Here is a 72,089-nt window from a genome sequence, read left to right as displayed (position 1 = left end):
TTAAAAACTGCATACATATATAAAGAAATTAAAAATCCAATGCAATTTAGAAATAGTTAAGAAAGCAAAGGTAATACATTCGTTATGTGTTTTGAATGTTCATAGAGATCAGAGTAAGTTGTATGAATTCTACTGAAAAAGGACAAACCTGATTTTTACAAAGCTGCAGTATATTACTAGGTTTTGTACTCACATTTGAAGTCTAAAGATGGTATGCAGTCACGTGTATGGCAGTTAACCCTCGTTTGGTTCTTTGCAGTTCACTTTATGTTACAGTAATAATGTGTATGTACACGTGTACATAGATTCATAAGCTGCCCTGCTCTGCTTGCTACTTGGAACAAAAACTGAGACTTTCGTAAGTCTGTCAATTTACTCAGGCTGGAATTAAAAAGGAAAATAAGGTTTCTCACGTACTGAGAGAATGTGAATGTTTTACAGAACTTCAAGTGCCTTTTCTGGGGAAATAACGCAAATTTCATGCCCATTGGAGGTGCTTTGACCCATTTTTCATAAAAAGTGATTCCTAGTTAGAAAATTAATTCAGAAAGAAGAGAACCCTGGACAATGTCTACCTGAGGAAACTCAAGCTTTCATCCTTATTTTTTAAGAAAGTGACCTAAATGTGGAGGCTGATGTATCTCCCACTCTCAATCTCTAACTTTACAAATGTTGGGTTCCTCTCTTGCACAGTGGTATAGCTTCCTCAGGATGGATGAAGGCTGGCTTCATCCCAGCCTTGTCAGTAGAAATGGTATACTCCTGGATTTGGGGAAACAGGACGCAAGGTGAGGATGGTTTACAACAGATTTTTTTTTTTTTTTCCCCCTCTTCACTTATACAAAAAATGGAAAATATCCATTCTTTACAGAAATGTTTTGGGGTGGGGTTTTTTAATGCGTTCTTGACTATCCTGACAATATTATCTCTAGGTGTTGAAGTCATTGTCGCATGTTGAATTCCATGGTCTTTATTAACTTACTGGTAGTCACAAAGATACAAGAAATTAGCAGGGTTTCTGTAAAGTGCTGTCAGAATTAGGTGCTCAGATTTGTTTTAAACATGGAAATTACCTAAAGGCTTTGTAGATCTGGATTTTCACCCATCTCAACTTTTTTTCCAAGAAAGCTACTTGCTGCTAGAGTGTTTTTGTTTTTTTTCCCCTCCTTCTCTCCAAAAGTAAGTGGGAAATCAATGGAACAAATGTCATGATTCCCTCCTTGGTTTGCTACTGAGAGATGGGGGATCATCCCCATATTTATGTAAAGTATTAATTCTGAGCAGTCTAAACCCATCAGCAAATAGTGCTTATCTATCATTCTAAACTAGGTCTGTCTGCTTAAGAGTGTGTTCATTATTTTTTATATTACCAGAACAGATTTTCAGAATGCTTGGCATTTTCAGATGCATTTAGTTGTTTATGTATTTGTCACCTATTGAGTAAAACCGTTAAAAGAACAAAAAGTAATGTTCTTGGGATTATGGGGCGTTTCACTTAATGTGCATAAAGTAGCATAACTAGCATTACAATCATCTTTTATGCACGTTAATTGCAAACAATAGATATGTGTGAATTAGTATTGCTCTCATTTAATTTTTCTTCTTAAAAAAAAGCACTTAGTGTGAAATTTTTTTTTTTGCAATATGTATCCAGGGTGCAAATAACATTAAAACAAGAAGTCTAACACCAAACCCAGGAATCTGTATTGTGTTGATAAACCTTGATCACGATGTTTAGGTTGAAGGCCACAGGCAACGGAACTGGGGCTGGAAGTTTGACCTTTCTGATCCCATTCTGAATCTGCACTTTCTCCCAGCAAAATTAATTGAAATGATCTGATGTTAATGACTTTCTGAGAAAACCTGTTGGATTGGAGGCTTGGAGAGATGGGGGTTTCTTAAAAGCAGTCAGGTACTGTAGTGAGCATAAGAATAAGAAAACGTAAACAAACAATCCCCCAAGGACCTAATTTTCAGCTGATAGTTCAATTCTGAGTTACATACATGAGCACTCTAGCTAACACGTCCAAGCAATTCAAAATCATAATTTTTATACTGTACCATCTCTAGGTTTTAGCAACCTATATAAACCTTTTTGCACTTTGAACTAAGCTGTGAGCAGTTGTTGACCTCATGTTGCCATCTCTGAAAGGTTCTCTGGATTTATATAATTAATGTGGCAATGTCTTTCTGAAAGCACTTTGGGATACCTTGAGTATGAAAGACTTCTCATAAAGCCTCATTCTGTAGTCTGCCTTTTCTTACTTCTAACTCAAGCCATTTCCCAAAAGAACCAGGTCTTGTCATTTCCAAGCATAACTTAACATACTCTGAATTTCAGGATTAAAAATAAAGTAGCAGCTATGTTCAGTGGTCTCATGTAGATAGGTAAACACATTCTCTGAAGGAAGAAAAGAGAAATTGTATTCTCAATGAATCAAATTTGACATTTGTAGCAAACTTTCTTTTTGACTGAGGATGTTGGTGTTCCCTCCCTCCACTTTTTTTCTGATTCGAAAGGAAAAGTAAACAATTTGTTACAAAGCAATTCTGCCCTATGCTCCAAAGACATGGTTTTTTTAAAATCTCAACATCCTTACATTAGGGTTAGGCTTTTACTGTGGTAGGTGAGAAAAAAAAGTGCTACCGCAGGATTATGAGAAGATAAGGAACACCAACAAAATTACATTGCCACCCACTACTTATGGCAAAAATCAAGTTCAACAGTATCCTTGCTTAGGGCTGTATTACTTTCCCTCCTCAGAACTCTATTACTTGCCGCGATGTGTATTAGCTTTGAAGGGCAGATAGTTGCATAAAGCAAAGAGCTCTTTACAGCCTTTAGTATATATATATTTTTTTTCCCCCACATCTGAAAATGCATTTCTCTTGTAGGTTCATGATAGGTTTGTTCCAGAAAGATGACAAATTGGTTTTGGATAGTGATTTACATAAAAATGCAAACAAAGAATGCAGTGTAAAGCCAAAATGAGGGTAAGAGTTTTTTTCTGTCCTGTGTGCCTCTGAGCAGAACACTGTGGCATTGACTGATGCAATACTATGAGCATTCCGCATAATTCTTTTTATCCCCTTTTCTTTAAAAAAAAAAAAAAAAAGTTTATCAGAATCGGCAATATCTGCATGGTGCAAAAACACATTGATAATTGGCACTGCTAATCAAAGAACTAAAGCTGCTTCTACACAAGTGAAATGTCACATCCTGTATTTTAATCGCAATAATGTCTTGAAGTTTGTTTATTGAAATTCCAGTTATGCATTGTTCTAATCTGGGCTGCGGGAGAATACTTGTACTTGACCGCGAATACAGTAAAAAACACTGTGGAGGTTGGCTTTATAGTAGTGTAAACCAACAGCAATAAAGACCAGCACCGATCACTCCTGGTGATCATTTTCATAGTAGGTCTTGTTTTAAGTAATTTATAAGTTATCAACATTTTAATTATTTTGGCTGAAAACCAGCATGGTGAAAAATTACTGAGATCACTCAGTCAAACCAGCAAGGAAATGCAGAGATGCTTTGCAAAAAAATGCAGTTTGCAGATGATTGAAGTACATGAGGTCAATCTTGAAAAATTTTATGATGGTTGTAAGACAAAAAAAAAAGTGTCATTTCAGACATCCAAGTGGCTGACCAGACATTTTTGAAATACATGTTGTTTGAGTGTTTTTTTGTGGTTTTTTGTGTTTTTTTTTTTAAACCATTTTAAGGGCTGAAAAAGACCACCTTTAAAAATCCTGCTGATGTATTTTTTGAGTTGAATAAGCTTATTTTTATTTGGGGTGGGGAACAAGCTGAGGAGGTAGGGAAAGAAAGGGTTGACCTGAAAAGGATTTTTTTTTTTTTTTTTTTAACCTTAATAAGGAACGGCAGTCATTTCTGCTAACAATGAATTATATTTCTGTTACATGTTTTGCCTTAAAAGTTGAATTATTTTGATGTTACCGTGTTGTCAAGAACAGCTGGGGAAATTAGATGCCATCCTTTCATCTGTCGCAGATTCCCTGGGAAATGCTAAGCCAGACACGTACACAAAGGTTTTTTTCCTTGCCTTGAATACCTGGTACCTGTGTAGGAGGACTGCTGAGCTTTTACTACTGCAGCTTGTGTCCAGGAGAACTGAGCTTACGACCTGTGGATACAAAATGAGAACACAGGCTGGAAGAACGGATTCTAATTCACTTATTTTGGGCACCCGTAATAAATTAGTATTTTTTACCTTCATCTCTTTGCCCAGTCACTCCTTGTTTTTCAAGTGATCGTAGTGATTAAAGCTGGCGTCCGAGTTGTTATGCAGATGCCAGTTGGTTTAATGAAGACACCCTGCTCAAGGTGTTTGGGAACGTGTTGAAGTGAAAGCTGATGCTGAAAGTGAGGTCTGCCTGGTCTTCTGCCAGCCCAGACAGATGTCATCCGAGGTGAAACCGCAGCGGTCTCCTGAGCCCCCCGATGCCACATCCAGCGCAGAGCCCGGGGCTCGGCTTCCTGCCTCACCAAAATGAGCCCCCTCTGGGTCCCCCCTGCCCGCACTTCAGGTTATTTAAGGACAGACAAACAAATCCCTTCAGGTTACCCCGGGGTAGGTCAGAAAGCTTCTGGAGCTAATGGCTGCCTCCTCGAGTTCTCCCAAAAGCCGGGTAAACGGTCCAGCTGTTGAAGTCCCTGAAGCGTTTGTGTGAGAGTAGGATGCGTCGCCCGGTTCCTCCAGAACTGAGGCGTTATCCGGACATGTTTAAAGGATTGGGTTCTCTGTTTTGGTGTTTCCTTTCTCTCACCATTTGCATGCATTGAGAATGTCAAAGCTTGACCATCTTTTGAGGAAAAAAATGTACTTTTTTAGATATACAGACTTCCTATAGGACAAATTCTAGTTCCCTCATAGTGTTAATAAAAGTTGTTGGAAGAAGCACACACTTTAATGTTGATGAAGCAGTCAACTACTACAGAAATCAGGGCTTAATTTTGCTATCCTCATATCTGTAGTAATGCAGGGTATCTCAAACAATACTGAATAGAAAGCAAGAAAATGGAAGAGCTTCTCCTTATGTGTGTACCACCCATCCTCTGTGCTGAAGGAGAGGGCACCCGTAGGAGAACGCAAGTCAAGTCTGAACCTGAAACCACACGCGTGGTAGAGAGGGAAATATGTTTATGTGCAATTTTAATTCTGATGTTTCTTACCTCATAGCATATTGATTTTTTTCAACAGTGAAAAGTTTGTTTAATATAATTGTGTCTGTAATTGCATTTGGAGTAAACACTTGCTAATGTGAGGGGGTGGGGGGGGCTGGGGGAGACAAGTTGTGCCCCTGTAATAGGTATGCAGAGAATACAGTCTGGATAATTATATGTCCATGTAATTTAAGGTTAATAGTTTTCATTTACTCAATGAGGTTTCAATGAATTTTCAGCGAAGGTCATTGATGCTCAGTTTATCAAATGGATTAGTCGTGTTCCCACCAAAAGGGTGAAGATCATAAGTAGCTCTACTACTGATTACCAGGACCTCAGGGCTTCATTTGTCTGCTTCACTTGATATGTTTCCTGTGAACACTGCAACCCGAGACTTCATTTTCAGTGAATTTTTGACATCATCCATTTTGGTCGCCTTTATTAATTTATGTTATTCCACTAATGAAGTTTCACCAAGAGCAACTGAAATGTTCTAATTATTTTGCACCAGATTTTGATCATATTCTGTGCCTGTGTAATTACCTCAGATTTACTCCTCTGTAATTGAGATCATAATTTGACCCAATATGTTAATGACTTTAAAGTAATATAAAAAATGATGAAACCATTTCATGAATATTTTCAAATGGGGTCACCTACTTGCTCATACACTCAGACAAAAGGGTGTCTAATTTGTTTGATATAGGTCATCCAGGGAACGTCCATGGGCAAAGGCCAACTTTAGTGTCCCTAACTGCTGTCAGAAAGGATGCTTCATAGAGAGATAATATATGAAAGAGAGGAATAAGCAGGTTCTCGGTGGTAACAATGCAATCAAAATTTAACCTGGAATAGTATTTTGGCAGTTGGAATTTATTTCAAGCAGTATAAGGCTGCCGGATCCCACCAGTTCATAGTAAATGACAGCAATGGCAAAAAGCAGGAAAGATTGCCGTGGGGGGTAAGAGGACATGAAACACATACGCTCCTGAGATGTACATGTACTGACATACCTGCTATCTGTTCCAGGTATTAAAAATGATCCATTTCTAGTGGGTAATTGTAACCATCGGTGACAGCAGCACTGTTTGCAGGTGTATTCTGTAACCTGCCTGGTGCAGCAAAGGCTGCCGTGGGTTTTAAGTCGATAACAAACTGCTGCTGCACTGAAAGACAAGGGCCTTGGACCAGTAATATGCCACTTTCTTCCACCCCCAAAGAAGTGAAATAAGTTTTGAGTTCTGGTCCCTGCACTCTGGATTATTTCCTTTCTTTTTCCAATGACAGTTCAAAATAAAAACATAAAACTACTCTGGGAAGGAAGAGGCAGTATTTAAGAACTTCCCTTTCTATCCAAATAACCCAGCGTTACCTGTAGTTATGTTCCTTTTTGCTGTTCTCCTTTTGCACCAGGAATATTGCAGTCAAGGGACGAGAACCTCTGTTTTCATCCCAGCTAGACCATCCACTTGTTCTAACTCCTACTAAATTGGAAAAAAATGAGATTAGCGGTGGTCTTTGGAGGGCTACAGGTGTTACATCTGCTGCCGTTAGTGTGGAGCCCAATACTTAACCATCTACCACTTGAGGACCTTTGAGGGACTTCGTTTCAAGAACGCTTAATCTAATTACCTGCAAAGGTACCGAAACTGTGATGTATGTCATTACCTGATTTACAGTGAAGTAACTTGTCACATTCTTGGTAAATAGGACAATAGTAATGAATTTTATATGAAAAAAGATGTACTTACTCAGTTTAGGAATCTATACAGTGAAGTATGTTTATTAAGGAGGAAGGTTTTATGTTGCAAATTTGGGCTTCAGCTCCAGCCATCAAGTCCTGCTCTCAGCATCAAAGTGCCGTTTCGGTTCTCCTGTGACTTGCCAAGAGTCACACAGGAAGAAAATCTTCTTCTGAACCGAGAGCTGAATCTGGGATTTTTATAGCTCCCCATCCAGGCCTTTTCCAAAGACTTGTGGATTCTGTTGCCCTTCTGCTCCCACATGTGCCTCCCGATGCCTGAGAGAAAACAGAATTGTTGTGTTTTCTTCTATTTCTTCACCCTCCATCATTTTTTTTTTTTTGTGTTCTGATGTTTTGAATTACGTTTAATATGAGTTCACAGGCTAGCAGTCCTTCTCAGTAAACACAATATAGTTTCTCTAGACAAGCTCCTGCTTTTTTTCTTATTTTGCTACTTCCTTTTACCCTATAGCCGTGCGCTTTCTGTTATGGCTCTACAGGAATTGTTACTTTGGATAGCTCAAGAATTTAAATCAGTTGGGTTTTTTTTAACACAAATATAATTTTTGGTTTATTGTATGTTTCGTAGAAGACTGAATTACAAATCTCAGTAGCCAGGGAGGGGGAAGTGTTTGGAAGGTGTCCAATAACTCAAAATCCTCCGATTTAGTTGACTGCAAATTAGAAAACTGAATAAAAAAGGGGCATGTTGGTCAATCTTTGCAAAGATTGGTGCTGAATCTCTGCTACTTTGCTAGACCCACAGGATTATTTCACAAGACATCAGTAGTCAGGTGATCTATTCTGAACAACAGGGCTTGTCCCTTAACCGTAACAATTTAATGAAGTCAAAAAGGAGTCTGAGGTGGATCACTGTTATCTTTACTGAGCTGATGAGACGGGGCTGTTTCCTTCATCTTGGTTACGTCTCTCATTCCTCTTCTAGTATGTGAGGCTCTGTGATTAAATTGCAGGCTAGGGAGTCTGACAATTTGTGTTGTATTCCCAGTTCTGCAACAAAGTTGACATAGCAGGATGTATGGTTTAGCTCACAGACCTTTTTTCTTATAAGTATATGAACATTATGATGTGTGCAATGGCATACCTAATTTATGCACATAGACGTAACAGTGACCATACATGTAAATGAGATATTTGCAGATGCAAATAGCTACTTATGCGTATAATAGGCCAACAGAAACACACAGTTGTTGCAATTACACCCCCCAAACTACATGAATGAATGAACAGGCACGTTATGAAAATCAGACTGCTGGCTACACTGTTCATTTGTACCATTTTTAAGACCAGAAGAATATTATTAATATTCCTATCCATGATGAGGCATGGCTTATTACCATTTGTAATGAGCTTTAAGATTATTAAATGGGAGGTGCTGAAGATCAGCAATTTTTTTTATCTGGGCCTGGAGGGTTAATCTATTTCATAGATTCCTCCTTTTGGATGATCTTGAAAATTTACCAATTCTTGCTCGGTTCATGCTTGTAGAACTTTGTATCACAGGGCTGGTGAACCTGGGTATATGTGGGTTGTCCTCCCCCAGTCCCAAAAAGGAAGAGTGTGGAGATAAAACCAAATCACTCTTTCAGTGCTTTTAAAACCTTCCCCGAGCCGTGCCGTACTCCAGCAGGCAGGATACGACTGGTTGTGGAGGCCATTTGTTTGTTTTGTAACTTTGCTGCCATCCCTCAGGCACTTCATGTACAGCCTAGTCGGCGTGATAAAGTAGCAACAGGGGAGAAAGTGAAGGCAAAAGCAGGATGTCAGAAAGAGCTCTTTAAAGTTGATGTCCAGGTGGCTGAAAAATTTAACATCCCGCTTGGGGTTTGTCTTTCAGGGAAGAACCAAAACCAGAGCACCCTGCCTAGGAAACCACGAAGCACTGCCAAATACTAAGTCTAGCTAATGGCACGTGGGAGACCTGTGCACCTGAAGAGGGTGTCGATCCAGGAGATTTAAACCTTCTATCTGCCAAGTTGTGTATTCTAAATTAGTACGATTCGTGAGGCAGCGCTTGCAGAATATCATTCCTTCTCTCAGACAGCCTGCGTACTGCTATGTCCTACCAGAGAGAGTGATTGAGAATCGGTTACGGCTCGGTTGTTTCCACCCAGCTCATTTCTTTCGATAGTTGCAATGGAAAGCTAAATATCTTTCTATCAAATGTTCATTCAATAATGTCAAATTACAAGCAAATGTAAAAGCAATTATCCAGGAGAAAATAAGGTAGCTGAAACATAAGTATTTGTTTAATACCATGAATTTTTAATTATGTATTCCCAATTCTTTCTGATTAGGGCTGTATTTCAGGACAGATGACCTTCCAATACACCCTGTGTATCTGGCCTGCTAACTGCTCAGAGTGGAAGATGTGGTAAGTTTTTGAGCAACTGACTTTAGGAAGATGGTGGGACAGAGAGATGTGTGCTTGGATCTTTTCCTGAGAGAAGCTGGGGTTCATCCAGGTTGCAACAACCAGAGCAGATTTTTCTCAGGTACCGTAGGACAGACAAAGCTGTAATGAGTTCCTTAATTACTAAGGCCAGCAGTGCTTTATTTTACACTGAATGATTCAGAAACTTTCAGAAGATGTGTCTTTGGTTTGGATTTGAAAGCTTTTTAGCTGGAACTGTGCAAGTGGTAATAGTTCACTTTTTTCCTAATCCTTTTAGTTCAAGATGAATAAATATAGACTTTCTAAACTAAGAAATAAATATTTGAAAGCTAGAAAAGATATTTTGTCCAGTTTTCTTGAACTCTTCTTTAAAGGAAAACTAACCTGAAAGCTAGTCTAATAATAAATCTTTTATATGTATAAAATCCCCAGGTCATTTTTTGTAGTCTAAAAGTTGATTGTAACATGTGGATCTTTTTCAATATTTATCCTTTTTTTCATTAATTAAATTTTTGCAAGAAGATGGCTCATATATACTGTGTTTGCTGTTATATAAGGTATTTCAGTTGCATGGAAGTCATTGAAAAGACCATTATAATAGTCTAAATAATCTTAAATCATATTATAAGAAGGTTTTGAGAGTGTTGGGTTTGTCTTTACTTTGATTTCTTCTTTCTTTTTTTTTTTTAGTTTTCCACACTGTGAGTGAACCTCTGCTGTTTGCACTAACTATGCAGATGCAGTCTTATTATTTTAATATCACAAATAGAATGCTGTTACAGTTGATAAAGTGGGAAGCATTACTGGGACCAGGGCATTTGCATCCTCATATTAGTTTGAAAAGGGACACTAATAAGTGTTTGCTGTAATTGGCATGAGAGGCAAAAATGTTCAAAAAAAAAAATTGGTAAAGATATAGCTGAAGCAAATAATAGGAATACGATTCCTTAGTTAATCTCCAGGGAACAGCTCTTTCATTTAACTTCAGAATATTCAGATGAATTTTAAATTGTGTATAACTGTATCTCCACAAAATGCATCCTACTCGTTGATGCTAATGGAGTCATTTAGAAGTCTGAGAATCTGAGCTTTATCTGATAACTTTATAAACTTAGTTTGACTTAAGGTTTATGACTCACATTAGAAGTTGGACAGCTACTAAAAATAAATTTGTAATCCTGTGGTAGGAGATCTTCAGAAACTTCGGAGATTCAGATAAGCTGTGCATTGGCGCTCAACTCATCTGAACTCTAGTGAGTCTTGCTGGTCTGGAATTCTCTATGGAAATCTGAGAAAGTTAAGGAACTGTCTCTGATACTGAAAACGCAGAAGATGGAGGAAAAGTCTGCAGCCAGTCCTGCTACTGACTTACTGAATGACCTTGGGTAAGTGTCCAGATGCTCAGGTTAAAACTGAGCAGAAATCAATTGTCCTTCCCTGTCACCTTTTTTCTTTTGCAAGCTAATGGAAACCAGTGTTTTCAACAGGGAATTTGCATAAACATACTCTAAAGTGCTATCTTGCTGGTAGGACTGAGAAACCCGGTGTGTATTTTGTTTTGGGGGTTAAAAATCTCAAACTGGTTATCGTATGGTTTTGCGTAATAGGTCTTCAGTATTCAAAAGGCCTCTGAGCCTTACTGCCATAGTCACAGTGGTAAGATCAGCAATAGCAGGTTAGAATGATTAAGAGAACCACCTTTGTGCTATATTTATTTATTTAAGTTTTAATTAAAATTTAATCAAGAATTGAAGAATTGTTTAAAAAAAAACCCAACAAACCAACCACAAAACCAAAAAACACCAGAACACCATAACTGGATTTTTTTAACATCTTACTATAGATTCAGTTTAGGATTCACTTTGAGTTTTATGCCTATGCATGCACATCCTTAGGCTACAAGAACCGGTGTATGTTCCTCTTGGATAAAACAAACTGAAATGGAAAAGGAAAATAATGTTATTTTTTGATTAAGGACCTTTTGTTGCCATATACGTTTACTGGAATATTTGATAATGAAGAAAGTAAGTAGGTAATATGTATCAAATTGTTTCTTTCTGAGAACTATTTAAAGATTTATGTTTTATTAGGAATCAGGAAAAAGTCTGAGTACAGGGAGGAAACAAACAGAAGGATATGAATCCAAGAGACATTTTATGACAGAAGGGAATCTCAGATTTTGTCCATTATGTCTCTCTTGCACAAGTAATCAATAAACCAAAACCGTGGATCCTAAACCCACTAACTGTACCTTGTGAAATTCATAAGCAACTCTCAGTTCTACAGCTTGAGAAAATCTCTAGCACAAATACAAGTCTTGTTTATATAATTTCGTGAGGTGATGCAATTAAGGTGAAGTGTACTTAGTATAAAGATTACAAATATGCTTCTCTGTGTACATGACACTTTTAAAGGACTGTAACAAGATGGCTTAAGTAGCAGACACAGCACCTCTTTGTCTATATTGCAGCAGTAATTGGCTTAAGAGGCAGACAACGTTAGCGAACATTTGTCTGTGCTCCTTGGAAAGTATCTTCAGTCCTGGCAAATGTATTTGCTCCGCGATTCATTTTGTAGGTATTAAGTACAGCGCCATTTGCCTACCAAACCATGATCTCCTTAAGCAGATTACGGTTTATTGCTCCAAACATCAGCATCTGAAGGGGAAGGAACATTTCTGTGACATCATCCCAGCAGGTAGTGACATTTTGAATGCTTGATGACATTTCCTCTTGTAAATAGACAAGGGAAGTCAGTAGGTGCAGCATTGCTTTACCTTTTGTGAAATGTCACTGCGCTGAGGAAACCGAAAGAACTCCCATATATTATTTTATTGTTTCTGGGAAACAGAAGGAAATTACACCAAAAAGCTCATAGTACCCTGTGTGTTTCTTACATTATTTGCCAAGGTTGCTCTAAAGAAATACCAATGAACTTCAACTGCATGCGTTGTTAGTTTTTATAATAAATAGCTCGCTCACTGAAATTCATGCCTCTTTACACTTCTAATGCTCCCAACTCTAGCTCATAGAAAACACATCTTTTACAACCTTACCATCTGTCCTCCAGGATTTACTTTAAAAACACTCTTCTTGTAACACCTAAAAATTTTCCTTTCCTTATCTCTTTTGTTTGCTTCCTAGCATCTGAACAGATATATTGTTGATCATTAGAATAATGCTTTCCATTTTGGTCCCTCCTCTTTTATTATCATCGGGGTCTTCTGGCTCTCACTTGCCTTCAGTCATCTTGCACCCTGGTATTCACTGAGAAGAGTAATGTCATTGTGGTGCTCAGCCCTAGCACTTCTTCCTCTGCTGTAGACATCCTGGGACTTCTGTGATTACAGATCACAGAAAAGGAAATAAAATTATTCTGAGTATAGCCATCCACAAAAGAAAACATGTATGATCTGCAGTGTTACCTTTTTCTCTAGAAAGCTGACCCCAAATAGATCTGTGAATCCCACAGAAATTTGAGTCTAATGTAAAAACATTTCAGGAATAGTTTGGTGCAATAGTTTGTTCCTAAAATACTTCTCCTGAATGCCATCTATCTTTCCAGTCTGAGCTGCAACCAGCTGGTTTTCATCCAGCTCTCAGTTTCTGCCAGCTATTGAGAGCAGTTGGCACCATCTCTGTCTATCTCTTACAAAAAAACAGCATAGAAAAAGATATAATCAGTATGTTAATAATAATATTTATAGCCCAGGCTCATTAGATGATCATTCCCAGTAGTTTTCCATCAAAATTGAACTGAACCCACGGACTATTCTGACCTCACAGGACCTTGTGTATTTGGTTATTTAAGAAATACTTAACAAATTTTGTCGTCTTAGATCAGTCTAAAGATTAGCTAATGCAAGGATGAAACATCCTATACTTGCTGTATCAGCATCCATTTGGAACAGCAGCACACCACTGCAGCTAGGCCAGTGCTCCCCACCCAGTGGGCTCTGATGGCTCGTCCAGCACCCTTTCTGTCTCACTGGTGCTCCCTCAGGGTCTCCCAAACCTCCTTTTGCCTTCCTGAGCACCTCGTGCCAATCTGCTGCACAAGCTTTCTTGTTTTGAGCTGTTTCATCGCCGTGATGCTGTTGAACATCAGGCTGGACAGGGCAGCAATGAGATGCTCCTGCAGACATCTCCGTACTTCTCATCTCTTGCAGACAGACCCTATGTCATTACGATTAATACTTTGATTTCACATCTGTCTTTTTTATTCAGAGGTCTTCTCCTCTACAGTTAACCCAAGGGCCACCAGCATCTTTCTCCAGTGTCCTTCCTTTCTCTGCCTAATCTCTGTGCCACCAAGTTTTCTTTTACCAACAGTTTTTTTACTTGTTCTTGACAGACCAGCAGAAAGCTCTCCCACTTCTCATCTCTTCCTGATCCTACAACACACAGCAGGGTGTTGAGTGTGATGAGTTTGGTAGGCAAGTTGCTGTCTTGGTCTTCCCATTCTCTACTGACTCCAGCAAATACCTTCCTCTGTACCCAAAGCCTAGATCCCCACCGTTTTTTCTTCTGTTTTCTTGATCACTTTATAAAAGTGGCTGTGCCAGTCCCTCTGCCTAAATGAAACTTGCCATGCAAGAAATAGACCCCTGGGAAATGTGTATGTGTGAGTGGGGAAGAGCTTTTGGCAAAAACAGATCCAAGTCTCTGGCAACTATCTAGTCTTATGAGTCTTCTTCCTGGTAACTGTATTGTGGATGGGAGAAAAGTTTTTGAGATTTCTCAACAAGGAATTGTTCAACACCACTCACAGAAGATCCAGGAAAGAATTCTCTGGATTGTAATATAGCAGAGCTTTGGAGAGTCACTATGATTAGCACAATTTATCCTCATCGTGTTAGAGTGACTGTGCCATCAATATTTAAAAGGGCACAAATCATCTTCCAAAGATGTGATTCTGTGAGTAAATTTTGCACCCACTCACTTTGAGTGGGTTGCAAATATATTCACATGTTCTTCATCACAACTGAGCAGCAGCAGCATGTATTCCTTTTAAAGGAAGCTGGGATGAAAAAAGCTGCCTCTAAAAAAGGCAGATTAATCTCTTGGAAACTCCCCACTGGAACATTGTAACGTTAACTGGCAGTTTCCCCTGATCCAGGTAATTTATTCATGAAACTTATGGAGGTTAATCAAAAGTTCATATAATTGTAATAAACAGAATACATAATGGACTAATCATGCAATTCAAGGCATTTTGTAATTTATTTGAAATATCAGATAAAAATAACTAAGAGGTGTGCCAGGAAGCCAGCAAATAATTTGGAAACTGATGAGCCTGGCATACCTGCTGAACTATGAATAGATAACGTAGTGTCTAAAAGTATATAGATAAATATAATAAAGTAGCAAGCATTCCACAGGCTTATACTTTTTTGAAGGCTTTAAAATTGATTCTAAAACTCACATTGCCACCTCTTGTACAATCTGCTTTCCAGTTCAGCCCTTCAGCAGCACAGCTCCGAGGAGTCTCCTCTGGTCGGGACCTGGGAGGTGTCAGGAAAAGGGGCTCCATTTGCCCCTTCTAAAGATGGACCAAGCATATTAACCAGATGGCATTCACAAACAGGGTATTACTATAACCAATTTATACTTGCTTTCAAAATAAAATTAGAGGGCATATTAACTTTTGAACATGAATGCATGTTTGTTGAAAAAGCATTCCGATTTTGAGTCTCCTTGGGGTAGAAAATAAGCTTGTGTGTTAATGCCTGTTTATTATGACCTTATGGTAAGTGCACATGAGGATCTAGGACTGCACCCACCTTACCAAGTGCACCCAGACTAGCTAAATGTGAATGCAAATCAGCTGCACTAGTATACCAAGTATGAGAACACAAAATAGGCATTCATTTGTATTTGCTTTTTCTTTTCCGAAGAAGGATTTGTTAAAGATTAATAAGGACAGAAGCTATGCTATAAAAACACTTTTAGGTTCAGGGTTCAGTGTAAGGTGGCTTGTGGTTGGTTTTTTTATTTAATGAGAGGGCAGAAAAAAATTATATATTGTATGTGCAAACACACAGACACACAAAGCATGCATTTCCTCATAAACACATAGATAAAATAGATACCTATAGATATAAAATATCCATAAAATAGATATGTGTACATATGTATGGATGTGCACAGAGTGCTGATGGGTGACTGAACACTGGCACAGGTTGCCCGGAGAAGCTGTGGAGTCTCCATCGCTGGAGATATTCAAAAGCTGTCTGGAGATCCTGCTCTGGGTCACCTTGCTTGAGCGGGGGAGGGTTGGACCAGATGACCTCCACAGGTCCCTTCCAACCTCAACTATTCTGTGATCCTGTGAAATTCTTATATATGAGAAAAATACATGCTTTAGTGGGGGAAATACACTATTTAAAAATGTCTTATGTGTTTTCCTTATGCTGAAAATGTAATTTTGTACTTGGCTTCTTGATAATGATTTGATTTTAAGGAAAAATTCTTCATTTTGCATAAAACCTTGTACAGCTGGGCACTGAAAATCAAGACATGTAAAAATTAAGTAGCCTGATGTGCTGCAGAAGAAACGTGTTTTCTAAAAGATAAAATATCTGAAATGAAATGTCCAGTTCTAAAAACAAAAACCCAAGCAAACGGTGTCAGCTACAGAGAGGGTGAGGAGATATGATTTTTCAGGAAATTGGATTATAATTTTCCCAGGATACAAAGTTGAACAGCCTAATAAGGAGATCTTACAAAAAGAAATATTAAACATTTCACAGGAAGGCATTTTTCAGACCTTGGTTAGAAGACTTTCAACTCAACAGTTGCTTTAATCAGTTTAGTCAATTATATTCAGGGGAATCACTTCAAAAGCACAAGAAAATTTCATGTTATGCCTTGTAAGTGATGAATAACTTCTAGACTCTGTTCCCTTCTTAAACCCATACAAAAAAGATGAAAAGATTAGCACTTCCCATAGCACCTTCACTTTCCAGGATTGCCTTGAAAGCAGTGAGTAAAGCACGGTACATTTTAAAACTAAAGAGGCTATTGTGCAGAAATTAATTGATGGCCTTGTTTTGACTGTGTGATAGCAGCAGAAGTAATGAGTATAGACCTTGTTTCAGCATTTTGCTTTCCAGCACCTGGCAGAAAAGTCGGCGAGCTGAATCCTAGCAGGTAAATTCTTTTTTTGGAGGCAGGCAGCCTTTTTTGAAGCAAGCCGGTAAACTCTTCTCTCAGGCAATCTTTTTTTTCTTCTTTCTAATAGGCACTTTTCCTTTCAGGCAATCAAATCTTTTTCCACTCTGTACACAAGCTCCTTCCTTTCAGGCAGGTAAACTTTTTCCTCTCCCCTTATTTCCCTCTGGTAAGCAAACATAACCTAAAAGAAAAGGACAGATTAAAGCTGTTTGCCCATAAAACTCTGCCACCTTCCTATACTAGGAATTTGTCTTGTGACCTACTTCCTTAACACTGTTTGCTATTGAGCAAGGACAAAACCCAAATGTCATTTCATGACATAATCCACTGTCAAAATTGGCACTAGCCAGCAGGCCTGCTGGTGGTCGCTCACAGATAAACAACTGTGGAGCAGGCATAGCAAATGAATTTTTTCCACAGAATATGGTAAGTCAGGGTTGAAGAGTATTGGGAAAGAAGGGTGGGAGAACTTGTGCTGCCTCTGTCATGTCTCATATATTCTTGAGACTTAAGTTTCTAGTACTTGTCAATGACTTGTCAAGCTGGCATTCTTCAAAAACACGCTGTTAATTGGTGTCACAGAAACATGCTATGTGTATTTTTTACAGTACCAGTAGTCGTTTTATTAATCGCCCACTTCTCCATTACCAGTAATAATAAACACATACATACTGGCCTTGTATGGTGACGGTCTTAAGTGCAATTAAGTTTGAGTAGTAACTAACACTTTGGAACCTTCATGTTTAAAAAATTGTAATATTTAAGTGTTAAAGTTTGGAATTCTGACAATAACATTCCTTTTGTAGACTAATATCCACCTTTTGACTGAGACCACGATTTACAGGATTATTCTTTTGTAGAGTCCTAAACACATGCACCCTTCTGTTTATAAAATACATTGTGCAGTAACAGGAAATAAAAATCCCTCCCAATATTATGCCAAGCAAGAGCTCCTTGCAATATCAAAAGCTTTGCAAGCTTATTTTACAAGGCTTCATTGTAAATCATACCAGGATATTATGGAAAGATGTCTGCATGTTTAGGAGCACTGAAAGAAGGCTAGGTTAAGATACTTAAGTTGACATCTATTGCGAGAGTCTAAAAATTAAATGCAAATGTCTGAACTCAGTTTTGAAATTTATATCACTTGGGGTGAAATTCTCTATTCATTAAATTTTTGTATCTTAATGGGAGAAAGAAGACAACTTTTTTTTTTTAACTCATCAATGTTGTTTTCTCGGCATTTGAAGTACTCTTTAGGCTATTTATTAACATTTGTTCCTGAAAGCTCCTTTTTCTACAGATCATGTAAATGCTTCCGATTTCATAGGCACCACCAGCTGAACACAGATATTCCCTTGATAGGAGATACATGCCCTATCTCATCTGCAGACTTTGATAGATGTCACTTAGTATCATGTCTGCATTTTCACATTCGCACAAAAAGAGCACGAAAATTAATTTGCTTTTTGGCTTCCTTGACTGGCATCTTCTTTGCAGCTATGCACCTCATCTTATTAATATTGCAGCATGCCTGAGTTAACATGCAAGGTGTCTGTAGGATACCTCCCCGCGCTGAGCAGATGGGAGAGGTGCCAGACCCCATGGACATGATGGGGTTTGTGCAGGATGTCATGATTATCATCACTGCAGTGCTACAGAGGACAGCGAGGCAGCTGTGTAAAGGCCCTGGGTAACTTGTTGGTTGTCAGCGACGCAGCAGAATATTTTCACCGTACCTTTGAGCGCATGGAAGACATAGTACATTTCCTGAAGAATACCATGCATATTTAATTGAGCTCCTTGCCCAGTGAGTCTAACATGTCATATCGGCTCTTATTCAGTGCCTTTACACAAATTTCAGACGTTAGTTCTGGTTTTTCCTTTGCATTTTATTCTCGTGCGATAACTGCCTATTGCTTTTAGTCATTTGCTGCAATGTTTGCTATAGATGCAACAGGTGAAAATAAACAATGCTATGGCTTTTGCAGACGTTAGACAATGTCTCATGTGGGCCTGGTACCTGGAGATAATTACATCTTTTAGTAGATTTACACTGCCCATTTTATTTCTTGTCACCTGGGGAATAATTATATGCTACCTACCTGCCTTTTCATACTGTTTTATCAACTATTTCTTTTATTTATGTAGAATGGAACTGTTGGGAGCAGTAACTTTTATTTCCTCCATTTATCAAAATATTTAACTAGCATACTCCAAGGTGAGTCATCATTAAATAATGGTTCAGGGCACTGCTGAGGTTAAGCCTAAATCATTATAGTTGTTTCTCTTGCTCCAAACCCCCCAAATCTCCCTTCTGGCAGTGCAAAAACCTTGACAGCTATGGGCTTAGGTCACACCATTTAGTATCAAGGAACTGTCAGATCTTGTTTTCTTTTTGCTGTTCTGCTCATTAGTCAAAGCAGATTCTTTGCTGCAGCGGGTCTGCATACTGCATCCTAACCCAGTACATCCTCAGGAGTGTGATCCCAGGATGATCCACCATACGGGGTGAAAATATCAGTGCTCTGTCACAGTAAACCAACTCTAACATCTTCCTGCGTTCATTTTACACAGCTTGGCAGTTTTGCAAGTAGCCATGTTAAAGCAGCCTTCAATTTCTCTTTTAGCTTTTTTTTTTTTTCTTTTTTCGGTAATGTACCTTGAGGAATTAGGGTTTTTCCCCAACCCAAATATACATGTAGCAATGCTCTCAACGGATGGCCAGTACTTGACAGTATGTTGTTTGTGGATGACTTAAACGAATCAAAGACTCATCCATAATTAAAAGGTAAATAGAATGTCAGCTACAGAAAAACATTTTTTCTATTTCCTTCATAGTCTACTTGCAAAATATATGTGGCATTGAAGGACAGTGTTTTATTGTAACTTATGCAGTTGCCAGATATTAAAAACACTGCATTAAGTTGCTGAAATGTGTCATTCTTCTACAGAGAAAAGTACATATCTGTTACATTTTTATTTTTGTTTTATAAAAGACTGAACAGATTTTTGGGGTGTAGATAGGTAGATATATTTTGCATACAGAAATATTGATAAGAGAGCATTGCAACACAAAGTCAAACACAGATAATGCTAGGCAATATCGGAACTAAATTCTGCTATTCAAAGTACATTCAGAATCAGGCCCTGATGCATCTTAATTGTGGGGGTGTGAATGCAACATACTGTTTTTCCTCTTGACCCTTGATCCATTCAGTTTTTCTTATTCTTTCATATAAAATATAAATAATCTTCTTGTTTCAGTTTATTTTAAAGTATCTGAGGTGGGATTCATGTCCTCAGGTTTAAGCTGTCTGCAGAGGCCACCTTAGAGCAGACAGGGAAAACTAAGCGGTTCCATAACGTGATTCATCTTATCCTCAGGAAGGTGCCTGAAGTGGGTCAGGTGAATCACCTTGGCAAAGTGACTACAGCCCTCCCTTAACTTCACAGGTGGCAAGCTCAGCAAAGGTGTAGACATCTACTGTATTGTCATCTAAAATCAGTAAGATAAATCCTACTCTTAGTGTCTGTATATGTGTGGGGTTTTAGGATTTTTTTTTTTCTTCATTTAAATTGCTGTTCACTGCATCTAAATGATACACAACTGGGAAGAGGAATCACGGGAAGATGTTGTCTAGGATATCAAAGTGGCCTCAAATATCCTTTTGTATAAATACCAGCACTACATTAAATTGCTTTTGATCACAGCATGATATATATGAAGAAATGATAAAATCCAAGTGCTTGCATATTTGGGGAAAAAGAGGGAAAGATGAAGAGAGAAAAGCTGCATAGTCAGGGCTTATTTTTAATATTTTTCAGATTCTGTACTAATCCATAGATGCAGGTAGGCTACCTGGCCCTGGAAAATTCCCATACAAATCTACAGATGTCCACAAATGATCAAAGGTCAGCCTTAAAAAGTAGGCTGGCAAATTTAAAGCAATTGGTGATCCATTCAGCATTTGTGCAGTAACCATATTTGATATTTAAGGTAATGCCATCACTGGCAAATCCATTATACCTGCTTTGCTCACCTCATCTCCCATGCTCCTGCTGATAGATGTCTATGGTTTGGAAGGAGTACTGGTATCAGTTGAAAAGTAAATATGAAAAATAATATTGACTTGATTGAATCAAATCTCTGACGTAAACGTGAAAAGGGTGTGTATATTCCTACCAATTATTGGTCCCACAAAGTAATGCTGGTTAAATATGTAGGTTTTTTCTTTCACAAGTATCTGGAACTCTTATTTCCAGTGCTGATCTGCTAAATTGCAGTGTCAGTGAAATGAAAGTGAGATTAGAATTAGTCCTAGTACTACGGTTGTGATTGTGGACTGTTTCAGGCTAACCTATTTTGAGAAATTATCTTTGAAAGAAGAAATACAGTGACCTTTAAAATTGCTTTCTGACTCTAATAATCCCAAAGATCAATGATTTTCAAACTAACATACTCCAGCTTTTGAAACATCCTTTTCAGGATTTCAAATAATGTTATTACAGAAAAAAAAAAACCCTCAAACCTATAAACAGAGGCTGGCAATTCCAGGCAGCAAGTAGTGACCATGGGCAGCAAATCTTCAAAGAAATTATTTTTTTAGGGTGCTGGATCCTAAATTGAGCTGCAGAGCAAATATAGTTATTATTAAGAGGCCAGGTAAAGCATAACAAATATCCAGAAAACAGTACAGGCTAACGTATACTGCAAAGGGATTTAGCAAAATAATGTGTATTGAGTCATCCTTGGAGCTTGAAATTAAAATGTACATGCAAGATCCATAAGAATCCCCCCCCCCCCCCCCCCCCCCCCCCCGATTACCTTCTAAGAAAAATGAGGGGTTTTTTTCTGGCTATTGGCTCCTCAGCACTTCTTCTAGTTCAAACCACCTTCTATTTTAAGCCATAAATTGCATATATAGCTTAGAGTAACTCTTTAGCAACACCTTTAGAATAAAAAGGCATGATTACATTTGCTTATACTTTCAAGTGTTCCTTGAAGAGTCATTTTAAGGAGATACCTTCATCAAAGGTAGCAGAAAGGATAGTTAGATCTATGGAAGTTTTTTAACCTCTTTCTCCTCCTAAATAACATAGCTACATCACACGTCTGAACGTAACCTTTCTTAAGAAGACCAACAATCTGCCCCCAGGCTCCCCTACAGAACTTATGGCACCAGTTGAAATACACAGGGTCATTCTTTAAAAGTTTAGCAGTTTATGTAACTCTATAAAGGGACTACCATGAAATCAATAATTTTTAATTTTAAGAAAGGTATCTGTAAATTTGCATCTCTTATGCAATTTTACATTCAAAATGTTGTTTGTGGTAAGCAAGGCCAAGAATTTATTGTTAGTGTAATTGAAATCATCAGAATTTAATTATTGTTAGTCCAGAAAAAGACAGAATAATAATGCAGTTAGGATTTTTACGTGCACATTTCTTGGTTTCTAGCCCTTTTCTTGCTTGAAGGGTGCTATGCTCCCCCTTCTCCAGCTCCTTGGGTTGGGGCCTTAAGGCCAGAGGTTTCACACTGGTGCTGGCAGTGAGGGTATCACGGGGGGTTGGCAGCATCTGGAGTCCTTCACAAGGTTGTTCATGTTCATGTCATGGAGGTTTCTTCTTCCTCCCTCCAGGATCCATTCAGGGGCATTTTAATATGTTTGCTAATGTGCTTTTACACCTTCCTCTTTCTTCATTGGTCTGCAGCTCCATTAACATTTGAATTTACTACATATGTTGCCTTGTACTTTTGTTAGATACTACTTCTTTGTTCTTTTTGTTGCCCTTAAAACCAGATTTGTCCAGCTCAAGTCTGCATTTCTTTAACTGACCATGGATGAGTTGTTCATGGGCGTGAGGTCTCTGTGCCTGTGCCCCGTCTCTATCCTCCCACACCTGCACTCCTCTGCACCGTGTCCTGTGTCCCCACGTCCCCAAACTGCTGCAGTCTTCCCAGACCTGTGTTCCTTTGCACTGCCTCACTGCGTTAGAGCTGTGAGTATCCCACGCTATGCGGAGTAACTGCTTGTTACTGCTATGTCTGTGTAATCCTGGGGTTGTACCATGCAAAGATAAACACAAGTAGTATGAATTAGCCGTTGGCACCTGGTCAGTTAGAGAAATTGCTGTCACAGCTCAACCAAGTAAAGCAAAGCTGCTGTAGGTCGAGAGAAGTTCAGACAGAGCAGATCTGACAAGCCTCAGTCCTGAGGCCTCGCAAATTCAGTACAAAGCTTATGGCCTGGTTCTAGCTACAGCAGTACTGTACTGCAGGGCTGCATGGTTACAGCAGTACGATGCTTTGCTTACTGTTGTTCAAATGGTTTTTGTTAAAATGTCATTTTTTAATTAATTTTACCACAGTAGTATCTGAGATGCTATAAAATATATGTACCATAGAAAATAATTAACATGTCTTAATGCTTTAATCATTTAATTTTGTCAAAACAGACATGATCAAAGCAACCTCTGTAGTCTGGAGGTGGTTTTACATTTTAGTAAAGAATCTGGGCATGTATGTCTTCGTTATTCTTATAGTCACAAAGCATGTATATTAAAGCTAAGTCAGTCGTAAATTTAGATTTACAGTTAAGCACCCAAACAAAAGTAACGTGATCTTCAGAGTCTGAGTATAGGCTGTTCCTATGATATCCTATCTCAGTGTCTTAGCGGACTCTGGGCTAATTTTGTGTCATGACCGACAACTGTATTCCCAGATGTGGGTCATGACCATTAATGATAGTATTCCTGTACAGAGGTTACACAAATCTCAAAGTAATTGCTTTTGCAACTATTTGTGGGCTATTGTGAAATATTAATCCTGGTTTTCCAAGAAGAAAAACCAAGTCATTTTGAAGCGGGCAGTGGATTCAGGGCTGAAGGTAAACAACTACTGAAGCTAATTAATGACAATGAATTTTCATTTGATGCTTTTACGAGGATTTAATACTAAAAACTGTGGAAACCTGTGTAGATATATTGGGAAGCAAAACCCCATCATTGTTATAAATGCAATGCAGCTGATATTTACACTTTTTCAGCCTACTGTCATTTAGTAAGGTGACATACATTTTATAAAATCATTTGCATTTTCCTGCTCAGTTACCTGTGTCTGCTTACATTCCTATCGGTGGATCGTTTCATCTGCTTACTCTGGATGGACAAGCACTGTCCTGTATCTTCAATAGGTTGTCTTAAAAATGGCGGCAACCTTATCTGTGCATAAGGAGGAGATTATGACCCAGCTGTCATGTACCCATAGAAATTGTCTGTCTCGCCCTTTCTGTGTCAAGAGACTTTTGGCAGGAACATAATATTCCCTTCAAAATCAGTTTGTTCCTTTGCCTTTTTTTTTTTATATATTCCATTTATCTGATTCTCCTTCTTCTAAACAGTCTTCAGCCCCGCTGACTGATTAGATCCTAATTCTTTTGGCATGCTGTCAACTTGTCCTAGTCAGAATAACTATTAGGCCTTTGCTTTTGCTACTCCTCTGCAATTTTGTTTCCCTTTCTGTGCTTCATGTCTTTTCTTTGTGATTTTCACCTATTTTGCCTGAAGCTGTCTTCTGACAATATGTTACCACCTCTCTCCGTGGATTTGTTCTTTGCCTGCCCAAGTAATTTATTTATGTGTTAGCTTCCTCTTCGCCATTATCCAGGCTGTTTGACTTTCTGTGTATTGCTTTTCATAGTGCCTCAAATCCCTAGTATGTTATTAACAATTTGAAACAGGAGGGCTTTTGTACCTTTTAATGCAACAACTTAATCATGCTGACGGTGTGTTTTTAAATTACTGAAATTCCTCGTGCGCACACACTGAGATAACACCTTGCATGTGCCTGTTACAGCTGTGGAACTGAACATAGACTTCAGTAAGTTTTTGGTGGTTTGTTTTTTTTTTCTTTCCTTTCCCTTGGCAGTTAAATGACATATTTAGATTACATGCCAAAATGAATAAAAATCAGTCCTTAGATTATTGTGTTCTATTCCTATATTTTCATCATATGTATTGGGGGGGAGGAAAAACACAAAACAAATCAGGAAAAAACATAAGGTACTCTGTTCAATTGAAACAACCCTTCAAAGCCTGGTACTTGAATGTGACAGAAATTTCATCCCGTGGCTTGTTCTTAAACTCCAGAAATAAATGGAGAATCATATACAATTCAGGATAGGGTTTCTGTTCCTTTGCATTAGTTCTTCTGTAGAAGGAACGTGTGATGAAGGCAGACAGTAGAAATTCAACAGTAGAAAGATCAAAACAACCCTATCTTTATTCCCCCTGCATGTCACAGAAAGCTAAAATGCTAACATCTTGGATGGAATTGCTCACTGTGACATATGTTATATGTTGATGGCATGCTAATTATGTTTTCCTAGAACGCTGGTGGACACTGTATTTCTTAGACTTCTTGTAACCATAAATTCTAGTTACTAGCTATCATCTGGGGGGGGGGGGGGGTGTTTCTTTGTTTGTTTTGGTTTTTAAATTTTGAATTTTGGGGGGGAGTCTCATTTCATGTATGGTACCTTTCCAGTAAAAACCACCTAAGTAGCCACACATGGGACCATAAGTTCAAACAATATTAGTGAGTTTTGTATGGGTTTTTTCCAGCTTACCCATAAAGTGATTCCTCTGGGCAAGATGCTCTGTTTCCAATCTTTGTAAGGAAAATGAACAAAAAGTAATTTTATCTTTCTGTATTTTCTTTTCCCTCTGTGGAATAGGTCTGGAAAGACAGGGAAGGCTTGACCCCAAGGCAGACGCTGGACCAAAGTTGTAGATCATGAGACCAAACTCCTTAGAAGGCAACCACTGGGAACAGGCAAGAAATGTTTCCCACAGTTTTGTGAAAAACATTTTTATGAATACTGTGTGAATATTTTTCTGCCATATTGATTTTACTGATCAGGTTTTGAAAGATTATGTCCATGGTTGTTGTATAAAAGGATGGAGGTAACTTTTATCTCTCTCCATCTCCCTTTAGGGGGATCTCAGTAGCTATTTGAACAGCAGGAGTAGCAGCCAAGTGCCCAGCCTTTCATCTTTGAGTCTCCAGAGAGTCTTGACCATTTGTCTTGAATATAGACTTCACTAAAATCAGCTATATCTTTGTCACCTCCAGGCTGGGTCCTAATGTACTTTCTGCAGAGCTCATTGCATGGTGAACATTAAATTAGAACTCTATAAACTTAATTTGCTTCCAGTGCTTCATTTGCTTCCAAGTGTAACTCTTGGTATTGATTTTAACTTATATTTAACTTTTATAGTGGTAGTCATGCGTACTTAAGAGGTTGCTACTTCTTCACTGCTGTGAAACCTGACCTGAGTATTAGAGTTTAGCCATTGGAGACAGCAATATTCCTTTTCTCTAGAAGACATGGAAAGTATTAACCTAGTAGAAACCATATTTAAAAGCTTTGAAGACATTCTGCATACCCTGTCTTCTGATGTTTATGTAGTGGGACTGGAAGACATCTGTAGAATGGCAGCCATTACTGGTCTGATCTAACATTTATTTACTAATTCCTTTTTCAAACTTAGATTTTATTCTTGCGAAGCGTCTTTTAATGTTTTCTCATAAATACACATGTATTTTGCAACACACAGGAGATATCAGGCAAAATCCAGCACTGTTTTCTATTCATTCTCAGTCGTTGCTCTTCCTGGTGATAGTGTCAAGAGAACAATTGTGATGAGGTCTGCAAGTACTCTTTAGTGACCATCATCCACAGGCTTTAACTTTTCTAGAAAATTCTGGAAGTTTCTTCACATCGCAAATGTTACGCTTTGGTTTTCCTCTTAATTTTTTTTGCAAAATTTAATGGTAACATTATACATAGTTTGATTTTGATAAGATCTTCTACAGCTAGTTTGTACATAGCTGACTCCACTCAATGACTTTTTGTGTAATCATCTTTCTTCAAACTAAAGTTTAATTTTCTGGTTTTAGTATGCAGACCACTGTGTGACCTGTAGGTGCTATCTGGTGTTGAGCTTCAGCTCCAGCAGTAGAGTACAGAGTGTAAAGGGCACAGATTCCCTTTGACTTTCTGGACCACAAGAAAGGATCTAGTAACCCTTGAGTCAGGTAGAATGCATGGATGTGGCAAATACGGTGTATCCTCATGCATAGAATTAGAGCAGTCATTCTTCATTCAGTCACGTGTACGTGCTATCAGACAAGAAATTCCAGTTTTTATTTTGAACTTTCCTAGGATTTTCTGAGATGTATGACTCTCATGAGAACAGTCAGACCTTCAAATTCCCTGGTAGTTGAATTTTTAAATGATGTATGAACTTCAGATGAAGTTATTACCAACTGGTAAATGTTTTAAGTTTTTTCATTAATTTTCAATGTTAGTAGTGTTAGACCTATTGCCATATAACACAGTTTGGCTTAAAATGACATAAGGAAACCTGAACATAAAAAGAGACTGAAATACAGTTATGATTTATGATTTAAAGATTAATAAATAAATCACTAGTGAGCTTTTCATGAGAAAACAAGTGAAAACTGTTTCTACTAGAGAAAGCAGATATTGAATAAAAGTGGGTAAATACAGAAATTATGGAAGAGACATAGTTTGGAGAATAATAACCAAAACATTAAAGTTAATTTATTTTTCTGTAGAATGTTGTGAAATTGTAGCCATAAATTATCAAGAGTGATTCCATGCTCCCTTCAAAAGTGGTCCTTCAACCAGCCATCCTTCAGGCTGCCAGGAAAAATGGGGGAGGAAGGCCAGAAAACTCCCCTCCTACCCTGTCTAATATTATTGATGAAAATTATATATTCCTTGGACACTTTTTTTAAGTTCTGTAAGTCAGCATTTTAAAGGAAAATCTTTCTTTGATTAGAAATTTTTCACCTAGAATATGCTACTGTAGTAGTGGTTGATTTCTGGGATGCAGGAATATTTCTAGCTGCATAATGCCTTCTCCTTTCCAGAAACTCACAGGGACTGCAAAGGAGTGTCCCCATCCATTGCAGTGACCTTTCTTAATTTATGCTAACTGATAAGATTTTTAGCATGTGGCTGCATGAAACGTAGTAGGTAGAAATGAAAAGCATATTCAATAGTTAATAACATTAAGACAGCCAATACTTCATCAGAAAAAATATCTGGCTCTCACAAGAAGACTCAAGCCATTATAGAAAAAGCAGCAGAGAGAAAATGTAATTAAAAATCTGTAACAGCTTCTTTTCTGACAATGTTTTCAGTTCTCTGCAACTTTGACGTTTTCTATCTTTATTCTCTTCTTGAAATTACTTTTTTATTATGGTAAGCATTAAATAGTGATAAGGAATTGAAATTTGCTAATAAAGGGAATGAATAGAGTAATGGTAAAAATAATGAAGCAATAGGAAGATACAAATGTACATAAAATACCGTAACGTTGTTTTGCAGAATGCTGTGGTGGTGTTCTCCTGCTTATACCACCTTTGTGTTTTGCTTAAAATGTTTCTTGTGACCATTAATTCACTCCTTTCCAAATGACTGGACAGGTTTTCAGTTGCTGCTAATCAACATAGTTCAGTGACGTTAATCTAGTTTTTTTCTGCCACAAGAGCTATCTTCAGAAAATAAATATTATGCATAGATTAGAAAATGAAACTGCTAACTCTACTGAAGGAGCAACATCTGTGTTGCCACCTACCCAGCTGACACAGATTTTTAAATTTGGAATTTTTCTATAAAGTGGTATGCTGAGATTCTTATCCAGGCAATAAAACCAAGCAAATAAATTCTGCAAAACAAGACTCCTGAAGCACACTAAAGCAATTTTTTTTTAACGTGCCTCTCATTAACTAATCAAGAGATAGTTGGAATACTGCAAACTATTACATGGGGTAAATGGTTTATAAATCAAGATAACCCTTTGGGGATTCAAGCCTTGCCTGAAAAATTATGATTATGCCATTTCAGGGAGAGCACTTGCCAAAACATCAGCTGAAGCGGGAAGCTCCAGCTCATTGTAACTGTTGCTGCTAGATGCTTCAGCGACTCCCGAATGAAAGCAAGCTGTAAGTGATCATTTCAGTTGATGGGTGGATTTCTCCTGCTACATATGAGCCATGTAGCTAGTGAGGATGGCTGATAGGAGAGCCTCAAGCCAGGCGGAGCTTACTATAAATACACAGATATGAGAAAAAATGTAGAAAAATAAACAAGTTTGATAAAACAGACAAGAATTCTCTGCATATAATTGACAGTATACTTTAATGATGGCTTCTAATGACACAGCTTTAAAACAGGTCTAGTTGAACTCTATCTACCAGGAGTGAGAGTGCACCAAAAGGTGTGCTGGGCTGAGAAGACTGTCATTTTGGTTGGTGTTCTGCCTCATTTCTACCTGCCATTACTCCTTTTACTTTTTTGTCAAATTACTTAAGCTGATAGTACACATCAAATGCCAAATAGATGTTCTGTGACTGAGGAGTATAAATGTTCTACTGACAAGTCCTCTATTGAGAGGTAGGTCACACTTAGCAGTCTGAGGATTTCTGGTTTGTTGTTTGCGTTGTGGTGTGAGAGACGAAATGGAGCTATCACCACTGATTTTCTTATCCAGCTCATCTTCCCTACCTGACCTTTAGATTATAGTTCTAAAAATCAGGTATTGTATTACTTCTGTATCACCCAAAGTTGTCTGAGTCTTGGTAAGTGCTTGCCAAAATGAAAACGCTTAGTTTGCTTTAACTTATTCACCATTGAACTTAAATGTGTTTTTGTGAAGCACCTGCAATAAAATCAAAGATGACATTGCTAGACCCTTCGTAGCTATGAACAGTTATTATGTGCTTATTTGTGTTGTTACAGCGTAAGTAGAAGTATGGGCGATAATGTCTTTGTTATCAGTTATATACATTAGAACTCCCCACGTGACTTCCAGGACACAGTACCAGGCATCTACAAATGGAAATACTGGAAGCCCACACAATTCTCACAGTCCAATCCAACAGATAAGCATTAGATGTATTCGTTCATAATTCTTTATTACAACACAAAGGACATGATAGGATCTAAGTATGGAAAAAATTGATGTAAAGCATATGCAATAAGCAGAGGATTAGAGAGGGACATGGTAGACTAGACCTTAGCTATAGTACCAGTTCTACAAAGGAGATATTCCGTTGAGATCTATTGAGAAGATGGCTTTGAATCACCTTTTGACACAAGACCTAATTTTTAAGATCAATGCAATCTTAAGATTTAATGTAGTGATATACAAAGCGTGACATAATTGAAAAGCATGGAAAATGCAATTATGCCTGCTAAAATGAATCACTTTTGTTAAAGAAATTTCATGTATTTTTAAAAGCAGAGAATATAAAAAATTGTTTAAGTTAGGTATTTAAAATTCTTGTTAAAGAGAATAAATCTCAGCAAGGGAACTAATGCTACTGATCTCCTGAACGTGTCATTTTACTCATTCATAAGATTTGGTTTAAAAAGGAAAACAAAATCCAAACTCTATATTCCTTAACATGATAACTTGGCTAAAAAGACAGCTCTTAATAAAATATGAATTTGCAAGGAAATTCTTACCCTCCTTTCCGAAATTAAGTTTAAGTGCTTTTACATGACTCATTTACTATTAGTATTTGTTAGTGAAGGTGGTGAAAGCAAAGGTTGTATAAACAATTTGCTCTTGATCATTTTTGATGTTAAAGTACTTCTCTAAGAGCCGTTTAAATCTGCCAGCTCTGTGTGTTCCTCCATTTTCTCATTTTTCAGAAGTACGAGTGGATAATGAAACTACATAATGAAAAAAAAATCCACGATGTTAACAGTCAGAAATGCTTATTGCAAATGCAAAATGGAAACATGTTGTCCAATTGATTTATTGTTGTAAATGTATGCAGTGGAAAGCATAAGTGTTTCTACTACGTAAATTACCTCCTTCCTATGAGGTTTTCTTCTGTGGCGCTACCCCTGATATATCACTATGCATTCGAGCCACCAGCTCTGTTGAAGTCCATTAGAAATTCCACTTCATATAATACATTTCACTATTATAGCAAAAGTCTTTACTCCCAAGAGTGAGTACTGTAATACATTTTTATGATGTAATTGTCCACAGCCTGGAGAGCACCTGTTAGCTAAATCTGATTTAGTACATTGCTGCTACCACTGGTAAAATACAACGCTGTATAGTAAACTAGTTGAGAAGCAAAGCAAGAAGTTGATTTGCGTCCATGTATGTGTGTGTGCTTGTATGTGTCAGATTTAACAATAGTGTACTTTCATGATATTTTTTTCCTCTTATTGAAAATCTCATTCTGTATGTAGCAAGGACACGAAGATACATTTTTGGTTTGCATGCGGTTTACAACACACAACTTTCTATCAAAAGGAAATGATAGAATAATGTGAATTAGCAACGATAGCTGATAGATGCATACTAATACTACTGCTGTCAAAATGCTTTCAACAATTTGTTATTATATCTAGTGCCTTTTTAGGAAACTTAGACTCTGAAAGTTTTACTAGTAAATATTTCTAAAGATTACTATGTACAACTGGAATAACTGCATTTGCTATTTCATAATATATATGCAGTGTAATTCCTGATATAACTTCATAACATAGTCTAATGTTTTTTGAAATCATTCAAGGTCCATTCTGTTAAGTTCCTCTAAATTGTCATGCTCAAATGAAAAACTGAACATCATGCATTCTGAGTTGTCACATATTTAAGACATATGAGCAGATGTCATTTGAGTGCAGAGATGTCAGAATAAGTGTTAGTAAGGCTGGAATACCACTTCTTAATAGGAAACTGTTTCTGGTGAGGAATCCTTCAGACAACATATTAGACAGAGCTCTTTCAGGACCGAATATGGAGCTCCTGTTCCTGTGTTTTTCACATGTGAAAAATAGTTACTCTATCTCCCAGCTTGTGTTTACGTAAAAAGATGTTAACAAATACCAATCAACCCCTGATTATGCAGCTTAAAAAAAAAAAAAAAAAAAGGACAATTGTATGTCACAGTTTTTGGCAAGCTCCTAAATAAAGAGAATTAAGTTTATATATTTGAAAACTTAAATTACCATTTTTTCTAAGCCTGTTGATCCTTATGACCTTGTTTGTGCTAAATATGGGACTACATGCAAGGGATGGCACAATTTTATACTCTATGGGCTTAAATTAAATGCCAAAGAGCTTCAAAAGCCATTTTAATTGCTAAAATGAAAAGATGACACACATCAAAGAATCTTTATTTTTTTCACGCTGATGCCTACACAGCTTTTTTTATATCCATTTAAAGCTGTTAGTAAGACTTCATCCTTATTATGGAGTCCCTGTATTGTCTTCATTTTTTAAAGACTGCAACATCACAATTTCAGAAGGAAAAAGAAATCAAGAATGAAATTGCCGTGTTCTGACTTAGAATCACAGCAATATCTGGGTTTACATGATGCTTTTCCATTCCTATTTTTCTCCCTTTGCCTCTAAGGCTGTATATTCCTTGGACTGGAAAACCAGTGGTGTCTTCTGCTCAAGCCCAGTCTAACCCAGGGTGTACCCCAAAATGGAGCATGTTTAGGCACTCGCCTCCTGTGCAGTCTTAGTGTATCCTACCCATGGTACTGCAGGTAACTTGCTTAGCAACAGTATGTAAATGGGAATTTGTAAAAAATCATATAAATGGCAGATTTAATAATCTCCACCAGAGCCTCTTGAAGCTGTACTGTTAAATGGTAAACAATGAAGGTGTCTTTGAATTCCCAGCACGCCACAGTTACAAGAGACATCCTTCTGAAACTGATGAATTAATGCCCAAACTCTTCATAAATGTCAACAATACCAAACACTCTTTTGAAAGCTTTTCAGCATCCTTCCAAATTTAGGATTATAATCTGTGTATATGCATAAATACATACAAATTTGCAAAAGTGCTATATATTATTGCAAGGTATATAATTATGAACATTCAAACAGTACTTAGGACAAAGGGAAGGAGCAGAACCCCCCAAATGATTTAATTTTCAGAGTTCTTGTTATCCACGGTTCGCATCAGTTATAACTGGAGTGATTACCTACTCCTCAAAAAACTCTGTATTTTGTTAAACTTTAATACTCCTTGAGTTTGGGTTTTCCGTTTTGGCATTCATTTCTGAAATTAATGTTAGAAACGTTACTTTGCATGCGATTTTATTTCTTAAGTATTTTTTTTTATAAGAGAAGTTTTTCTTCTTCTGTAGAAACCTATGGTGGATTCTGTTTGTTAGGTTATGTGAATAAGACTGACATGCTATTAATCTTACAGTAGTTTGATGTCCATGTAATGCTGCATGTTTTTATCCATAGCCAATTAACGCTGTATTTACACTGGGTTTTGATATTGCAACAAAGACTACAAAAATGCTAGTTGCATAAAAAGAATTCAAAGGGAAAACCATGTTGATTTAGTTTAGAATGAATCATGAGAGAAGAAACCAGGTCTGTACTGGGTCTGGCTGGGATAGAGTTAATTTTCTTCACAGTAGCTGTACGGTCTCACGTTTCAGGTTTGTGGCCAAAACAGTGTTGGTAATAAGGGTTGTTTTAGGTATTGCTGAACAGCACCTGCACAGCATCAAGGTCTTCTGTTCCTCACGCTGCCCCACCAGCGAGTAGGCTGGGGGTGCACAAGAAGTTGGGAGGGAACACAGCCAGGACTGCCGACCGCAACTTACCAAACGGATATCTCAGACCATATGATGTTGTGCTCAGCAATAAAAGCTGGGGAAAGAAGGAGGAAGGGGGGGCATTCCAATTTTTATGGAGCCTGTCTTCCCAAGTAACCATTATGCATGATGGAGCCCTGCTTTCCTGGAAATGGCTGAACACCTGCCTGCCGATGGGTATTATTAAATTAATTCCTTAGTTGGTTTTGCTTGTGCGTGCAGCATTTGCTTTGCCTGTTAAAAACGCCCAAGTTTTCTCACATTTGCCTTTCCCATTCTCTCCCCCATCCTGCTGCCGGGGAGTGAGTGAGCTGCCTACCACGGTTAACCCACAACAAGGTCTTAAAAACTTTTCCATTTCAAAGAGGCAACCTATCAGAAATCAGAAGACCTGTTCAGGGAAGCCAACTGAGCTGAATTTGTCAAAAGTTCAAAGATGGAGGAGGTTTGAATAAAATTTCAAAGGTGTAAAAATCCTGAATCTAGGGCAAAAGATACAAGCTGTAAGCAGGTAAACTAAAAGAATAATAGAAGAAAACAGAAAACTTTTTAAAAAGGTTAAAGAAAGTAACCAGCCAAAGAATCTTAGGTGGTTCAGAGAGAAACTAAGAACTGCCAAAAGTCAAGCTAGCAAAGCAGTATGTAACAAGTACCAAAAGTACCTTGTCTAGTAAAAGAACCAGGAAAGAAGCACTAAAGCCTTTGTTACAATGAGAAGGAGGTCGAAGATAATTTATGTACTAGCCAAAGCCTAAATAGAATATTTTAAATAGGAGAGTAATATTGACTATTAGCTGAAGTAGGATGGTTAATGGAAAAAGTACGGCAACAGTATCCAGCATAGATCTAAACCATGTTCAAAGGTCTAGACAAATTTCACATAAAATAATAGATGTTAGAACAAGAATTTTTAATATAAATAATGAATTTCTCTATTTACAGAAAGGCAAAAGCATGGTCCAGCCAGCTGCAGTTTTTTAAGCTTGACCTCAAAAGAATGCAGAGCTTTACAGCTTTTTACAGTGAAAGGAAAGCGAGATAAAATTCCCCATCAGGTTATGAAATGACGTCTTTAATCGTGGCTGGTTTACTAAATAAAGTGCTGTAGACGCCATTTATTCTGACCTTAGCAAAGTTTCTAACTTGGTAACTGTATGATAAATTATTAGTTAACCTGGAGAAAAAGGTTGTTGTGGCAAGAACTTTATTATGGATAAAAAATTAGAGACAGCAGTAGCTTTTGTTGAAAGGGAAATTAGTGGACTGGGAGATCATTAATATCATTAATGATATTCTTCCAGGAACAGCCTTAGGACTTATCTCTAAAAAAAAAAAGAGAGAGAGAAAGAAAATGTATCAATAATTTTCAGCACAAAAGTCAATGCCATTCTCCAGTCACATGTATAACATATTGTGAGAGGTCTTCTTATTCTGCTCAAGGGATCGGGAAGGATTTAATTTGTTGTTTACTTAGTTGGTTTCTTCTAGGCTTTTTCTCTTAAGTTCAGGAAATTTGATGGAAGAAACAAGAGAACTGAGAGTGGCTTAACCATGGAGCAGTCAATCCTTCCTTAGAGCCTCCTGGATCACTGGCGTAAGACTTAGTGATGTAATTTACATTAAAAATATTTCTTCATACATTTTGAAATGTATAATGAGGTAATTTGGGGTGTCACTATTAATAATTTACTGTCCTATGTGGACTTACAACTTGGATCTTTTAAACCTGATTGAGATTAATACGCTTGAGATGGTATGATGCTTTAATGTTTCAACATTTGTACATAGTGGATTGGACAACTGATAACAGATATAAAGAAAGTGTTGGATGATCAAAACGAATGCACGATACTACTGCAGGAACACAGTACATTGTCCTTTTCAATTCAAGATCATTGAGAACGTGAGGAAAAAAATTGCTTTCCATCTAAAAACAGTGGAGTGGGTGAGTAGTTTGATTCTTTCCCAAACATTTACGTTCAGCTCGTGTTTAGATATTAAAAGGGTCAGCCTGACTTCTTCAATCTTTATGGCAGATTTTGCAAAGTTTTCATGCTCTATATTGTGCACTCCATTCTTATGTGAAAAGGATGAGTTATGTGTTACAAAATGACAAGTAACAAAATTATTTAACTACTTTTATTTCTATAATTGCCAGAGTGTTACAGATATGTTCACAGTCGCCACATAGAAAATGGATGGAGACAATACATGGCAAGTATATTAATGAACTGATGAAAAAGAGAAGACATAATTAGCAATATCAAGGGAGCAGGAAGAGATATCTTCAGGTGCTGGGCTAGCTAAACACATGCTGAACTGACTAATTGAAGGCTGATGGATTTTAGCATGTTATTGTTAATGAAGCAGAAAGGTATGCTGAGAAATGCATCTTCTCTCTCTCCCTCTCAAAAAAAAAAAAAGAAAAAAAAGTAACCATGACTGGAAGAAAAAACTGTGGAGGAGGCTGAAGTGATGAATGGTGTGAAGATGGATGTCAAAGAAAGTAAGTATAGTAATAGCAGGAATACGGGACTGTCCCTGAGAGGGCAGGTGGAAGTCAAAGGAAACCATACCTAGCAGCATTAAAACATGTTGCCAGCAGCAATGCATGTAACATCTGCATATAATGAAATTTAATTTTCTGTGTAAATTATTCACAAAACCTCTGATTTCTGTTTCACCTCTAATTACGATTGCTAGAGATTCGCTTTTGAAAACAAAGAGTAATGAGTGAAGAGGATATGTCTGCCAGGTGCCTTCTGTAATGACAAGGATTCAGATCATTAACTTTTGCATTGGATTTTGCTTTCTCATACACAGAGTTTCTCAATCCATTCTACCAGCTTTTCAGTAACAGGAAGTTATGATCTTTATGGTATAAATGTATGTAGAAAAATTACATGCATTTAGTCTAGAGGAGGCAGAGTGCTCCTTCCTGCAGGCTGGCATTACATATCCTTAGGAGTAATTTACAGCCTGTGAGGGAGAGCTTTTGATGAAGAAAACATTGAATCTGCAATTCTCTATTCTTCAAAGTTGAACTGCAGCTTCATATGACGGTATTGTACAGGAAATAGTGCTGATTCACATTACCACAAGAAAAGCACTGATAAAAACCTGATTCCTAAGCGCCTTTTCAGTGTACCTTGAGGTGGCAGCTCCATTATGCATGCTCCCCATGTGAACTATGGCCTTGTCCCTTTTTCAGCTAATTTGCTCCTGGGGAAAACTCCTATTATGAAATGTCTTTGTGAAGCAGCATAAAGAGGATTATTTCTTGTTCCCTCTTCAGCTGCTTAAGCACAGACACCTTGAAACCTAGTCCAAAATGTGTACAGAAAGGTTGCATTTGCTTTTGCTCTCCTGTATCAGAGTTAACAGTTTTCTTAAGTTAAGAAGGAAAATTAATCACGATCTTCTAAAAGGGACGTATGAGCTGAAACTGAATCCGAACTCTACTTTAGTGGGCCGTTTCTGTTATACAGTAAGAACTCCTAAATAAAACTACTAAGCCCGCGGACAAATTTACAAAAAACTATTCACTTTGCTGCTGCTCTGGGACCGCTGCCCCCCGCCCGCGCTGCGAACCGCGGCGGCGCCATCTTGTGGAGCCATTGCCCGCGGACGTGCCGGTCACGTACCCGCTTCTCCCCTCGAGGGGCGCCGGGGCCAATCAGAATGTCCCACGTCGCGGAGCCGGGACGCGTGCGAGCACGCGGCAGGTGGGGCCGGCAGGGCGGGACGGCGCCTCCCTCAGCCGCCCGTTGCCGCCGCCGGCGCCGCCGCCTTCGCCTTGGCGGGCCGAGTGCGCTTTGTCTGTGGGCTTTGAGCTCGGGGGATGGGTAACGTGTTGAAACGACCCGTCTGCAGAGGGCCCGGGTGAATAGAAAGGTTGGGTTCTGTCAGCAGCTTTCTTGTGTCATTCTCCTCCCCAGGGTCCCCAAATAACCTGCCCTTCCCCACAGTGCTGGGTGATAATGCTCGTTAACCCCGACTTCTGTACCTTAAAAAGAAAAAAGCGTGAGCCTGCGTGATAAGTAAGCACCGTTCAAAATAATCCTTGAACACGGGCTATGTGTTTGTACGCGTGATAAAAGATTTTCATCATCAGGATGATGACGCTTTATTGTCAATTATGTATCTTTCTGCTTAGCTCCATTCCTGCTGAATTTTGTTTTAATACAGAAATGAGCTATAATCAATAACTTGTCAAATTATTCATTCCTAATGGACTAGCCAAAGGATTTTGACATTACTCTCTGAATAAATTATCTGAAATACGTATTTCTATTATTTGACCAGCTCTCTAGATTATTAAATAATGTTCTGTGAATAATTTATTCAACATTTTTCTGTCAATCTTTGAATAATTTACTCACGAATACATTATTTTTATTATTCAGCCAGCTATATTTCCAGCATCTGTGGCAATGTCTTTGTTGTGAGAAAGCATGAAGATCTCTGGAAGGAGAGATAAACTTTTTAAGTAGCGTAACTTAGCTTCTTTTTAATAAGCATTCAGTACCTTATTTTATATACCCAAGTGCATAATTAAATGAATCCATTTTCATCTCTCTCTCTTAATTTAACAAGTAGTTTTCTGCAACAACCTTTAACTTAATGATCCCTACTATTTTTATTGAAAATCTTGCATTGTTGCTGTCTTGCTTGTTTTTTCAAGTCTTCAACAACATTCAGAAAATTTCGATTAATTTGCGTGCTGAAGATACATAATGAGGAAAAGATTTACACGGCTTGCCTGATTCTGTTAACCCAGGTATTTTGAACATAGTATCTATATAAATGCATACTGAATAAACACAGGTCTGTGATACACAAACACAAGTGAAAGGAATGAGCTTTTAAAAACGCAGTCCCGACAGAGGAAGAGAAGTGCAAGGAAAGACTGAAGAGGCAGGCCAACAAAAGGTGTGTTGTGGAATATCTGTATCTATTTATCAGGCAGTTTTTCATTCAAGTAGTAGAGAAACGTTCCAAGCAGCTGTGCCAGAGCAATGATGTAGTGAAATGATTTGAAGATGAACAATCCTACCCCCTCCTACAGCATCTATTCTGCAGTTCCCGTCCTGGAGGTGGGACCATGAGGTGAAATCAGGGAGCTTGTGACTGCAGCGTAGTGTGACCTGTTCCTCTGCCCTCTGGAGTCTGAGTGGGAAGCTAAGAGGTGCTTTCGTTACCCTGGAGCTCGAACAACATTTTATTATTTCACTACCTAGCTATTTGGGCTGGAAAATAATTTTGAATATGTGATGTGTGCTCTTAAGAATTGGTAGCATGGAGAGATATAGCTGGCAAAGGCAAACTGGAGGGCAGGGGTAGTATCTGAAACCAAAATCTAGATGCTGTTTCAGTTCCAGTTTAGCAATTACTGGGAAAATAATCTGGTCTGGAGGCCAGAGCCAGGACAGCTTACCTTCTACAAATTGTGATATCCTGGACATAAATGAGATGAGCAACATATCTTCATTTCTAGCAGAAAGTTCTAGTGACTTTGAAACTGTGTCCATTGGTCGATAGGTGCATAAGGAGGCATAGAATGAATTTAAGCCTGTCGAATCCCACCTCATTCCCACATTTGGGAAGGCAGGGATCGGAAAGATTTAGCTTGTTAACTACCAAAGATCAGAGGTTTGGCTAACTGCCAAAGGTAATTCTTCGAATTATCTAACCTAATCTGACAGCACTTCTACTGCTGACAGCAAAGATTCTTGATTTTCGGGCATGCTCAGAATCAGCCTGGTTTGGACAGGTGGGTACCTAAAAAGAGAATTTAAAAGGCATTTGGGGGCTTTCAGGGTCATGTTTGTAACTCTGAACAGTACCACATACCACCATGTTACTAGAATGGTAATATTGGCTTCATGTTTCTTGTAGGTTAAAAAACTAAGGACTGACCCAAGAAGTATGACTCGCATCTGGATTTTAGGAGTTTAAAGTAGGTCCACAACCGGAGGTGACTGGAGCCAAACCTGAAGCTGCTGCTGTCCTTTTGAGCCTGATAGCAGGTCTGTATTTTCTTTTAACATGGAAGGGAGGTGCTGTCACCATTGCTTGGCTTAGTTTGAGGGATCTACTCAAGGAAAGGGCTGGGGATCTAGACTTACATTACCAAGTTTGAGCCTTTATACCTGCTGTTGAGGAGGTTGGCCTAACCATGCCATATGGGCTGATCTATCCAGAAAAAGAAGAAGCAGGAGGTGTATTTGAGAGAATTGAGGGAGACTGTTGAGGTTATTTCTATTTTAATCCATTGGTAGGCTAATAGAAATTGTATAAAAATTTAGGAATCAAGAACTGCTGCAGAACAGGCTAAAACTTCAACAGCTTGTGGGTGAGAATAGCCATAGGCTCAGCGAACAGGCAAGCACCCTGATACATGCTATGGAGGACAACACAAAGTGCAGAAAATAAGGCCAGATATGCATGACCCAGTGCAGCAAAGAATCTCCTTATGGCCTGTGCTGCAGCTACCCACATTAAAATGAAGCTGAAACAAGTGAGAAGCCCTGTTGTTGTGGTTTCACTGTAAAGATGAGTTTGGAACCTGCTCATCATTAACCTTTGTGTAGTAACTGAAAGGAACAAGCATAATCATGTTTTTATTGACTAAATGAGATTTTCTTTTATATTCTCTGTTCCCATATTATGTATCTATTCCTATAGAATTTTGTCTTCCCTCCCCCTCCCCCCGCACCATTCTGTTGTTGTTTGGGGGGTTTTTTACCCTTTCTTTGATTACATCCTAACTTTTCTCATATTAAAATACTTAGTTCTTGTTTGGGCCTTGATTTGTTTTAATTCTTAATGCCCCAAAGGTCATAAGGGCCATTTATTCAATTATTCATGCAGCCATTGGATGGAGAAGCTGCACACTTCAATTTAGTTCCAAATGCTTGCAAGTTAGCAATTAAGAACTGCTGTAAAGTCCAGTGAACTCAGGACCTCCTGCTTTTATAAGGTTATCTAAGTATCAGTTATGGGAAAGGACTAAAGGAATTTTACCTAGATGGAAAAATGTACTGTGCCAGAATGAAGGAAAGAAACTTCCCTCCCCTCCCGCCCCCAGTGGCTATGGTCCTCTCTGAATAACAGTACAAAAAAAAAAAACAAAAAAAACCCCCAAAAAAACCAAAACCAAAACAAAAAAAACATTCTCTTTCCTACTATTACTGTTCGGCTTTTAGCTACTATGACTTTGTTTATCTTCCTTATAAGGAAAACTACAAAAGCTAATCTTAATACTGGATTTTACAATGTTTACTGAGCTGCTTTTTAAAAATTTTCTGAGCTTGTAAAAGTATAATTATCGTATCCTAATAATTATAACAGACGACATTTCTCTTCCTCTTCACAGTGTTTGATCTAAACTGCAAATTTCTGATCTTCTTGTCAAAGACAGAGCTGTTTTCTTGGGAATATTTTGAACTTTGATGAAAGTTTTATGACAGTTCCAACAAAACATGCTGCTCGTTAAAGTTTTATATAGAGAGAGCTCTGTCTGCATTGTTTTGGAATTGTAAATATCACATAATTGTCATCAACGAGTAGTTGATGAAATACCTGTTCCCAGAAGCTTATATCTGTAGACAGGAGTTTGGTGTCTCAGACGGATATGTGCTTTCGCTGTCCCAGAGTACCAAGACATGGCTCTTTTCGTTCTGTCATGGTGATGGTCCCAAAAATCAAACAATGATGAAACTGGTGATTTATTTATAACATTTTGCAAGGCGTTTGCAGAGGAAACAAATTTTGTAGTCTTAAAATATCTTATTCGGTCTTTCTCTTTGTCCCACAAGGTACTAGGAGATTAGTGTCCCATTAGTTTCCTTCATACACTTTTTATGAGTCAAAACTTACGCATCTGTCTTTGGATAGTAATGAATAGCTATGGTTCCTCAGCTATGTGAACATTAACTGCAGCACTGTTTTATCATAGGACATCTAGCTCAGACAACTGGCAGCTGACACAGCTGCTAATTCTCCCTAATATTTAAGCCTCAGGGAGTCTTCCTAAAACAAATAAACAAGACGACTGTAAATGTGTGTATATATATATATATATTTTAAGATTATTTCAAAAACTTGACACATGTTAGTTTCAAATCACTTGGTATTTCTTGTAGTTTCTCTGATAATTGTGGAGAGAAAATGCCCCATTTAATGAAACACTGTTCCTTTTCAGAAGCACTTGGGTAATTTGACTCCCAGACAGCACGAGGTTTTATCTTGTCATTATGAAGACTTCATGAAGCTATAAAGAAGTTACTCAGACAAATTGTTTTTTTAAAGAGACAGTCTAATTAAAAATTAGAACATTATTATTTAATATTTTCTAATTAGAACAGATGCCATTTTTCTTCCCTTCTAGCTGCATGAGAAATACCTGACTTTCCCTTCTGGCTCCATGGGATGTGCACACACTCAGAGGAAGCAGATCATCGCTCTTCAAAGTCTATGTACACCACGCAAAGCCAAAAGTAGTGGCCCGGGTGAGTTAAATGGTTCCTCAGATGGGATGTATACTTTGCATATTGGCAAGTGGTATTTTTCCTGAATCACCTCCTGAAGGTGTGTTTTTTGTCTTTATTGACAATGTAGGGAACCTAGGGAAATTGTGTCTGAATTTAGCTAAGTTAAGTGTCTAGAGTTGGGTGATGTGAATACCTCTTTCAGTCATAAAAGCAGAACATAGATGTTCATTTAAATTGTAGTGCTGGCAGAGCTACAAAACAATGATAATCACAATATAATTAGAATCCATATCATGAGAAAGTTATGTATACAAAAGTGTTAGAATGACAATAAACTTCAGAAAGACAGATTTAATAAAATGAGGGAGCTCATCAAAAATGCCCTAAGGAGAAGTAAACTCCTTGGATATGGCATTTATTCTACTTAAGGAAACAGTAATAGTGTCTCAGGAGGTGTTGTATTGCTGAACAAAATGAGAAATAGGAAGAAACTTACACGGCTAAATAACAAATTTCAAATGATTGAACCAAGAAGAGATCCTTCAAAAATCTGACCCATTGTAGCCAATAAACGGGAAAATAAAATAAATAACGATATTAGTATGTATGAGGAACACAAGAAAGGCCCAAACAAATTTCTAGAGTAACTAATGAAATGCATAAAAAGAAACAAAGCCTATCTTTAAATACGTGTATTAAAACAGATAGAAATGCTAGCATTGATGGATAAAAACCTATTTTGCTGATAAAGGTGAAGTACTATCAGAGATTCTGTCAGAAAAAAGGTAAGGAAACAAAACTGTTAGATCAGCGGGGACAGATACTAGGCATAAAGTTATTCTGACTGAAGTCAGGTATGAAATGTCTGAACATCCAACAAAATACACAGTCTGTTACCAATCCAGAGGACTGAAGAACTTTGGTTATGTATGAATTTAAGAGGGTTTTTAGCCTTCAAATAAGTTTACAGCTCTCCCTGGTAAATTAATTATCACTGAAATGCAATCATAGAACATCTGTAAAATCATGGTGGAAGAAAGTCTAACCAGAACAGTGTTTTAGAAATGGAAACTGTGCTTCAGTAATTGTTCTGTATTTCTTTGCATTTGTAGCGGACATAGGAGAACCGAATGAATTTGACGAGAAGCAACTGAGGAAGTTAGGCAGGGGTAAAAAATTAGTAAAAGCTCTGTAATGAGCAGAGAACAGAGGCATGGGATACATAATTTTTGAAACAAATTGATATTTCTGCATGAAGTTTGTTGTTACAACAGAAGTGTTGAGTGGGGTGCTAGAATTCAGAGTTATTCAGTAGAGTCATTAGTAACATGAAAATGACATGGCGAGTATGCCTAAAACACATGCAGGTAACCTCAGCCTGGCAGTAGGTGCAAACATACTCGGGGAATTAGAACTGTAAATGACTATGACAAATTGGGGAAGTACTCTGAAGCAAGGCAACCAAACAGAAGATGCTGCCTAAAAAAAAAAAAAAAAAATACAAGTACACTTGTACAGTAGTAATTAGCTTCAGATATGAATGACAGGAAAAACAAGGTGGGTGAGTGTTCAAGAAGAATCTTGGATGTACCATAGATCACAAGGTGTGAAGGGTACACCAGTGAAGCTATTTCAGTGAACCAAGCCCAGGGAAGGCAAATGTAATTCAGAAGAACTCATTTAGCAACTAGAGAGGGTTACACAATGGAAAACAGAGTCTGAATGTAAAGTAATGTACATAAGATGGGAAGATTACAGAACAACTTCTAGACTTCCAAACTGACTCTTTCAGCTCAGTTAGCTTGCTGCTATTATAGAAATCTCAGAAAAAATCCTTTGCTGAATGTCGCTTCAGGCAAAAAACAAACAAGATATTAGAATGCATAAAGGCAGAATGGAAGGAAATCCAAAGGAAAATATTATGATGTATGTCTGTAAATAAGTGGTGAAGGTTTATTTGCGTTATTATGCTCATCTCTCTAAATATTGAAGATGATTTGACTCACTGAAACATTCTCTTTTATGAAAAGAGTTTGAAAAAAACAGTGCTATTTTAGAGACGAAATAAACAGTACAGTTGGCAGAAAGGTGGCTTAGAATTCATTTGCTTATTTAGGTATTTAAATACTGAATTATGATAAAATCTGTAGCACAAATTTTTTTGTAGTAAATGCTGTAAAACTCATTTTGGAAACATGTTTGTGTGTTTCACAACACAAACGTGTTTCCAAAATGACAAATGCTCCTCAGCATGGATAGCTTTCCTTATGATGGTCTGTAACCTAAATAAGGAAACATTTCCCTGTTCTTTTCCTTAAATTTGGTGTACCAGAAGCATCCACTTACTAACAAAAATGCTGAGACCTCTAAGTACTGCAAAATTCCTGCAGCTGCAATACCATAGCCCCTGATAACTAGGACCATTTTGTATTTGGTAAAATTGGGGGCATAGAAATATGAAAGGTAGATTTTTTTAACCTTAGCTTATAAGATATAAAACTGTTAATGAACCTCACACAGGAGTCTGCTTGAATCATGTTTATCTTCTGGATAGGTGATCTTGGCATTGCTATTGGTAATTATTATAAATGCCCTACTTCTAATGAAGCACAAGGTTTAAAAAAAAAAAAAAGGTATGTAAATTAAAATCTGAGGATGCAGTGCAACATCATCCAAGGACTATAATACCCAACTATTCAGTTTTTTTGAAGTAGTTATCTCTGGAGGGTAGCATGATTGAAAAAAGAAAATATTTAAGGAAGAAAAATCATAGTGCACCTGTGAAATATTTTAAAGCATAATTTTGAACCTCTTGAAAAGAATCACTTCAGTGTTTTAACTAAGTTCTAACTAGGTACATACACATATATATATTTGCAAAAATGCGTGCGTTTATATACACATTTACACACGCTCACGTAATATTTTATAATACAAATCCAATGTATGACACTTGTCGTGGGCAAAAATAAGAAAAAAATATATTCCTGCGTTCTATTGGTAAATTTAAATGCTTTATTCACCATGTCCTTCCTTTCATTAGCTTTTTCTCTAAAGCTTAATAGGAACAATCTTATATTCTTTCCATGCCCACAAGTCCCGTCAATGGGAGTTAGGGATGGTTAGCTAATTCAGGTACAGCCTTGCTGCAAGCGCTGTTCTGCTGCAGGCTTAAGAGGGCTTTTCCCCTCAGTCTGAAGGACTTATTGAAAAATGAAATGAGGAGCTACATAACTCATCCAGTTCACTGTTGTAATTAAAAAAATACAATGTTGCAAAAAGTCAAGTTGAAGTGCTATGAGCTATGTTTGCTTGCTAAATGAAGCTAAAATAAACACTACCTACTTTATTTCAAAAGCCTGACACAACCTTTGTATTTAGTCTCTGTGACCTTTTCCAAACTCCTAGTGATCTTAAGTAAATGACTCTCTTACGTTCTGTTATTCTGTATCTACTACTTTGGACATAATTGACTAAAACACAAGGATGCAAAAATATTACTATAAAGACTATACTCTTCTATAGATATTACATGATGGATGTGTCCCAAATGAGAAAAATGTCAGCTTCATAAAAATGCAAAAAGTAGAAGTAAAAGAGGATGAAGTATCATGTCACAGCCTTTTAGCCTAGAAGATGAAGTTTATAGACATCTACTATGTAGCTTACATAGATGAACTGCCAACATATATAGAAAGTAATCATAGCTTAAATCATGAGTTGACTCAGTGGAGCTTCGGCAGTAATGCTGCAACGCTTCCAAAGCATTCTCTGAAGGAAATCCTCATATGGGAGAGATGCGGGATGATGGAATGGTGATACAAACAGAAATTTGGTACTCAAAACTGCTCAAGTCTACCTTTGTCCAAAGGTAGTTCAGTGCAAATTAGATCACATGTCTCTGCCCTGTCCTCCACTGCCTGGTGTAGCTGTGCTCTGGGAGCACCTACCTCACTTCACCTTCAGAGGGTCTGTGGAAGCATTCCTGGACATTCAGTGGTGCACCAACAGCGTTACGGTAAGGTGCTGCATGATGGCTTGTGAACACCTTATGAAAGGCAAAATTGTATGAAACTATACTTACAATCACTAACAAGTGGATAAATTTATTATAATTTCAGTATGATAAAATAGAAGCTAGCACTTGGACAATTTTTAATGCAACTTAAAGTGAAGAAAACTTGTGGATATTTACTTGTGTGATCTAGGGACTAAGTTCCACGCAATTCAGCTTGCAATTTCACTATTGAAAATTACTTTTAAGTGAATTGCTGAAGGAAACTTGAGTCAGGATTTGATTTGAAACAATTGTAAGTCTTCTAATTCTTGGAAGGGTTACACAGCCTAAATCACTTCATTCCCCCCCCGCCTTTTTATTTTCCACAGCAATGTGATTAGTGTAGATGACTTCACGCTACAAGGGCACACAGATTTAGAATCACTTGCTTCTATGCTAAGAGTCTAGAAGTGCAAGATTCCTACCATACTACAAATGCAAAGACCACGCTGAGGGTTATATTGTGCAAAACGTGACTAAAGTAAACATGTTTTTGTTTGTTCCTCTTGAAATTAGTCTATCTTTTAATATCAGGACTTCTTGTCACTGCTCTCTGCTGTGTACTTAATGTGCTGGAAAGATATTTAATGATGGCCGGTTTAAAGCTAGCTGGCTTGTGACAGATTTATAGATGTTAGAATTGCAGCCGTAATTAATAGTAATTTCAAATAATTTGACTTGAACGTGCGTGTGCGTATAGCATAGGACCCTGATCTTGGAAGTAGATCAGACCGCTTAGCATATTATGCCCATCTGTTTGTAGTGGAATGACCAAAGCTCTGGCTATGCTGGAGCATGCCACAGTTCCTACTTGAAACATGCCTAATTTCCCTTTCAGCTGGAGCCAGAAAATAAGGGTTAGGACATGATACATGCCCCAAACCTGTCTGATCATAAAGTCAGAGTATGACCAAAACATGGAACCAGATTCTTGGAGGTAGTAAAGAATTGTCTAATAACGTAGTTTTAGTCTCTGTGGACCCTCTAGCTCTGCCTGTGTAAACTGCTTTTGGGGATTGCTGCTAATGTCGGTGGACATCTGAGCCTTTTTTTAAAAGATAATGATTTTGCATGCAAAAACAGCACCTATGGCTGAGAAACTAATGGACTAGTTAATGCTGGAAGTTAATGCCACCACAGTGTTGTCTGGTTCTGCATGGGAAGGGGGGGCAATTCCCACCTTTCTGGTGTTGGGAAGGAGACCACTGAGCTAGAAGTTCATTCAGAGGGGCCTGGGAGAGGAGTTCTTATGTCATGGTCTTACAGCAAAAAGGATATGATCATACCGTGATACCCAAGATTAAAAATTTAGATGTCCGTTTCTTCACTTTTGATATTCTGAATGTTCCTATGGAATTGGCTGCTAAAGGCTTTCAAAACTCATGGTCCAAAAACTATCTGTGCAGTTATCTCTGTGAATGGTAACAGAAAAAAAATTAGAAGGCTAAAAGGAAAGATACAGCTTCTTTTTTTCTTCATTATAATGGCACTTCAAGCAAAGGCCTACATGTTTCAGAAAATAGAATGGTTCACAATTTCCAAGTTTCTGTTATCTTGCTTATCATCATCTTACCCTTAAACTTCAAGGGAACGTCGGTCTGAACCACATTATTTATGTTAATCCTCCTTCCTGATTTTAAAATTGTGATAATCTAATGAGGGAACAAGAGTACACCAGAAACTGTATATGCGATCTTATAACAACTAAGACACTTCTCATTTCAAAATCTGACCGCTTAATATTCCAGCAGGTTTTGCCCTTTTCATTGAAAAGATTCTTGAGAGTTCAAATAAAATACCTTTCTGGAAGTTGCAGTCCATTGTCAGAAGAAAAAGAGTAGTCAATGAATTATCTTCTGTGAATTGCTCTCTTACCTCTAAGATACATGTATTTTGTAATAATATGTTCCAGACTTTGCTATAATAAGCCTGTGGTTTTTAGAGTGCTTTCTGGTATGTTGTATATGTACATGTATAGCCCTTATCCCTCAGTGATAAGGATGATCAGCAGAATACAATACTGGCTGCATGTGCGCAAGTAGTAAATATCTTCCCTCTCATGGAAAAATCTTGTAATTTAGTGCTTGACCATGTCACAACAGTTTAAAAACAGTACAAATGCACTCAGTATGGAAGTACCATCTGTATTCTAGGAGGTATATTATTGTACTGCATTTATTATTATTTTTATAACCTCAGCCGTCTATATTCTTCAGCAAATTTGCATCCGGTCAAATTTAGACCCAAGTATCAGTTTGTCTCCATAACTTATAATATGGATCATATTGGCTACATAACACAGTGAGCTTTAATGAGTGAAGATAAATCAGAAAACGGATGTTTTTGCAAACTCTATTTTGTCCTCATGTATTCTTCTGATTACTGTTTATCAACTTCTGACTATTTCTGTAAATCCTGTTGTCTACAAAATCACTTAACTGTCAATGCATTCGATGGGAAAGGCATTTGCCCTTAGCTGTAAAAGGAAGGGAAAATGTGTTGCATAGAGTGGTGGTGAGGCAGAGAGGAAGGTTAAAGTTTGTTGCTCTGCAAATTGTAGTGGTTATGAACAGGGGAAAGACACAGCCCTGGAAAAAAATTTCTTTGGATATACCATAATCAGGAAGGCATGAGACTTCAGAAAAAGAACCGGTTTCTGTCATTTCTCTGAAAACAGAACCCGGTTTAAAGCTGTACTGCTGCAGGATCAGGCACACATAAGGTAGAAGGCAGAGAACAGTACAAAATACTGGGGGAGGTGGATAAACTTCTTGTGTCTAAAAAGATACATTATATATTATTTGGTTTAATTGCAGTGAAATTAAATGTGATTTCTATTTTGAGTTGTTATCTTGCATTAGACTATTAGTATCTGAGAATGATTTATAGATCTAGATGAGTTAAGAATCAGGCTGAGAAAGACCATTACTACACCATTTACACTGACTGTGAGCCAAGGAAACTATGGCTTGCTCCTCGGTGAACCCTCCAGTTAAAAAAAAAAAAAAAAAGCTAAAACAAAATCATGAACTCCAAAACCTGATGTTACCGAAAAGAACATTAACCCCTGAAGAATGTTTTAGGAGAACAAGAATTTTAGAGGCTTGTTTGACAGCAGTTTTCACTTTTTTATCACCTGAAACCAAGTAGCCTTATCACTGCCACCTGGGAAGGAATCAAGTAACTTAAATTATTTTTAAAAAACCCCAAACACCTGAGTTCATAAGAACTGCAAAAAGAATTTGTCATGTGAGGTTTACAGGTGGGTGTTCTTTGTCTGTTTGGGATGTTTTTACATCTTTTTATGTCAAGGGGGCAGGATAGATAGTATACACAGAGTCTCTATTGGGACTCTGTTGCAGGACTTGAAGGATACACTAATGTTCGTTGAAGGTAAGTCTTGTTGGCTGTGAAGTTACTGTTGGTTAACAGCTGTGCCTTGCTCTGTATCTGAGACATACAAATTACAGAAAACAGTTAAAAGAGAGATTGTGTGAATATTTCTTAGTTACCCATCTCCCTCAGAATGACAGCATAATAACTGGTCATGGAGGCAGGTAATGCAGCCTTAGTCTCTATAGAAGATGGAATGGTATTATTGAATCTGATTTCTGAGAACTGTTTGATGACTTACATTAAGTTCCAGTAGTGGGAGTTATTTTAATTCGTTTTAATGATATTTTCTTTGTTTGACTGGATTTTGAAAATACTAAAGGTGTGACCTGATACTCTGCTGCTCTTCAGCCTATGCCTCACAAGCTCAGCACTGGGCTCTTTTATCCAGGCTGCGTGGCTGCTCTAGGCTGCTATGGAGCCATGCTGAGCAGTGCAGAAATCCCAGCACTAGCTTGAAAGTTTCCACTTTATTTTCTAAACTGTGAAAACTGTGTTCCCAGAGTCTTTCTCTGCTCCTTTCACTGACTAGTTCACTAGAAAACAGTGGTGGGTGGGGTTTGGTTTTGGGGTTTTTTTTCTTTTTGCTACCCTGTTGGCAGGGAGCACACCTCGTACGCTGTTCTTAGATTCGGCCAGAACCTCATAAAATACATTCTTACAAGCCTAGCAATATATGTTTTTGTTGGGAGCTCTAACTCCTTCTGCCATTGTGTAACAATAAGCTAGAGCACTGGAGCCTTGCCTTAATCTGAGTTTATAAAGCATGCCAAAATTAAAGAGAAAACAACTGAAACTTAGCTGATCCGTGGTGGTGTTGACAAATCTTGTGTCATGACCTCATAGAATAGGGGAGGTTGCTGACAGATGAAGCACTGCAATGAAGTCATTGTCACCAGAATTTGGGATACTGTCTTTTAAGGGAATTTGATCAGATGCTTATTAAAATAAGCATGTTGCATACATACCTGGAGCACACATTCTACTACCGACTTGGGTAAAAGGCAGTCACTGTCAGGAGAGTGTGCAACATTTGAAACATAGGCATACAGTAAGTCTTAATCCTTGAGCTGGAAGGAATATCTTTAAAAGAGAGAGGCTTATTCTGTCTCTGAAACTGTTTAAGAACCATATAGTAATTCAGCTTTCCTTTTCATGCAGTTTCTCAAGTCCATAAACTCTGTAATTCACAAAATAAAATGTCAGGAGTCCCTTTTAAGTTTTTTCCATTAAGTTTGTTTATACAATGAATTTCAGATGCTGACTGCTCTTTGAAAATTATTAAAACCAGTTCTGTTAAGTGTAACTTGTCAGTGAGGGAGGGATTGCTAGCAATTCCCTAATGACACTGGTGATCGTATTACCTCATATCTGCAACACACCAGTCCTCAAATGGTCATGAAGTCAGAAAGTCTTGCATCCCTTTTTTGTAAGCCTAGCAATTAGATACAGCTTTTGCTATTCTGAGATCCTGGCAAAGTATTTCTGAAAGGCAAACTCCAATGCTTCCTAGTCTTTCATAACTATATGCTAGAATTCTAGCGTATTTCTTAAACATGTACAAGATGGAAATCTCTCTTGGAATGCTATTAGATTTGGGACAGTTAGACACTTACTAACTTCGTGATTTTAGGCTTTGACCTATTGTACTTCACTGTTTTGCTATTATGAGAATAAATACAGTCTGTTAGCACAATTCTGTAAAAATGCTATTTTATTTAAGATATGCAAGCACTTACATTACTGCGACGCTTTCCCACCTTCTGACAAAGACTAGCTAAGCACTACGTCCTTTCTTCCATGATGTTTTGTCGCCATCAACAAGAGTTTCAAACCTCACTGATGTAGAGTTCCTAGTACAAGAGTCCTACAGTCTTGAGAGCCTAAGTGGCTAATTTTTGGGCTGGCCAATGTCTGAAAACATCATCCTGGATAATTCAATAGAATTCTAGAAGATATATTTTTATATAGAAACATACTTTACTTCCATCCGCCCCCTCCCCTGTGAATGCAGATCTTTCGGGGGTAGGTACAGCAGAACTGTTATGATAGACAATATTGTTAGAGATGGATAACGGAGTCACTGCTTTCTTGGTGTAATGCTATCAGCCAGATTACATGACAAATAGCAGTTTTCAGGTTTATTTGCAAAACCAGTAAATTTGAGAACAAATGTAGAGGCAACTGCTGAGTTTATTTAAAGTTATGAAAATTCATGTTAAAATTCCATCAGTTATACCATTTCAGTTTATCTCCATTTGCCGAAAGTGAGAAGTTTTGATATATCCTGAAAGTTTAAAATCCAAACCTCGCAGCCTTTGGTATAGCATGCCTGTTTCTCCTGTGTCCATAGTATTCAAAGGGATCTTGCACTCTTATAACCAGGAGGCACTTTGAGGACAGTCTCCTGGGATTTGGAATGTAACAGTAAATTTCAGTTTTACTTTGGTATTTCTTTCCATGACAGCCACAACAAATAACCTAAGGTAGCTCTCCTCTTCAAAGAGGAGAGCCAATTCCCAACAACAGATGTGGTTTTTGTAGTGCTTCTGCCAGGTATGATTTGGATAACACTGTCATTAGGCTTTCAGAAATTTTCTCCTGTTTTGTGAGTCATCTCTGGCATTGTGTTCTATAATCTTACTGTAGCTCAGCATGGCTTTGGCCAAAACTTATGCTGAAGCCTCTTGTTCCCCTTGATTGCAGTTGCTATTATTACTTTTAATGTCTAATTACTGACAGAGAAACTTCGTTTCTTTATTGTTTCCTCCTATGGTTAAGCCTTTCTGATGAAATCCAGACTTTCATCTGGCATGGACTAGTGTAGCTCCATAAAAGTCAGTGTTGATTTACACCAGCGAGAGGAACCTTGCTCACAAAATGATTGGGAGTCATATCCTCTTGAGTCAATTTTCTGTGTTTTAGTAAGGTCCGTTCAGTTTTCTCATTGTTGGTGGTTTATGTATCTGAAACAATACAAAGAATTAATTTGTCGTTCACTTTCCTCATCCCCTCATGGGTTAAGTACCACCATGCTGTTCCATGCATACATTTGCGAGTTTTAGCTGAAGATGAATATGGTAGTTTCTTGACTAACTCACAAGAATTAATTTGTGCAACTGGCACAACTTGCAGTGCTTTTCTTCCTGATTAGAGAGACATTTCTGTATCCCATTATACCCTTTTGAAACTGGAGACACTGTAATTGCCACAGCCAGTGCAAGAGAGCGATTTTATAAGTTTGGCGTGGGGTTTTTTTTGTTGTTTACAAATGCGCTAGGTCTAGAAATAGAATGTGCCAAAAATGCAATGTGTTTATTGTTAAGATAAGAGACAAAATACAAGTGACCTTCTCTATTTCTGCATGAGTCAGAGTCTGCTTCATGTTGTGTTCCAGGTAGGTGCATTGCTAGATTTGTAACTTCTGGTATGAGAGTAGTTTAACTGATATTAATGGAACAGTTCTCCTATGGGGTAGTTTAGCAGCTCTAAGTCAAAATACATGTAGTTGAAGAATATTCACTGAGTACTTTCCTAAAGAGCTTATTTCATTTGACTGTTCTGTTACATGAAGATGAGAGAAATAGAATGGTGTGTAAAAAAGGTGTTCAAAATTTCATTTCATGAAAAGCCTCTAAATTTCTGTGGTTGAGTTACTTTGGCAAAAGATGAATGATTACCCTAGAAATAGGAGTATCATATTTAAACAATTTGATTAAATGTTAATCAATATAGTCTATCTTTTGTTATTAAAGAGGACTCATATTTGGTTAGAAATCTTCACATTTAAGTCTGCTTGGCTGTTACTTAAAATTCTTTCTGCTCCCTTCCTTCTCATTTTCACTTCCAAGTTTTACATGTTTTGAAAGTGAAACACTGTTCAAGCTTTCATGTTTTGATAGGATGTGTTCCATATTTTGACTGATATTACTGAATGTCTTTGTAATAACCTATAAACACTTACTTCTTAAAAGATGATTTTTAATGTTTTTGTCATATTATAAAAATTACAGTTGCACTGTAGATTGCCCTTTACATTTTTTGTCCATTCAAAGTATCTGAACAATTCTTACACAATACTGAATTTTAGAAGTGTACTGTACCAGTATGTTGAAGGACTTAGCTAATGCAGTAAGAAATATAACAGTATTATTGTGATAGCAAAAATAAGACTTCTTCAATACAACATTAACTCTATTAATATTATACTTGCTAAAGCATGCGTCAGCAGAAGTGAGTTTACCTTCTAAAAATTGTAACAGAATTGCAGGGTTTGTACATGTGTGTACGAGTGAATTTTTGTAATTAACTGGCACTTCATTAAAAGTAGATTGTATTAATATCTAGACATACTTAATGCTCAGCATTACAGAAATTCAGCAATTATCACTAGAAATATTAGTCAGTTTGAAGATAGATAAATAATAAATAGAAATATAATTTCTCCCTTTGATTAAAACTCAATGAAGCATCTAATATAGCCTCTTGCACTTTATTTTACACTTTAGCAAGTGGCTTTAAGAAGTATAATCAAAGCCCATGTGCTTGCAATAACAGCAGTATCCTTCTTTTCTATGCAATGGAGCACTAGAGCATCAAATACTTACTCGTGATCTTGCTTTCTGTGTGGGGATCCTACGATATCATTAGAAGTGTTCAACCTAGAATGAAAGTAAGATTTGCAAAAAAGATTTACAGTTTGTAAATGATATTTTTTCCCCTAAGTTGCTTAACCATCAGGAAACCCAGTATTCATAGATGTCACTTCTGAGTTGGCTTTATTCCAAAAGGGAAAGGAAAATATGACTACTGCAGCACCGTATCAATCAGATATGAATCCCTCTAATATATTGCAGGTTAGACCACAAGTCCTTTCTCTAGGCAATTAATTTGTGTGCAAGTCTAGGCGTAATTCAGCTTTATAAAGGTTTTAAGAATGGAGGTCATTAGCAGTGGTACAGAATATTTTTCTTAATATTTAGGTCCTGTACAGTAAACCTCCCCTCGTACTAATTAGTTGTTTTCATTTGTTGTGAGGTATTTTAGTGACTTTTAAAACAAGGAAATGTGTACAAAACTTAGTAAAGCTACTTACAGCCAGGCAGATGAAGAATTTGAAGTACAATTCCTGGATGATTTATCTTAGAAACATGTGTGCATATGCAAATATACAGACAATACTGCTTGGCTTTGAAATTTTATATTCTTTAAATTCAGAATTCTGAAGTTCAGTGAGAGAAAATAAAACAGTAAAATCTCTCTTTACCAAAGTAAAAATGTGTAGTGTGCATTCTCTGTAGATCCTATGGCTCCCAGCAGTTTCGTGCCCCAGCTGACTTGATTTTAGCTGAAGATGTTTATTAGCACAAACACAGTATATCTGGCCCACATGTTTGAAAAGACCGAAGTAGACTTGAACAAATGAGTGACACAATGGCTTATGGATCTTGGACATTTTAGGAGATGGTTGCAGAGAAGGAAGGACTTCACTTGTGATCTATTAATTTTGTTTTCCAAAAGTTTACTGCCCAAGGCATAATTTAAAATATTTCACTGACATTAGACCTGAGTGGGAATATTTTGCTCTTTTCTTTTTTTAACTGAGATACGTGTGGCTGTAATTAGACTGGTGATGCAGTAATGGTTGGCAGCTGTCTGCATAGCCTCTGCAAGGTCTTTTAATGCTGCTTGTCTCTATTACACTTTAACTATTTTCATCACTTTGCTTAGGAAAGTAGAAAACAAGAGGAATGGACTTCACTGCACACTAAGCTAATAATTTTAAATTCTCTGTCTGTTCTGACATGGTGCTATGTCCACTAGGCTGAGTAAGAGAATGGAGCATCTATCTTAAGTTTAAGAATATGAACCTTAAAATTACATCTGAGTGGTAAATGCTGAGGAGGAAGAAGAATTACTAAAACTAAGGGATAATACTGGCTTAAAGGTTTCTTTTAGCTATCTATGATGGAAATTAAAAGAAAAAAATATTTGTCTACCACCTGATGATTCATAATTTGGTCACAAAGATTTTTATGTTTATTTGCTGCCTTTTAAAGTAATTGTTAGAACTGGACTGTAGAGACCTTGTGTCTGCCAACATGTCAGTTTGCACAGACTCAGCACATTGACCTAAATCTGAAGTCAGAAGTCTTTGCCCAGGCAGTTAGGTACTGACAGTGGTTTTGTTTCTGTTTGGGTTTCTGTCATGTTTTGCAGTTTGGTGTATTTTTTGTTTTTCTAGAGTCAGTGGAGACATGTTAAATATGTTTTTTGGGGTTGGTTGTTTTTCCCCCCGGTATTGCAGGGACCTCAAACAACACTGATATCCTTGATATCTCCTGCTTGACTGCTTGTTGTGTATTATCTGCAAGTTTTAGGTTTTGGCCTTTCATTATGGGTCCTGCATTTCTTGTAGTATGTTAAGAAGTGTTTGATAAGCTATGGTGAACAGTGGGTGCAGTAAACACCTATCCTGGAACCTGTGTAACTAGAAAGAAAATTATTAGAAAATGGAGACAAAGATAACTTGCTATTTAATATATTAGTAATCAAGATTTTCCAAAGATTTTTGGTTTACTTCCCACTCATGACTAAACCACAATGTAGGTTACATTGTGTACTTGGCAGTCACAGCAACATACGTATTCCTTCTTTTGGTAGCAAATAACTAGAACTTTAAGTTTCCTGAAGAAAAAAATGTACCTTTATGTAAGAGATGCACATGAAACAAATAGATTAATAACAGAAAAGGTGTTGAAAACAAGGAAGGACACAGAGCTCTATAAAAGGTGGGAAAAGTGTTGAATGATAGAAGCTGGCTCTTGAACCGGGGGTGGAGAGAAACCCACACAAAAAAGAACAACCCTAGCTTTACTGAAATGAGAATCTGATTAAAATGTACTCTAAAAATCACTTAAAAATCAAGAGCAGCTACATGTGAAGTAATGAATGTGGTCAACATTATAATTTTTGGCTTCCCCACAGCTTGCTCTAGATCCTAGGATAGCAATTTTGGTAGCAGTAGGCTGCAGTACCACAAGAGGACTGTTCCTAATTTTGCTGTATAGCTTGCTTTTATAATTCTTGCAATATCTGAGCCTTGCAAACTCTCCTGTTCAAGCTTTGGGAAGACACAAACTTCTGAGGTTTTGGTCGAAGTTTGCCTCTATTTTTTGCATTCTACCTAACCAGTGCTGACTCACTTTAAAATCACGTCCTCAAAGTGGTTCAAAATTCTCTTGCAATGTTTAGGAATGCTAGTGACCATTTCATTGAGTCTCTTTAGGAATCTCTTCTGTACAGAATTTATACCATGTCATAAGCCCACTGTATTCTGACTTGTCTGTGTAATAGTGTCATAAGGAATTATTTTGTCTTCTCCTAAAAAGATAAGTAGGAGTGCTGGAAATTTTTATTTAAACATTTTCATTTTGGAGATGAATATTCTTTGAAACAAGCTTTCTGTGACAACTTATCAATTTTGAGTTATAAAGTTTTATGATACAATTTCATGTTAAAATGAAAGACACTGACTACTTCCCTTAGAAAAGCAAATAGAATGGACTTGGCATGAAGCTAGATTGGTGGAGACACAAGTCCAATTATCCATGTCTAACTACCTGCCTCAGGTTTCCCAACTCCCAGACAAATACCTTAGCCATTTGCTGTTCTGGAATAGTGTTTTTGCTTTGCTCCCTTTTGCTTTGTTTCTGTTTTCTTCTAAAAATACAATTTTTTTTCCTGATGCATTGAGGAGAATAAATAGAAGGAAATAACAGTAACTGGTGTGGGATGGAAAACGTGCTTATTTGTACATCTGTAGTTAAGTGTGTGTAAGTGTAGCAATACATACAAACACCTGTAGTAAGTGGAAAAATATCTTCTTTCATTTTCACACAGCTTTTAGCTCTTTATTGGAGAATGAAATGGAAAAAAAAGAAGAATGGAGAAGGAACAATAAAAATAACACAAAGCTAAAACCTGAAATAGTTCATCTTCTATAAGCCTTGAAGAGCTTCAAAGAGAATTTATTTGGTAGCCTTAGTGCACTTTTAAAAATTATAAAACAGAAAATATATTTCTAAAAGGCACTGTGATTCCTTTTCATGTGAGTATATCTGGGTGGTGTGATTTGTTGCAGCGTGTCACAATATTAATTTTCCCCTCTGGTTTATTTGATGTTGTAGGGTACACTAATGTAACATACTACTTAGGAAGATATGGATTAATGCATCTGAAACATGTTTGAATTTTCCTTTTTAAAGACTGGCTTGACTGCTATAGGCAATGAGCTAAAGGTACTTCTCATTCAATAGCAAAATGCTTTAAGAAAAGGATGACATTATTGCACTCTGGCAGCATATAGGCACCATGAGTATAAGCAGACACCGTGTCAGTTTTGATTTCGCTATTCTTCATTATTTTTCAGTATTAAAGTCAAGAGCTCACTGCTGATGAAAGTAAGCATCAAGCAGTGAAATGTCAAGTTTCTAAACTGCTACCTCCTGATGAAGTTTCCTTCCTTTTTGTCTGTCTTGAAGAAAAGAGAGTAAGTGGGTAGAAGGCTGTTGTGCTGTCAGTTACAAGGAGGAGGCTGAGCTCCATGCAGGGTTTCTGCTAGTTTGCTGCTATTAGGATGCTTTTGCTAGTCAGGTAGTGGAGGTAGGCTTGACATCAGTGAAACAGAGACTTTAAAAAATGAAAGATTAATAAAACTTAGTAAGATATTTGGATGTCTGGCTCTTTAGGGGCAAGATAAGTGGCCAGCACCTGGTAGACAGCCAGTAAGAAGGTTTAGGATGATGAACGTGATAGAAGTAAAGAATGCTGCTGCTTGTTAAATTGCTGTCAGACCTCTGTGGGATATCTTGCTTCCTAATCGCTATCAGATTTATTATTTTCTCTACCCACATGCTGCAGTAAAGAATCTCAAAGTAAATTTGCAGGACCCTTGTTAATGTGTGTTATACACCAAAGGTTGCACTTGGCTGAAATAAAGATCTTGTTTGCTAGGTATTGAAAGTCTGCCTTCTATTGTGATGATATTTGTGTTTCCTGGGAAGAAGAGTACGGATTTTTCCTCTGGTAGAGAATCTTCTAAATAATCAGAATGATATACTTACAGTGTAAACCACCCTGCGTTGATAAAGGCTTTGTGCCATTGTAATCATTGCATTCTGATTCTGTGTCCCGCTGCTACTAGCTAACCTACACCATGTTGTAGGTGAAGTTTGTGGGCTTAGGTCATCAGTTTCTAGTATTAGAAGAGCAGAAACTATATATATGTGTGTGTATATATATATATAAAAAATGTTAATAATGAACGTCATTTACAGGTGAATGACAAACGTGTAAAATATCAGTGTCAGACTGATAAGTCTTTCAGAAATGTCTGTCAATAGTGAATAGATATTGAAAATATCGCATTTGCTCCTACATGATGATGGGTTTTGGAAACAAAGCGTAAGGTGTATAGAGAGGTATAAGCTTAGAAAATGAACCCAAGACTTGCAGTAAGTTATTTAAATTTAATATTTATGTAATTATTTAATATTACATTATTTTGTGGCCTGAGTCATCTATGCCTACAATAATGCTTAAATCACCCTGAAATGCCCCCCCCGCCAAGTTCCCAGCTATGCAGTTGGCTGATTATAAAAGGTGGGGGGGAACAGTAAGTGAATAATACCTCATTTTCCATGTGAGACAAAACAAAAGAGCAAGCACACATGTACACTCTTCTTATGGCTTTGTTTACTAGAAACTTTAGGCCACAGTTTTGCTTGCCTGGTTAGCTGGTTAATTCTCATTTTTGTTACTTTGAATTGTATTTTCCTAAGCATATGCACTTCTGTACTCTAGCAACTGGTGTTGAATCTTAGATAATCTGCTGCTGCTGTCTGTCAGGAGTGCAGTCCATTATGACCAGAGCCTGAATAATCAATGAGTTTCATAAATTCTTGTGTGTATATTGAAGTGGTAGATATTAATCAGAAAGTAATTTCTTATGTAAGATAATATTAGTTAGTATTCTGTCAATCATTTTATGTTCCATGTATGATTAGAACTTCATATCAAAAGAGAGAACAGCCATCTTAAGAGTAGAAGGGTTCTTGTTATTAAAATCATAAAATAAGAGATTTAAGGGTTAGAAAGGTATTGTGAATCTATTTCATGAAAGCTAATAACATGATTATATGTAACTAATAGATAACCTTCCATAATCCTCCCAACAATTCCATTTATATTTAAATTGGAAAAAAATCTACTAATTTGGTCAGGTTGGTTCCTCCTCTGTTAGTAGGTATTAGAACATAATTCCCTTCAGGGTAATATCCTGTCCACATTTCAATCTCATAGCTTTTGTTTGTTTGTAACCTATATTTTGTTTTCCATTCAAGCTCTGTGTTGCAATCTAACTATCTGCAAGAGGGACAGATTTAGCACTTTTGAATACATTTGATAGTGCTGATTTTTTATCTAAGTGACAGATTGTCTCTTCAGTAAGCTATGAATGCAATAACTACATTATTCTTAAGCAAGAGATGTATTTTAAGTACAAATTTTTCCCATGAGACTTATTACCGTAATAAACAGAAATTACCTATAAGAATTCTGTTACTAAGAAAGTAAGTTATAGATACTTCAAGTAGGTACTGTTTCAAGACACTGAGATGATATGCATTAAAAAATTTTCTTGTATCAAATGTTAATTTGATGCCTCTGCTGATATATTTAAAATATACCACAGATGTGTGCAATAAGCATGTATATATTGTATGTGAGCATACATATATATGTGATATACTTTGCTAAACTAAGTACATTGCTGTGTATAATTTTGAAGTTACCTTGAACTCGCAGTACACAGGAGCTAGTATTGACATCGAGCTCTGGAGTTGTATTTGAAAGGTGAAGTTACCAAAACAAATAGGAAAGGGAAGACAGAATAACAGATACGTACCATATTCAGGAAGAAGAGTTCTTCAGAAAAGTATGTCTATGTTCCTCCAGCAGGATATGGATTGGGTAGGAGATGATCAAGAGGGGATGAAATGACCCATCCACAGTGGGATCAACCTTTCGTTTACTGCAAGTAAGTAGATTTCTCTAGATATAAGAAAATAGTAAGCAGGCTGAGCTGGAAGAGATTCTGACATTAGAATCACTAATTAGTTGCTATCATTAAAACTGTGGTAGATATTGCCTGTTGTGACAGAGACAGACTTTGATTACCTCAAGATGTTTATGAATATTAGATCTAGATAGACTCGAAGCAATATCACGGCATAGGAAGTCCAACTTCTGTACAGAGCTAAATCAAGTTATGAAGTGAGGAATAAAATGCAAGTAAGAATACTTCTAGCATAGTTTACCTTGAGTTGCCTGAGCAAATGCTAGATGATGATTGGAAGATAATCTAAAAAAAGAGAGGCTTAAATGCTTTGCCTACTCTGGAATTTTCATGCAACAGAGGCTAACTTTCTTGTAGCCTGTTATTTGTAAGAGCTTATAGATGTTAACTAGTCGTCAAAGATTTCTTCATTTCTGTTGGTGGTAAATGTATGTCATGGTTTAACCCCAGCCAGCAACTAAGTACCATGCAGCTGCTCGCTCACTTCCCCTCCCCTGGTGGGATGGGGGAGAGAATTGGGGAAAAAAAAAAAAGTAAAACTCGTGGGTTGAGATACAGGCAGTTTAATAGGACAGAAAAGAAGAAAATAATAATGATGGTGATAATAAAATAACAACAACTATAATAATAAAATAAAAGAATTGGAAGATATAGAACAGGTGATGCACAATGCAATTGCTCACCACTTGCTGACCAATGCCCAGTTAGTCCGCAAGCAGCGATCTGCTCCCCCCAGCCAGCGCACTCCAGTTTATATACTGGGCATGACATCACATGGTATGGAATACCCCTTTGGCCAGTTTGGGTCAGCTGTCCTGGCTGTGTCCCCTCACAGCTTCTTGTGCCCCTCCAGCCTTCTTGCTGGCTGGGCACGAGAAGCTGAAAAATCCTTGCCTTAGTCTAAACACTACTTAGCAACAACTGTAAACATCAGTGTGTTATCAACATTTTTCTTGTACTGAACCCAAAACATAACACCATACCAACTACCAGAATGAAAAATTAACTCTATCGCAGCCAAAATCAGGACAATGTATTCCATGGAGCAGGAATGACTATTGTCACCTTTGACCAGGCTAGGAAGAGGGCTCAGAACAGAACATACTAATTTTCTTGTGTTTCACTATAGCAAAAATGTTCAAGACTTTGTATTGTTTATTAATTCCACACCACCACCCCGTCACCCTTCCCTTTTAGTACTGATTTCAGTTCTGTTTTGCATGTACTTTCACATTCTGAAAATTTTATATATACATATATATATATGTATATATTTAAAGTCTTTTAAAGAGTGTATGTTCTGAGTGGTAGTAAAGAAGTGCTGACCTTTTGCAGTTCTTATGTATGCTGAAGTTTGAACACTGAAAACTTCATTTGTAATATAGACTTACGTGGATTAAAATTCACTATAATGAAATTCAGTTTCTTGTAGAAAGGTACTCTTACCTAAAAATCCTTGCCTCTGTCTTTGTGAAGAAATCTGATATGATTACTAATATGAAAGCATATAGTTAGACCAGCTGATATGGCATAGCTGAGTTGCTGAGACACAAACACGAGGGAGTCTTCAGCTTTTCTAGCCAAGACATAGATGTAGTCTTGTGATTACTCTCATCTGATTCTGGAAACGTTCAGTACAAAACGGTACTGATGGGCTGCAAATTCTAATCTATCTCAGTCTAGAGGTAGTGTAGAAGATGCTAAAAGCAACAAAAAGGAGAGAGTGGAGTTCAAGAGAAAAAAATAATAGATGATCTCTATTGTCTAAGACTTAATTTCTTTATTAAATAGAATTAAAAGATATTGAGACAAGTGCATTGGTTGAATTAAAAAACTGGAGAACTAAAACTAAAGGCCCAAGTTGGTATATACAAATTATAAACCTTGATTTTTCAGAGGGTTATCATTTCAAAATGGTTAGCAGGAATAACACATGCAATAAAAAAAAAAAAAGAAAAAAAAAATTAAAACTTTGTCAGGAGGCAAATTTAGAGCTGACACTTTTATTTAAGTGGTATTTCATCTTGAAGTCTGCTGGTTAGTAATAAAAGTATGATAAATTATTAACTAAATGTAACTATTGCCCAACTTGGAAATACTTGTAATTATTTTGCTGTCAGAGCAAGCACAAAGAGACACACAAAATTCCAGAGATTCAGAGCAGTTTTCAAAGAAGAAAACTTCAGAGGAAGTTTTGGCTTGCTTGTGCATTTGATGTAGGCAACAGATTAGCAGTCCACATACCTAAATCACAGTTGCAATTACTATGAAAAGCTTGTCAATGATACTTCACAAGCTGCAGAATTGCACAGCATCTCAGGAGAAGGGGAGATAAAGGGCCCGTGTCAGAAGCTACTGGCACAGATTTCCTACCCTTCCATCGTGGATCCACATGTGCCAAAAATACAATTTGGCTTTTGGCAAATGGCACCTACTCACTGCGTCTCCAAAGTGTTTTAGTTTGGAGGTCTGCCCTTTAACCACTTGGATGACAAATCCTTTGTCATCTTTTCAGGGAGAGTTATATATATTATATGCCTCTAATTTGCTCTTTCTTGAAGCTCTGCTGGGCATTTTTTTAATAGATGGGGGAAAAAATAAAAGGAACTGTGTTATAACACAATCATAATAATTATTAACATAACTATTATTCCTTGCAACAATAATTTCACAGCAACAGAAGTATGTTTTAATATCAGGTTGCCTAGAACTGCCAAATCTCAGACCAATGCTAAATGCAAAGCGAAGCAGTAAACATGCTTGTTGGGGTTATCCAAAATAACAATACTAAGTGTCTTAATTCCATTTTTTCCAGCTAACCAATGGCCAGAATGAACTATTATGTCTGAGAAAATTTAAAAAGCAGATGAACTGCAGTTATAACTTCATGTTCAAGAATACACACTTTGTACACCCCTTTTTTTGAAGAGCTCTGGCTTAAGCCCATTATACTGTCTCCAAACTGCCTAGGTCTCTTACACCTGTGAGTCTGTTGGTCAAAGACTTTCTCATGTATTGTGAGCACTTCAACATGTAGCATAGGAGAATACTGTGGTCCAGCACTTAAGGTATTCTCTTAATTTTAAAAGTGCCTGGCAACTTGAACTGATGTGTATTTATTTGCACTCCACATAATAAAAATAGGTCATCTGATAGGAGTTGCTTGATAAAGCTACTAGTTTATTTAATTTTTCTGTTGTGCTTTTTCTTTCCAAATAGCAGCTTGATTGAGTGGGGAAGGCTCTGCAGTAAGAACTGTTCTATTTAGGTAAATTGTATCTCAAGATTTAGCAGGTGTAATGTAGGTGACAGTCCTCCAAACTGTGCTTAAGATTTGGAAAGACTATCCTCTTAGGGTAGAATATCAATGATGACTTCCAGGGATCAGTCCTTTGCTGTTACCACTGTTCAGTGATATTCCCTGCTTGACCCCAAATAGCTTTTTTTCGAGCAATGAAATACATGAGGTGGGGAGGGGCGGGGAACAAGGCAGCTCTTATTGCAAACTTTCTTTGTGATCCTTCTCCCTGTGAGCAGTGAAGTGCAGTGATAATGGTTTTTCTACACAGGGGCTTCCTGGATTCCTTAAACATATGGATGAATTCCATTTTTTTACAGTGAGGACATGTGAGGGATGAGCATTAGCAGAGGAATCATCCTTATCCTGCCTCATTACCGAGTCTCAGTTCTGAGCTGGAGAGATCACCTCTTCAGAAACTCTCAGGCTCAAAAGGTACTTCATTAGCCTCTGCACTGAGATTGCCAATGAGTGCCAATTAGTTCCAGGAGGCATTTGTTGCTGTAATAGAAATTCCTTCTCTGATAGAAATGGTAATGATAGCAGGAGAACACTGTCTGGGCTAGGCTCACTGGGTCTTATGTATATTATCTTGCCTGAATATTTAGTGATTTTGTAAATTGTGGTAAGTCACACCACTTGGACTACATGCAGATCTCTTTCACCTGTGGTGTGTCTGAGTCAGCTTTTTGTAATTGATATGTACTTCCTGACCAAGGTTAGTGTCTTGATTTCTGTAATGGTCAATATCTGTTATTTTGTTGCAACTATACTGAACAAACTCTGGTCTCTAGCTAGTCTCAGATTTATGTAATTTATTGCTCTGATTCTACAGAGGAAGAGATAATATTTCTTATTAAATATGTGTTTATTTGCTTTATATTGAATTTTACTGCATTTTGTATATTAATACCTATTTATTGGCTCTTGGTTTTCATTTCTTCTTTCTGCCACTCCAGTAGATCTTTTTTCCTAACATATAAATTTTCCTTCAGAATTAATACAAATTACCAATAAGATGTCAGCACTTTCTCACTTTGTTCAACTTTACCTTCTTTCCAGTTAGGAAAGATATTTCTTGAATTTGTGCCCATTCCAATCGTCGTTCTCATTAGTCCATTAGAAGAAATAACTTATGCCTCTTTTATGTGCATTACTTATTTTTTTTTTGCCCGATGCTCTAAAATCACTGCCAGTTCAAAGTCTACTCTGTTACTTTTTCTGGTCATGAGCATTTCCTAGAGTGTGCCAAAGCCATGGTGTTGTGGTTTAACCCCAGCCAGCAGCTAAGCACCACGCAGCCACTCGCTTACTTCCCCCCCACCCAGTGGGATGGGGAGAGAATTGGAGAAAAAGTAAAACTCGTGGATTGAGATAAAGACAGTTTAATAGGACAGAAAAGAAGAAGATAATACCACTACTACTACTACTAATAATAATAATAATAGAATGACAATAATAATAATAAAAGAATTGGAATATACAAAACAAGTGATGCACAATGCAATTGCTCACCACTCACCGACTGCTGCCCAGTTAGTTCCCGAGCAGTGATCTGCCTCCCCTGGCCAACTCCCCCCAGTTTATATACTAGACATGACATCACATGGTATGGAATATCCCTTTGGCCAGTTTGGGTCAGCTGCCCTGGCTGTGTCCCCTCCCAACTTCTTGTGCCCCTCCAGCCTTCTTGCTGGCTGGGCATGAGAAGCTGAAGAATCCTTGCCGTAGTCTAAACACTACTTAGCAACAACTGAAAACATTAGTGTGTTATCAACATTCTTCTCATACTGAATCCAAGACATAACGCTATACCAGCTACTAGAAAGAAAATTAACTTTATGCCTGCCAAAACCAGAACACACGGGAACCTATGAATTGTTGTGAGGTAAATTTGCACCTGTCTCCTACCAGTGTATTTGTACTTGCATTATAAGAGGAAGAGGCTACTTCTTCAGTTACAGACCTAGAACAGAAAGTTACGGCATATTGCCCAGACAACTTTGTGTGTCATTTCTCATCCTGAAGCAGGAGCACTTCAGCAAGGAGCGTTGCTGGAAGTAGCCTCTGCCCTGCTGTTTCACAGGAAGGGGCAGGTTTGCTTGCACTTCCAGCATGTTTTACTATTTTGATAAAGCTGATTTCACTGCAAACACCACCTTCACAAAGCCAAAATCTGTGATAATTCAACATTAGTTTATATCTCTGAACGAGCCAGTCAATGTGAACAGAAAACATAGCTAAGCTTGAAAGTTTGTGTGGGGAAGAGTTAAGCTGTTGCAGGAAAATGCTGCTGACTAACAGTGACTGCCTTATCCTGTCAGCTTCCAGAAAGGTCTTTATGTATGCTTTTAGCTTGTCCAGATTGTGAAGTAAAACATCTTGTGCATATGTTTTAAGGAGTATGTCTTATCCTCCAACAGGTCTGGCTTGGAGCACCCAGAAGATGTATAGTTTTGATTCACCCAACAGGCCATTTGTTACCTTTTGTTACACAATATGATTGCGCCCAATTGCGTACACGTACTGTCTGCATCCATGCTCAAGCACGAGTTTGGATTTGCTGCCGCTGGCAATTGACACTGAAGTCTTCTCACTTTAATGATGAGACCTATCATAGTGGCTAGATCCTGCTTAATGAAGGATGAGAATTCGGGAACACAAGTGTTTTGGGAAAGGAAATGAAAGACAGCCATGAGCTGATCTCAGGTGTTGTAACAGCAAAGGAAGCTGATTAGATATGCGGAAATACGGCATCTCTGTCCTGCAGAATGCTCAAAAATCTGCTGGATAAGGCCCTGTGCAATTTAACCCATGTTTTGAGAGGGGATTGGATGGTATGACCTCCCAGAGTCCCTTCCAACTTAAATTAATCTGTCAGTCTAGAACTGGATTAATATATCTTATAGTGAAACTTGATTTCAGTGTGCATGGTCTTCTAAATTCAGAAGGAAAGAGGAGAAAACTAATAACACCCTAAAATTTTTCTTGGTGAGTTCTGAAGGTACTATTCTGGTAAGATTTTTTTTCCCCCCTTATATCTCCTGTTTTACCTTTTTATTCTGCAACTATTTAAGCAAAAATATTCTTTATCTTATTCTCTCTTCATATTGTAAATCTGGTTTTCTTAAAGTTCCGCTAGTCTCACAAGATAATGTAAGGCAAACTTTTTTTTTTTTAATTTTACTTGGCCCAGAGTCATATTTTTCTTACAATTACATATAGGTGGGAGGGACTGAAAGTTGAAAAGTGGTGACAGTCAAGGAAGGGGAATCATGAACAAGCCAGTGTACTGTTGGTGAAATCAGTATAGGGAGCTTATATAGATTTAGCGTAAGAAATTTTAGAAAGTAGTATTTCACAGACACTACTTCTGATTGATTTGTGTACAGAGAAGCTCTGCTAGGAGCCGGGATGTGGGGAAAAAGAACTTGGAGGTTTGAGGCAAAAGATTTGATGGTTTTCAAAGTTTCAGATTTGGAAACAACACGTTTTAAAGCAAGAGAACTGCCTACCTTAAGAAACCAGACTGTGCTCAGGGGAAAGGCTAATAGCTTTGTAAATTGGAAATTGCCTAAAACAGTTTGCTTAGACTAGATGAATGCAAATATCTAAGGAAATGGTGAAAAATAAGGGAAAAAAGATAAAATTTCTGAACACATAAATGTTTTTTCCTTAGCTTTGAGAAATAATGGTTTGGAAACTGCAAATGGAATTTTTTTTATATTCAGTGGGGTTAAAAGAGGCTCATTTCCTTCTTAAAAACAAGAGAGTAGAGAAAAAAAGGCCAGTCTGACATGTACACTACATAAAATACCTGCTTCTTTGGATTAGCTTCTTCACACTCTATCTGTGTATGTGGCTACAACAAATTTCATTTTCCTTTATTCCAGTTGCTTGCTTAGCCTATGGTTCAGACAAAAGTTGTTCCTTCCTCTTTGGTGGCACTTTAAAATTCTACAACTACATTTCTTGTATAATTGTATTTTCAGGTAGATTTAGTTCCAAAACAAGTGAGGTGTATCATCAGCCTTTAGTGGGCTGGTTTCAAAACCAAAGAAGCCATGCCCTATGTAAGCTTCCACTGTAACATTGGAAGTCACCCAATGTGGCAGACCATAAAATACTCTTCAGTGATAAAAATAATCACACAAAGAAACAAAGCAATACAAGTAACAATGCTTGGATAACACCTTAGTGACTGGAGGCGCCCACTTGTTGATATAATTTTTATAGGGAAACACACATACCGGGCAGAATTTCTCAGCTCTAGTATATATTAGATGAGTCAGTTTGTTCTGTAAAGGAGAAAAAGAATAAGATAGTCCTATGTAAGTGCAAATGTGATATATTTAATACTAGTGAAGAACTTTCCCCCTGGAGAATTCAGTGAAATTTTCTTTGGATTTCTGAGGTGGTAAAGTTAAATTATACTTGTTTTCCTTCTTTAATAAGATAAAGTAAGCTGCTCAGCCTGCCATAAGCTATTATGTGTGATCTTGCAGCTCTGTGAAATCATCGGACCGTTAGGGCTTCAGGAGTCCTGGGCAGTGGGTTTATCTGCTCTTGCGCCTCTCAGGCATGGCATTGAGGGTTGAACTCCTTAGCCTGGGCTGGGAGCCTTGTGATATCTGTGGAGGCTGCTGTTGATCCATGCAGCCTAGCTGCTAAACTGGCAGCTCTTGGGCTAGAATTTCTCAATACAGGATCTGTTTCCTAGGAATCTGTTTTCAGGTGACTCATCTCAAGGGTTTTTTTCCCTAGTGATTTCTAAGGTGATTTCTGATGACTTCCACACCACCTCCCACTCAATCAAGTCAAATTAATACTGGGTATAGAGATATTTTCCTTGTAATGCTTTTACTGGGGTCTGTTCTTTTAACAGAAATCTGTTAGGGCCCTCAAGCTCTAAAAGGTTAAAAACCACTGAACTTGAGTAATGTTCCACATTTTCCATGGCGTTCCCTGACCATGCACATGCTAAATGTTAATCCAACTGCTTATATTTAGCTGTTAGCAATTCGAATGGTAGAACCAGAATATTTTTGTTCTAAATATGTATACTTATAGATGCAGGATGGTAGATTACTTTTTTTTTTTTAAGTCTTCAGTAAAAATAAAACAAAAAGACCTCATCACTACAATCTTAAAGGACAAAAAAAAGAAAAAGACGTTATGTCCTCTTTTCAACTTGTGTGTGCCCATTAAATATTGAAAACTGACTACACTAAGAAACAGTTTAGGAATTCATTTAATTTTTCTCCCTCAGAGTTTTACTAAACTTCCTCCCAACAGAGAGATGCTTTTATGTATTAATTTCTGGGAATAGTTTGCTCTCCAACACCCAGAGAAGATTTCCCTAATCAGAAGACAGACCTAAATACATAGACATTTTTCATCACTAATACATTTCATCACTAATGAATTAATTAGTGCTGTTCTCCAGAGGGGAAACATTTTCCAAGTTTTAATGTGGATTTCTTTGAAATCCCACAACTCAATAAACAGCACAATGTCACTAGAATAATAGAAGGGCCAGGAGAGTGTTGTGGGGTTTTTGTTGGTTGGTTTGGTTTTTTTTTTTTTTTCCACTTTGTCTTAAATAGTATGTATCACACAAACTCAAAATGAGCCTGTTGTCTCATCAGTCACAGGAAAATGCTAAGCATGGTCAGTGATATATGGGATTTAAATGACTTAAAATAATAAAGTTGAGTGCCTATTTTCTTACAAGTGTTTTATTATTCGCTAAAGGAATGAAGTATTTCTGTTTAACCAACAACCTATTTCACATGTCAAAGCAGTTTTTTTTTTTTTTCCTGGATTTATTCTATTAATCAAGATCTGTTGTACTGAAGAGTACATTAATTATAAGTTATTGTTATAAAGTGGAGTTTAATATAGGATTATAACAGATTTAGCTGATTTTACATGGAACTGATTAAAAAAAAAAAAAAGCTGAGTAGTATAAAACATAATGTGGATCAACTTCATGGAATATATGTTCATCTGCTAGAGTTTAGTGTGTGTATGTATCTGGTCCGGTGAACTAAAATCTCGTATCGGGCATTTGGAAGAGACATCAGAAACTGCTGAATTTGGTTTCTTCTTCTGACTCACTGGTACAGGTTAGCTGAATACTGTCTTACTACTAAACAGGCATAGATAAAGAGTGTTTACTTCTGCTGATTTTAAAAGGTAATAATAAAAAAATAAAAAAGTGTAACAGATGGCTTAGCTGCTACAGGCAAGTGAAAATGCAAATAATTTGAAATTATATTAAGTTATGGTTAGTGGTTACTCATCAGCTAAAGTAGTTTATGTTGGTAGAAAAGCAGCTAGTTTATTTCCCTTAGGAGACAAATTTTCCCAACACAATCCTTAAAAAATAAAGTTCCTCTTAGTGAAATAATTCCAACAATAAAATAAATAACGAAGCCCCCTTCCAAAGAAAGAATAATTTGTATTTCAATTTATTTACTAGACTAGGCAGCTAATACAGCTTCTACAAAGTATTCATGGAGTGCATTTTCAGGACCGGATAATGTATTTCCAAATTATATAGACTGACAATATCAACAAAGCTACTTTATTAGTCCTGTTTTGGCACTGTGGTATCATTAAAACCACCATTTGTGTACGGCTTGGTTCTGTTAATGGAAGATGGTGATCTAATTTTTAGTTGTTGTAAGTTATCTATGACTCTCAGATGATATCTAAGTTTCTCACATGATTTATTGAAAATTCACACCTGCCACTTGCACTAGAAAATAATGTGCTGCTTTAGATATTTTTTAATCTTTTTTTCTGCTTTATTGTATTTTAGTCAAAAGAAAATAGAATAATTTTAATTATAGCTGCTAAGGCTTGCTTTCCTACTGCAGGACATAGTGACTTCAGTAAGTTATTCATATTTTAAGTCAGAAGCGTAAGGCCCCATGAGGGCAGTATATGAGGGAAAGACAGTAACAAATTCTCTGATGGAGAGACAGAGCTTTATAGCCAAACTCTGCTTTGCAGTGGATTTTTTGCAGAGCCATTATGAGCTACTGACAGAGGGTCTGTAATGGCAAAGCTGACATTAAGTAGGATGATGTGAACGGAGCTTTGCAGAGAATAGCTTTGCGGCTGTGAACTAAAATGTAGGCTACACATCTGGTCAGAGGCACGTGTCACTGACAGAATAAGAACCTTGGTGATTTCTTAAATGACATTAAAATTAATGCTATACTTCCATCACTTTGCTTCTGCTACCCTGCCACGTGGTTTTCCATATTTTACAGTGCACACATCATTTGAGTTCTGAAGAAAATTTGCTTAGTCAAAAAGTCAGCTGTATTCAAATTATTCATAAGGGAAATTGCATCTTAGGCAATTAAAATGTGTGCTGGGTAAAAGAAAATGTTGCTTCCTGAAAGGAAAAAGCGGATGCTTCATCTACAAGAAATCTTATTACAACTTCTTTTCTGTTACTAAGCACCTAATATTAAAAAGAAACTTGTCCTAATCCGAGAGGAACCATACAAGGGCATGGTGGAAAAAATTATTTTAGTTTGGTGCTTTTCTTTTTCCATTCGTGATAGTGACTCTTCCATGTCTACCCCCCTGCCCCCCCCCCCCCCCCAAAAAAAAAGTTCTGCTACTTGTATAATGGATTGTACATTAGTTTTATTTTCATTGGATTTTGTATGCTAAATGTGATCTATTCTGCACAAATTAATGTCCCTTTGAGCTTGGCCTGCAGTTATATGGATGATGGGAAAGCAAGACTGATGTGATCAGGTTTTGGTTTCTGGAATTATGTTCCTCACGTGGCACCGGGGTTAATTTACTTGAAGAAATGTGAGGGAAGTGGGTCTAGAATAAACACTGCACTCATCATCAGTCTTTGACAATTTGCTAGGAAGGGAAATGAGCTAGGCCATATTTAAAATTAGTCTGAGAAAATAAGGTAGTACACTATGTATCTTTTGCCCCCTTAGAATATAAATTACCCCACTTGAGCCATTAAAAAAATTGGTTTCTGCTAGATGCATGTCTAGTCACTGATCTGCAATTTATGACCCTTACAGCAAAATTGTATTATTTGGGTTGTCTTTTCCTTATAAATGAATAACCCCTGTAAGCATTCTCTTCAAGTTTTTTTTTACTGAACTTTGCAAACTTGCATTGAGAAAGTGGATGAACTGAAAAAATACCCACCCATCCATTATCATCAGTTGCTTTTCCTACTTGTACAAGAAGAAACTGTTCTTGTTCATTTCCAGTGTTCTGTGCCTGAAGTGGGTAAAAGTTGACTTCATTCCTGTTGATTCTGTACCAGTTAATGCCATAGATATAAAGATTTCCTAAGTTTCTGGGTCCTAGGTATTTCTCAGTTGTGTGTAAGCTTCTGGCTGCAGAAGTGCTGAGCAGAAAAGGGATAATCATGTTTATTTTTTGCATAGAAACTAGCAGAGGCTGGCCTGTGGCATCTCTTGATGGCCATGTG

The 72,089-nt window shown here is 37.4% G+C and overlaps 1 long non-coding RNA gene across 1 annotated transcript; it reads left to right on the top strand.

The window, feature by feature from the left end:
- Window positions 1-35,650: 35,650 nt before the first annotated feature.
- Window positions 35,651-41,953, top strand: LOC115343100. The gene is made up of 3 exons (XR_003924003.2): window positions 35,651-35,724; window positions 39,117-39,247; window positions 41,611-41,953. It is a non-coding gene; the product is annotated as an uncharacterized LOC115343100 (long non-coding RNA).
- Window positions 41,954-72,089: the final 30,136 nt, after the last annotated feature.

The sequence above is a fragment of the Aquila chrysaetos genome, chromosome 1 (genome assembly GCF_900496995.4).
Source record: "Aquila chrysaetos chrysaetos chromosome 1, bAquChr1.4, whole genome shotgun sequence".
NCBI lineage: Eukaryota > Metazoa > Chordata > Aves > Accipitriformes > Accipitridae > Aquila > Aquila chrysaetos.
This window is presented reverse-complemented; position numbering and strand designations above follow the sequence as displayed.